At 32.6% G+C, this 62250-nt stretch overlaps 2 protein-coding genes across 10 annotated transcripts; one reads left to right on the top strand and one right to left on the bottom strand.

The window, feature by feature from the left end:
* Positions 1–3229: 3229 nt before the first annotated feature.
* Positions 3230–6997, bottom strand: LOC106671259 (6-pyruvoyl tetrahydrobiopterin synthase). The gene is made up of 3 exons (XM_014402150.2): positions 6819–6997; positions 3872–3951; positions 3230–3794 (listed from the first exon to the last, which is right to left on the bottom strand). The coding sequence occupies exons 1-3, from the start codon at positions 6881–6883 to the stop codon at positions 3517–3519; spliced, it is 423 nt and encodes a 140-aa protein (XP_014257636.1). The 5' UTR covers positions 6884–6997; the 3' UTR covers positions 3230–3516.
* Positions 6998–10564: 3567 nt separating this feature from the next.
* On the top strand, positions 10565–54686 carry LOC106671748 (ataxin-2 homolog). Of its 9 annotated transcripts, none has more exons than XM_014402690.2 (15): positions 10565–10654; positions 12729–12838; positions 27482–27523; positions 27746–27851; positions 27943–28150; positions 28216–28346; positions 28430–28554; positions 28688–29331; positions 29412–29690; positions 29765–30033; positions 31843–32008; positions 32255–32391; positions 36941–37448; positions 45093–45170; positions 53503–54686. In XM_014402690.2, exons 1-15 carry the CDS (start codon positions 10613–10615, stop codon positions 53550–53552), a joined length of 2895 nt encoding a protein of 964 aa, XP_014258176.1. In that variant the 5' UTR covers positions 10565–10612; the 3' UTR covers positions 53553–54686. The 9 variants fall into 9 exon arrangements, with proteins under 9 accessions (XP_014258176.1, XP_014258173.1, XP_014258181.1 ...); XM_014402687.2 differs by having other exon boundaries at positions 53500–54686; XM_014402695.2 differs by lacking the exon at positions 53503–54686 and adding an exon at positions 50993–51217.
* The last annotated feature ends 7564 nt before the right edge of the window (positions 54687–62250 follow it).

Here is a 62250-nt window from a genome sequence, read left to right as displayed (position 1 = left end):
AAAATTCTATACGTAGAACAAAAATATCATAAGTGCATTATGTTCTATTGAATTTTTGTTTTCTAATAGCAGTAGGACAAAAGCCATAATATAATTTCTAAGTGCTGAAGAAATTTGAATAAATGTTTGTTTATTCATTATTTTACATTTTTATCGATAAATTTGATAATTTTATATTGAATTTTTTTAATTGTGCTTAAAACATAATTTATATGTAATAAACATGTTTTACTTTTACATTTTTGTTTAGTTAATTATTTTACAACTTTTAACTTAAAATATTCAACCATATATTTATAGAAGGGATAATCTTGATAAGGGATATAATAATATGTATAGTCTGATAATTACCAAACTTGGTCTAACTATCTGATTTTTGTCAGACATGCATTTCGCCATTTTTAGTGTCGATGTTAGTATTTTTTTTGTTGGTATGTTTGATGGATTAAGTTGGGTTTTTTTATTGTTCTAGTTGTTCTTTTTGATTTCTGTCTTTTTTCTTTTTAATTTGTGTGGCTGTTAAATTTAGGAAGTTTATATTGCTTTCTGTTTCTGTGGTGAATTATATGTTCTTGTGTAATGAGTTCATATCTGTCAATATGTTGTTTATGCTGCTGTTGTTGATGTCTACTATGGCGAGTATTTACTTATATGTGTATGTGTGTAATGTTATGCTTTGCTTTAATTCAGGGAAGTATTTCTCTTTGACATTTCAATTTCAATTAATAAAAAAATACTTCTGCGATGATGGCTGATGTTGGATTACCCTTTCCTAGTCTGTCTTTTGGTGTGTATATTTGTCTGTGGAATTTAAAGAATTTAGTTGCAACACACTTTGTATTATGTATGTGAGTTGTGTTTTTCTTCGGCACAATTTCTGTGTAGTGTCTTTCGTACTATGTCCATCATTTCCTTTTTCTAGAATTGATGGATATTGGTTTGTTATGTCAAATAATATTAGATTAGTCGTAGTTTTAATTTATGCTGACATGACTTCTAACAAAAAAGTGTCGGAGCCATTTTTAGACATAACAAAAGCCTTCGACATCTTCCACCAAGACATTTTGTTCCAAAAACTTATGACCTTGGCATCAGAGGTGTTTCATTGAGCTCGAGTGCCTCAAACATTGTTGAACATGAGGTGCCAAAGGTGTCAGTGATGGGTTCTCTGTTCGGCTCCCTCTTAGAGCAACTTGTGTGAAATCCATTAATCCGTTAAGAGTCCAACTCTTCCAAGAAGGAAGTTAACCACCTTGCCCAACATTTTTTGTTTTCCGTTCCTCCTCTACCCTTGTTGTAAGATTATATAAAAGGGGAGAACTCTACCAGCCAGAGCCAGCAAGGACCTAGCCATTGCAACAAGTTGAATAGAGTCGACTCTTGAGAATTCAGGAAGTTGCAGAAAGAAGATCCTGAAAGACATGATGTGGAAGCTGGTGTTGGCGAGGGTCATTTGGCATACGACCAATCGCCCAAATTCCTCCATTAAAAAAAGAGGATGGTAAATGGGCGAGTGACAGCAGAGAAAAAGTCGAATTGTTTGCTAGTTACCGTGCTGAAATCTTCAAACCAAATGAAAACATCAATGGCTGCTTACTTGAAGTAACAACCACTCCACAAGAAGAAAATATAAAGCTAGTTACACCTAAAGAAGTAGCACAAGAAATTAAAAATTTACCTGCTAAAAAGACACCAGGATTTGACCTTATCACTGGAGAAATAATAAAACAATTGCCAAAAAAGGTATAGTTAAATTAACATACCTATTTAATGCTGCAATCAGACTGAAATATGTTCCCAGCATCTGGAAATTCGCAGAAGTCATTATGATAAAAAAAAAAAAACAGGAAAACGGTGAACGAGGTCAAATCATATAGTCCAATATCGCTACTACCAACAGTGTCTAAACTCTTGTTGAAAAAAAGAAAATCATCCCTGACAACCAATTTGAATTCCGAACAATACATTCAACAATAGACCAAATTCACTGAGTAACGGACAATAGAAAAATCTCTTGAAGAAAAACAAATGTGTTCTGCTAACTTCCTTGATGTCTCACAAGCTTTAACAAGGTCTGGCGTGAAGGACTCATCAATAAACTAAAAGGGATGCAGGAGTGCCACAAGGTAGCGTATTAGGTCCACTTCTTTACTTGTTATACACCAGTGATTTTCCGAAAATAGATGGAGTAAAAATTGCGTTTGCAGATGACACAGCGGTGATATCACTTGGACCGACTATCACCCACTCAACCAAAATCCTTCAAAATGTTTGTAATAAGATAAACGAATGGACAAAAAAATGGCAAATCAAGCTAAATTAGCATAAATCAGTTTATCTAATCTTTACAAACAAAAAAGTGGACCATGTTCCGTCGCTCACAATCGAACTACTATACCATACAGCAATAGAGCTAAATATCTGAGAATGACCTAGATGCCAAGCTGAGATGGAAAGAATACGTGAAGAAAAAAAGGACAGAAATAGGTTTAAGGTATAGGCAACTATACTGGTAGATAGGACGTGGCTCCAACCTTGCTATACAAAATAAAATATTATTATACAAACAAGTCCTAAAGCCTATGTGGGCATAAGGTATTCAACTATGGGGTTGTACCAAACACAGCAATATCAAAATCATACAAACACTCCAAAATAAAATCTTACGTAACCTACACCTTGGTACATAAGGACTTACATAGGGATCTTAAGATCCTTGAAGTCACGGCAGAATACAAAGATTTGCCGCCAAACACCAGGTTCGCCTCAGCCAGCATGAGAATGTGGAAGAGACCAAACTCTTACACAACCGAAACACGGTGAGAAGATTAAAAAGAACAGCCATATAAACTTGTGTAGTTAAAAATGAATTGTAAATCTTACTATACCAATGGGTTTATAAGAATGTAAACATTTATTTATTCTAAAATCTTATTGTAAAATTAATGGTTGGTCTAATAAGACCAAGTTTTAATAAATAAATTTAATTTTTAAAAAAATTGGCATATCTCTGGTTTGTTGTATTTTTGAACATTACCGCAATACATGTTCTAATGCTTCTTAGCACTACATAGAGCGCTAGGAATGCTGACAATAGTAATATGATCGACAGCACATGAGCATTGATCTAGCATAAAACCATTTACCTAACATACACGTAGGACAGAAAGATGGTGAATAGTACGTATCAAAATGAAACAATTAGATTTTTTTTAAATTAACTGTACTTCTATCAGTTAACATATAAAACATTTCATTATGGCATTTATCAAGCATATATTTTATTTATAAACAGAATACCTATTTGTATCTATGCCACAAAAAGGAAATCTTAAAATTTAAAAAATACTTCATATCACCAATAATAATTTAAAAAATCACTTCATGTAAAAAAGTTACAATATTTACTTTGTGAATAAGTACACAAATAATCAACATTATTCAAAAATATAGGTAGAGGATCAGTCGTAATATTATATAAAATATGTATAACACATTTGGGAAATGCAGTAATTATTACTCTCCTCTATAAGAAACGATGTTATTGTCCGTTTCATATATTTTAACCTCGTACAATAAATACGGATTTTCTAATTCCCTCATGAGTTTATTCCAAATATAAACAGCAACATTTTCTGTAGTGCTTACTACGTCTTTAAAATATGGTACGTCCAAGTCCAAGTTTTTATGGTCCAACGTTTCCATGATGGCAGCATTCATATGAGCCTTGAGATCACTTAAATTCATGACCATTCCAGTATCTTTAGAAACGGGCCCGCATACGGTCACCTCGACTGAAAAATACAGAAATAGAACGATTAGGTTCCAATGGAAATTCATACTGAGCCTATTTCATTGATTATTAATTCACCTCTGTAATTATGCCCATGCCCGTTTGGGTTGTTACATTTTCCATACACATCTTTGTTAACTTGATCCGACAATTGTGGGCTAAAAAAAAAGTCTATAATTAAAAATGAACCTCCAGTGAAAACAAAACAACTTAATCATAGATTTTTCATATAAAAATAAAATTACATTTTAGCTAACAAATACTAGTAACTCATTACCAGTCAAGTGAAGGAACATTACATTAAGAATAAACCAGAATATATATGTGATTACAGTTATTTAATATCTTTGACCAAAGACTTTCATGGAACTAACAACTAAATGAAATCACACAGATAGCGAAAATTGCCGTTGATAGGTGTAAACACCTTTGTGGGAAATGTTGGGGACTAAACCCAAAGATGTCCCTATAGCTGTACAGTTGTTAGACCTATGATATTGATGGATTTTTTGACAAAGAAATTACAGCTAAGGGCGGTTAAGATCCTCAGTGCTGCTCAGAGACTAACGTGTCGGAGCATCACTGGGTTAATAAGAATGACACCCACTGCTGCCATGGTAGTCCTTCTGAATCGACCACCACTGCATATCTTTAAGGACAGAGCATCAATTCATAGGCTTCAATAGCCTACTCACATAACAAGGAGCAACTAGAGATTTGGGGGAGCTTCAGGCAGGCAGGGTTCTCGGAATGCCTGCTGCTGCCATGACACCTTCAGATTTGACCTGATATAGAGAACTAGGAGAAAGATATCCCGGGTAATGCCAACATGGCCTATCGACCTCAAAGCTAATAAAATCATGAGTATCCCAAGGCAACGTCATTGGGCCAATTCTATAGCTCATCTATGCCAGTGATTTAGTCATAAGTTATACAAAGTCACACGTTATATAATATGCTATATATGCTAGCAACTTCCAGTACCAAAATCTTCATTGGATGTACAAACCAAACTCACTTTGTAGAAAATTTTACTTCTACCATTTTGGATGTTTGAGGATGGAACATAACTGTTGGGTTCTGTGACCAATATCCAACTCATTAAATACTTTCAATTTTTTTCATGCAACATAAATTATTATGCATCCAGATGTTTGGATCGTGCAACTGTGAGCAATTTTGCCAACAATTGAGGGGGGGAAAGAAAACAAAAATCGGATCAAATCCTGAATCCAAATTTTAAAAACATTTATTGCTCTCCTACCAATGTGTGAAATTGATCTATCAACGGCACAACAAATAAGGGTAAGACACTTCCAAAACTAGAGGATAGGAAAGGAATCGGAAGCGGGCCAATAAGTTAAAAGAAAAGGATATGGGGAAAGGTAAAATAAAACAAATAAAAACGCACTTGTTGAAACCAAATTAATTAAAAACATAAAATATATTTACAAAATGTATAGACAAGGCAAACCAAAAATTTAATATAAGATTAATAAAATTTTTTAATTATTCCCTTCTTCAACTTCCACCTGTAGCCATATAACCACACAACATAATCGCTCAACCCACCCTCGTGAGAACTAAATTATCATACAATTCAATTCTAAAGATTGGCACTAGCTCAAGCAATAGGTATCGAATCTGGAACACACCCGATCTGTTTTTTCCAGTTCAAATTGAACATCTCCCCTCTTCCGACCTCCCCCACTCAGCATTTTAATATGTGCCCCATTCACTTTTCGGAATATCTCTGAAAGTGTCATCCCCAAATTGTGAGGGTGACACTTCCTGTTAAATGTTCTAGACCTTCAAGCCTTTTCTACACTGCACCATCCTGAGAACGCTCTACTTGTCTTAATCAATGATGACCTCAAGACTTCCTTGTCCCTTAATGTTTAATACTATCAAAGAATACTGCATGCAAAAAATGGAGAGCAAGACTAGATGAGGGAAAATGCACACCGAATATATTTACATTTAAAACTAAATTAAAAAAAAAAATCAAACAGTCCTGACATTCACTGAACATCAACCAGAAGCTATCTGGAGAGGCTCCATGTCGCCCTATTCAACCATGGCCTCGAGGCCTCATTCACCATGTCATATCATTGTGGCCAGAGAGGACACTACCAACTCAATTGTAAGATGTAAAAAAAATATGCAGGCTACAAATAATAAATATAATAATAAAGAAAAAACAAATTTGCTATTTTTATACTATCCGTGAAATTAAATTATTTGAAATCCATACAAGACTTAAGAGACAAATTCATTGAAGGCTTGACCACCAGTGACTTCCAAGGCCAACTAAATTTACTTGGTATACTTTGGACATATAGAGTGGAACTGTTGGGTTCTGTATACTAATATACAGCGCAGATGGATTGACAACTTCGCATGAGAAAGTATGCAACATTCCTTACTTCAAAAAAGCTTGCTTATTAAAAAACACCATAAACCAATTTTTAAGGTCTCTCTACACTTTCCCATACCAAGAGGCTCCATGTCGCTCTATTCGACAATGGCCTCGAGGCCTCATCCACCATGTCATATCAACTATCAAAGAATAGTGCATGCAAAAAATGAAGAGCAAGGCTAGATGAGGGAAAACGCACACCGAATATATTTACATTTAGAACTATATTAACAAAATCAAACAGTCCTGCTATTCACTGAACATCAACCAAAAGCTATCTGGAGAGGCTCCATGTCGCCCTATTCGACCATGGCCTCGAGGCCTCATTCACCATGTCATATAATTGTGGCCATGAGAGAACATTACAAACTCAATTGTAAGAAATAAAAAAAATATGCAGGCTACAAATAATAAATATAATAATAAAGAAAAAACAAATTTGCTATTTTTATACTATACATGAAATTAAATTATTTAATATAAAGAAAATCACATTTGTTATTTTCATACTATCCAAGAAATTGAGCATGAATTTTCATCGTTATTATTGAATTTTTTTAATCAGAATTAAGCAGTATTCTCAAGCGTAATAACAATGACATTTACCTATGGAGCCTGTGACAAGCTGAAAATTTTTCAACCCTTGTTAAATAAACAATCGGCGAGGCCATGGTTCTGTGTGACACACAGACGGATAATGATAAATGAAATTTAAAAGAGGAAAGCTAAAATATTACATAACGACTTGGACGTCAATGCGCCGTTCGTGAATCATTAACGAACAGGTTGCAATGAACGAGACCGAACGATGAACGATCGGTCGAGATCGAGTCGGACGACTTTCCAACCGATACGTGCCATGCTCATAGACCCACCCCGTACTCTTCCACCCTTGCGCTTTTCCACCCCTAGCCATAAAGGGGTGATCGTCAATGTCCTTCCACGTCTCTTTCTCTATTATAATAAAAAACGTTTTGGCTGAAGTATTGTTATTTGTTTAAGCGAGAGAAGGACCTATATTGCTATCAGGACTTAAACGAAAGTTGGCCACTTCGTGTTTTTTCTTTGGATTAAAATTGTGAAAGATTTTCCACGAGTTTTTTTTTTAACAGTACTAAACAGCCATTTAAGAGCAATCGAATTTTTTAAAAAATCGCCAAAAACGGATTATAATTCACAAAGTTACTTAATTTTTAATTTTTTTTTTATCGTAAGATCTGTTCCATCTCTCGCGTTGAGAAACGAGTACCTTTCAAAATAATTGTTCTTTGTTGACAGACATGGAGGTAGCGGTATGACTTTTTTATACAAATGCCTGATACATTTCTTCAGACATTTGGGCAAAAAAGTTGAAACCATTGCTTGGACAGGAATAGCGGCAGAACTCCCAATATTTTTTTTTCCAAAACCTTTTTGCCATTTTTCAAATGTCGTGTAATCAGGATCAGGATTCGATTCCCGGCGACATATGAATTGGCCACGGGGAACTGTTTAGGGAAGCTATACTTCGTTTTACCTATTAAAAAATGGCAAAAAGAGGGAAAATTCGAAAAGTTGATGGTTGAGATGGGGGTTGGTGTCCGAGTGTATCGAAATCACGATAGTTCAAGTGGCTAGAGCAACGAGGTATTGAACCGAAGGTCGTGGGTTCGAATCCCGCTCGTGACATTAGCTTTTTCATCTCAACCAAGACCTTACATCAAAAGAATAATTAATTTGAGCTAATTTGAAAAAAGTACTGCAAAGTGGTGCCGATACCTCATACGCGACATCGATCCGATAGTTGGACGTTAAGCCCTCCTGTATAAAGGGAACTACTTTACCTTTTTATATTTAATTAATTACGGTTTATATACTTGAAACTTCTAAACCATGACCATCTTTCTTGCTGATTGGTAGAAACCTTTACTAATTTGAACTAAATTATAAATTTAAATTAATTTAAGTTTGTAAAAAATCTGATGGTGATGGTTTCTCTATTATTTTTACTACTATCAGTTAAGATGTCGAATCACCGATCTAAAAATATAGCAAACCAAACAGAAAGAGATACTCTGTGTATTAGACGATATAATATCGTGAACAAATCGAGTACTCCACCGACTAATCGGAACAAGTGCAATGTACGAATGTATTTATATGTGTGATTGTACAAAGTGAAGTTAGTTAGTGTTAGGCTAGCTTATGTTCGCATGCATTGGGAGCTGAAATGACCTAGTTGTCTAAAGCCCCTATTGGTTGGGAAGCGACTATCTCCTAGCATCTGGCTCAAGCGAGATACTAGTTACCCAGCGTTATAACAGGGTAGATGAACAACCGAGGTATAGACCCTAGGGTCATCACATCGAGGAGGCTCAACCCTTCTGGTTGAAAGTCCAATAACGTTGATTTTTTTAAAAAGGATGTCAAAGTAACCTTCAATAAATCTCTCTCTTTTTCCGTGATTTAACCCGTCCAAATCACGTTACATTGATCTATTTAATACGCTGAAAATCCGTCTCTAAATAATGAACGTTTCATTTTTGCAGCCCGATCTGGCCAAGGATTATGGGTACGATGCAGAAAAATTGGAAATCAACAAGAATTTTTCCTCTCAATAACTATGACGAGGAAAATTGCCAATGTTCGCATGTCATTTCCTCCTTTCTTTGAAATGTATATACATATATAATATATCATTTCATCATTGGAAATTTTAAATAAATGAACGGAAGAGTTTTCTTTTAGTAAAACGTTCAACTTGATTTCTATATCAAGAGAAAAGAGGAATTTTATGACGAAATGACTGAACGTAAACCTGTTTTATGTCTCAACAAGTGAGATTAATAGAAATGTCAAAGAAACCGGCATAATTGGATTAAAGATAAAAGTTGTATTTGGATTACAACGACGAGAGCATTCCAGCCTTCTAATTGTACGACCAAGGAGACAACAAAACATTAAAACACTGAAAAACAATTTTAGATTGGAAAATTTTGTAAATATAAAATAATACAAGTACATAATTGAAACTGTACCTTCGTTTAATTTCCATTAATCATATAAATCGAAATTATCTTTGATTTCATCTCAATATTTGAAACTATTATATTTTTATTGCAATTGATAATTAGATAAACTAAATTATTTAAAAAAATTAAGTTTTTGCTAACAAATGTAACAAGAAATGTAAAACTTTCGGTTATGATAATTAATATATCATTTGGAAGGAAGAATACATTGTGAGGTAACATGTCATATTCTCAGGGGATATAGAATAGGGAATAGAAATAGAGGACGAGAGAAAGAGAGAAAAAGTGAATATTATTTTTTAAAAATCGCAAATTTAGGACACGAAGGACCTCTCTTAGATTTAACGAGAGAGAATTACCCAAAATTCCTTTGAGTTATGGTACCCAAAATATCATCTTGATCAACAAGAGATCATTGAAGAGAAATGTCATCTATTTTGAAAAATTTAATTTGTACCTAAGGTATAAACTTTAAAAATCACAATCCTGAAAGGTTTTTGTTTATCCAGTTTTGCCCCGAGGGTGCATATATAATATTATACTAATCCAGAAAGATAGGTAAAAAAAAATCATTGTGACAAAGACAACGTTCCTGCGTTAGTAATAAGCCCAATTCCTAGAAATAGTACTTAGTGTACCTCACCCATCGTTTAAGCCTGAGGTAATTCTGTTTTCACAGTCTTTCTAAGACAATGGCACATTTGAAAAAACAAAAACAAGTGGAAAAATCACGACACATTTGGTTCAGGGATGGATAAAAATTACAGTAAATTTGTGTAAGTATCTTATATTAATTTTTCGAATAGAAATGTTTTTGTGCTTATGGTTTTATGTGACGAAGTTTTTTTTTAAATTTAACTTTCCTTTAAGGAAAGCTAATTTTTGGCCTTATTTTAATCATATTAGCCAATGATTTAATGTGACGAAGTTAGACGAGATAAATTGTTTGAAATCGAGAAATATCAATGGGTAAATTTCTACTCATAAAAATCGTGCGGTTTATACATTTTTTTAAATAATTATTTCCAGTCTATGGAGTAAAATAGTTGCTGTTTTGTCAATTGTCTTTGAATAGGGCGAAGCTTGTCTTGCCGAGGCGCTTCACAATGCGATAATGCGCAGAAGTTAAAGAATTATTGTATTTTTAAAAAAAACTTCAATTTAAGTAAAATTTTATCTAATTGATATAATTGTTCCCATTAACAGTCAGATGATTTGAAATATAGCAAGCGCTGAAGCATGGCCAATTTGAAACTGGAATTTTGTGATCTAGAAACTCGTCGTTAGGGAACAAATTACAGAAGCTTATATTTTTTTTTTTATAGTGGGCTAACTGAGATTTGAGGGAGCTTGTCTGATCCTGATTTGCGAAAAACTACAGCGAAAATAATGACAGTCCTGAGTAAAATGCTGGATCCTGAAGACCCGAAGGTATTGTAATTAAAAGCCACCATTTTAATTATAAGCGGGCCGATTTACTTTGACTTGTTTCTCAAAAGAAAAAAGCCATCTTATATTTTCGTCTCGGGCGTTATTTTTGGGGGAAAAATGGTCATATTAATTTGCAGAAAAAAAAGAACGAAGAATAAACGAGATTTAGTGAAAATCATGATATAATGAAACGTTTAAACAGATTCATCGCCATCTTTTGTCCTTCCTTCTTTCGTGAAATTTCCGAATATATTACTTTTTATTTATTAAGGATACTTTCCATGTTATTTCGCATTTAAAAAAAAGTTTTTTTTTTTAACTTGCCTGGTGAAAGAAGGCGCCTCAGTCATTGGCCTCCTGACTAACCCCCAGATTCACCCCTGTACCTCCATTTTAATAAAATTAACATTCTGCCTGAAGATAATTTTCCAAAGTCAATTTTCCCTGCAAACCTATACCGATTTAGTCCTAATCTGATGGTTTGCAATAAACAGTAACTTAAATAAGAATTTTATGAAGTGGGAAAAAAATCAACTACTTAGAGCCAGAATATAATAATGTAATGCAACCAAAACAGGCTGACTTTAACAAAATCGCGTGATATATTGAAAAAACAATTCTTAAATAGAGCGCATTAAGAGTATGTTGCTATGTGGCCCTCTGGGGATCTGACCTGAGGTTGATACATGGACACTTTTGAGAACATGAGTATGAGTTCGGCACATAGCGAAAGGTTGCTTGATGTTCTCTACCTAATTGAAGGATGTAACTCATTGGCTCCTTTTCAAAGAGCATGTAGGAATACCATAGAAATAATAGAGGTGGGGTGACCATTATAAACAGTTTGACTTGATGTCTTGTGACGAAAGGCGTTTACAGCCAGCATCAAGTGGGATTCCGTAGGCGTCGTTGATCTGCAGTTGATCATGCTTGACTCGAGAGTAATATTCAGAACACGTTTCTGAATAAACCGCAGGCTCTGGCTGTGTTCTTTGGCCTATAAAAAGCGTATGATACTACGTGGAGATATGCTTTGGTAATGTCGGGAAATCGGATTCAGAGGCAAATATCTCAGTTTCTCGAGGATTTCTTGAGGAACCGAAGTTTCCGAGTTAGATTGGGTTCCCCTGCTCACCAGGGTCTTTGTTCAAGAAAATGGAGTTTCTCAGGTTCAGTGATACGCGTTACACTTTTCTCAATCACAGCGAATGGTATCACTGAAGATGTCCCCCGACCAATTAGACAATTACTGTATATTGACGACCTCTGCTTTTTCCATTTGTGAAGAAACCTGTGCCATGCAAGGTTGACACATGGACACTTACTTTTAGAGCAAAGCCTGCATATTTGTCCATTATGTAAAGAAAGGTTGCTTGATGTGTCCCCCTGGTGCTCTTCCTTGTCTCCATGTAGAGAGCACATAGGAATGCCACCCAATACGAGAATTGTGCTTGAGCACATCACTGAGTATCTGTGTCCTCTCTTCTGATTCTTGGTAGAAACAGGGTTGTTATACTTATGTAGGAAAGATAGTTTTGTGTCTCTAGCATGTGAGAGTGAATGTATTTATTGGCGTGAATGTATAGTATGAGAGGATTGATGGTGGAGTATTGAGACTCCATCGACCCTCAATTAGACTAGTTAAATGGTGATGGAGGAATACTGAGTATTCAACCACACTAATTGAGTGAATGGTATGTAAATTGAAAATAATGTTAAAAGTGAGTGTATATCTTTAAAAGCTGCATATGTTAGAAGCTAAAATGACCTGTTGTCAGCTCCTAAGGTCTTTTTTTGTTGTCGAACAGGGAGTCCAACCTCGAACTGCCAAAACACAAAGTATATGCCACGTGAAGTCATAAACTCAATTCTATATTTATTTATATGTATATACATGTTTGTGCAGAATTGAGCTTACATCAGTAGTCAGTAACATATACTGGCTAAGATAAATGTATATTTTATATGTCTTTTAGTTACATATACTGGTAGATAAGTATTATTAGACTCCTTTTTAAAAGTCATCCCATCCTGCCAATCCAAACAATATTAAATGTCTGTTTTGTATTTTCAGCATAAACGGGAGTTGTTAATTAAAACAAGAGTTCCTTTGTCAATGCTGTCAAAGTCGGTGATGCTGCACAACGTTGTACACTGCTCTGAGCCAAAACGATTTTCCCTTAGGTAATATAAATTTAACATTGTTAATAATGATAATGTTTTAATAGATAATAATGATCTAAATTCAGGCGGTATTTGCCACATTAGTGGTCCTGGGTTCAAATCCCAGTACAGCCCATGGCTTTTTAATGTAGAATAATATGAAAAAAAGCATTGTAAAATGGGCTGCCTCCTTGTCTGCAACACCCAATGGTTAGTTGGGTATTATACAACCGAAATTATTTAATAATGAACTAATAATTTTTCAATTAAAAAAAAGAGTAAGCATTTCTACCTACCAAATGTTGTAATACCATCTTAATATTCATATAAAAATAAATTAATTCATGCCCAATAATTGATCCCTATAACCACTTCTCGAATTGATTTGTGTTTTGAAAATTAATTATAAATAATTAGTTGGCCCATATAGATTTCATTATCAGTCTATTAATTTTTATCCTCAATAGAAAATAATTTTGTTTCCATTGATGTTAATTATCTTCAACAAGTCAATTTAAAGTTAGAAAAATGATAAAATATAACATTCTTTGTTATAAATGTTTTAAAAATTGGTCTTTTTTAGTGAACGGTTGTTCAATATTTTGTTGAACTTATGAGGAGCGGTCTGAAATAGGGTATTTTAGAAAAACACTTTTTTTTCTTTTTTTCCAACGATTTGACCTTTATTTGGCTCATCTTTAGGGCCTGGGTGAATTACAATTTGCTGATTGGAAAAATACAATACAGATGTACATATAAATTTTAATATAAGTATTTCATATTATAGCCTTTTTAGGTGCTTTAGAAATTCAACAAATAGTCACACATATGTTAAAACCATTTATAAAAAATATAATATGGGACAAAGCTGATGTGTTAAACTAAAAGATAAATTGAACTCTTCCTGCAGATAACTAACAATAATTGAACTTTAAGTTGATGATTTATTTGATGTACTATTTACGGTATTTTAATTATTCTTCCTAAAATTTCTACTTCCTCTTTGTTTGATTGTCCTAGCTGTTCTCAGTAGTTGATTTGATACATTTTTATAAAGATTTCTTATAAACGTCTGTTCTTTGTATTTCCTATTTATTTTGATAGTGCGTTAAAAATTTTTTAATGGCTTTAATATAATTGTAATTTCTTGGACCAGATAGATTTCCTTATCAAATTTGGTTAATTTTTGCCCTCGATTGAGAATAAATTTGTTTTCAATGATATTTTTAATCTTATGATTCTTCCTTCTTGAAGGTGGGATAATAGGTCATCTCAAAAATTTTGATTCAAGATATTTTTAATCTTGAATGAGTCAATCGAAAATTCAAAAGATACTTGAATATTTACACTATTTGTTTAGTATATTTTTTTACATCATACCATCCACATTTGTAAGTCATTTCAATCATTTCTATATTTATTGTTTTTATGATAGCATAAAGTGTATATTTATCATGGCATCGCTGACGAAGCTTTAATTATGTTTTATTTTTTAAATAATTCTTCTTGTGAGACTTATCACCTCAGTGTTTTTACCATTAGAATATTTTAGAAAATTCCTGTATACACGGTGCTCTTGGCATGGAGAGCACTTATAAATTATTGTAAACAGTTAACAAAAGTATAAATTTTCCTGAAATAAAATTAATAACTAAATAGACACTAAAAATCTCGTTACAAGTTAACACAAACCACTTTATTGTACTTTTTTCTTTTATGAATTTTCTTCTGACATTTATCTTAAATTATTATGAAACTTTCCAATCCGATTTAGCTAAATCTAATCTAGCCTAGCTTTACTCTATTGTCCATTCCAAATAATTTTACAATGAAATCGGATAAATTTCTGTGTTTCTGTATACTTTCTATATAATTCAGTATTGCATTATTATAAATGGCTATAAATAAGTTTGAATGTTTAGTTCTACTGCAATACTATATGGATTATGAATTTAAAAAAAATGTTAAAATACATCAACGATCATCATTAATGCAAGGTTGCAATTAAAAATTGTTTTACTTAATAAAATGAGTATATCAAAGATCAAAAATCTTCTTCCTTATTTATTAATTAATAATAACAATAATAACGATAATATAGTTTAATAAATTTATAGCATTATTATAATAATATGAACATAAATGTATTCAATAAAAAATAAACAATACGGTATGGGTACTCTATTAATGGAAGGTGGTGAGAACAAAATAGTAATAGTAATAATGATGATAATAATAGTAACAGACTAAAGTATACAAATAAAATAAATAAATAATTTTATACACTGCAAAATAATACAAACCTCTCTGATTATAAATTATTGTAAACGGTTAACAAAAGTATAAATTTTCCTGAAATAAAATTAATAACTAAATAGAAACTAATATAATGAATTAGTTAAATGCAATAAACACAATAAAAATAGATTAAGTAGAAGAAATTAAGATAAACAAGAATACAAATAAGGAAATAAATAAATATACACATAAGAATAAAAAGAACTAAAAATAATAATAACGTGGAATAATAGGTAGAATAAAACAATGTTATCATTCAGCATAATCCTCCCTACACATCTAGGCTGCTATTTATTTATTATTTATTAATTAATCATAAAACACTACTTACCTTAACCCATGCCCTCAGAGTAGATTCTGTTGTCCTCCAGCGACCCTGTTGGAGAGATACCATAAACTGAAGCATTTCAGTAAAAAGGGTTTGTTTGGGTACACTGATATGTCTGAAGAGTAGCGAAAAGGCGGACGGGGTGGTTAAGGATGGGACATTCCAACCTCCGGACTTGATCACTGTGGAAAAAAATAAGTAAAGAAGTTCTTGAATTAGGAGTACTGTTGATAGGCCACCCTATGAGGATCTGACTCATAGAAGAATGGTATCCTCACCCGGTTAAACATAGGCCATGCGAGGTTGACATAGGACACTTTTGAGAACCTATATGTGTCACTTAATTAAAGGGTGTCCTTAGCTCCTTTTAAAGAGTGAAGGAATGCCAGGCAATTGTGCTTGTCCTTTGGGACCCTGTTCCGATTCTTGGAGAAAACAGGATTATTGTATGTAGAACTGATAATTGTGTATCCCTGGCGAGTGTTGAGAGTGAATGTATTTATTTGCTCGAATGTGTAGTGTGAGAGGCACAATGGCAAAATTCATTGACTCTCGATTAGGTTAATTATTATATAAAAAGTGTAAGGGACTGAATGAATGGTATGTAAATAGGAAAGAATGTATTTAAGAGGGATTGAGAGTGTGGATTTGTATTTATGAACTGATTGCGTTGGGGCTGAAATGACCTAGCTGTTGACCCTGGAGTCCATCCTCGATGGCTGGATGGATAAGACCGAGGTGCAACACCCAGAGTGGAATATTCTCGACGCCTGCCAGTGTTTTATTATAAATTACAAAAGATGGATTTGCCAGTGGAATGTGAGAAGTGATGGGTTCAACTCTGTATATGCGTGTATGAGCAGATTTGAGCTTACATAAATCAGTAATCATTTACCACTTAACTTCCATATATCATCCATCCCTTTTGTTAAAATGTTCTTTGAAATATAGTGGTGAGATGATGGGTGATGAACCTGAAGTCTTTTCGGATCATCTCAGTTTGCCTATCCGGGCCGGTGTGGACAGTCCCAAGATGAATGTAGCATACCACTGTTCGTGGTTTGAATGAATTAAGCTTATTAAGCGATTGACACACAGACAATTACTTTTGGGGCTTTAGGGCAAAGCCTGCATATGTTTCTGTAATGTAGAGAAAGGTTGCTTAAAGTGTCCCACTTAATTGAAAGTTTTCATTCACTGGCTCTTTATAGAGAGCATGTAGGAATGAAACTGATATGTGAATAGTGCTTGAGACTTGTCTTAATGAATATACTACTTTATAAATATCTCATCTTGTGATTCTTTGTGTATGTTGAGACGGAATGTATTTATTAGCATGAATGTTATAATATTGACAACTCAACGATATGTGTAAGAGGGTGATGGAGGAATATCCAATGCTCCATTATGCTAAGTCAGTGGCATGTAAATAGGAAAGACTGTATGTAACCCTTTCAGAACAGTCTGCGCTCTTCATTCCTCAAGTGAGGTACTGAGAGTTTGATATCGCGCCTCAATTAGGTTAGTCAAACAATAGGTATAAAGGGTAATTTAGGAATATCATCTACCATCATGAGGGAATTGTATCTAAATAAGTAAGAATGCATTTAAGAGTGAGAGTCATTTGCTTGATGTGTCCCAACTAAATAGAAAGTGCAATTCCTTGGCTCCATATAGAGAGCGCATAGTGTTGACAGGATGAGAGAATTGGCAGCAAATATTTGGGTCCCATGTTCTGATTCTTGGAGGAAACAGGGCTGTTTTATGATTTAGAACTGATAGTTTTATGTCCCCAACATGTGTTGAGAGTGAACATATTTATTGGCGTGAATGTGTAGTGTGAGAGGAACAGAATTGTGAGTACCCATTAACCCTCAATTAAGTTAATATACAATACGTGTAAAATGGGTGAGAGTACTCCATCACCTTAACTGAGTGAATAGTATGTAAATATAAGAGAGTGAATGGATTTAGGAACTGATTGCGTTTGGGACTGAAATGACCTAGCTATGGATAGCCCCTGGAGCCCAACCTCAGCGGCTAACCCCTCCAACTGCCAACACCCAGGATAGGTGATTCTCCAGGCCTGCAAGAAATGTTAGACTCAGCTCTGCACCTTTATGTATGTACGGATAGTTTTATATCCCTAGCATGTGTTGAGAGTGAATGTACTTATTGGCATGAATGTTTAATGTGAGAGGAGCAATGGCGTAATATTGAGTACACATCAACCCTCAATTAAGTTAATATACAAAAAGTGTAATGAGTGAGAGTACTCCATCACCTTAACTTAGTGAATAGTATGTAAATATAAGAGAGTGAATGGATGTAGGAACTGATTGCGTTTGGGACTGAAATGACCTAGCTATGGACAGCCCCTGGAGCCCAACCTTGGCGGCTGATCCCTCAGACTGCCATCATCCAGGGTGGGTGATTCTCTAAGCCTGCCGGTGATTTATTATAAATTACAAAAGCTCGAAGTTATAAGTTCAACTCTGCACATCCATGTGCAGAAGCAATCTTATATAAATCAAAGTTTAGTGTCTTCAGCCGAATATGATAAACAACTCTATTTGAGTAATACATTAATGGTAATGAATAAATAAATGATAAATTTAAATATATTATTGTTAAATTCTCTTGGAAGGGTAAGAAGTCGTTTGGATTTGAAAAAAGACCTGGCTTAGGGCGTGGTTTCTGACCTCAAATCGCGGACGGGGCGCTGAAATCATTACCAGTCTTTTTATAAAGAAATTATGTTACTTATTTAATAAAAGATTTATTTTCTATTTTAAAATTGTAATTAAATGTTGAAAAGGTGTATTTTGCTATTTAAAACCGGCGTTATTCCAAGTGTCTGTATTGTAAATTTTAAAGAAAATCTATTTTATTTATGTTAAAAAGATTGAAGAATAATTATTTTTGATAAGAATATTTAATTTGAACAAATATAATTAACGTCGAAGTTTGATTTTCGATCAAATGGAAACTGGAGATTTGCCTGGAGTGACATCTTGCGCCTCGAGTCAGTTTTAGCCTTTCGAAGGTTCGTCTCTCACAATCTAATTGATAATTTACTCGATTAGAGAATTCGCGAGAACTGTGATTATAATAATTTTTAAATAGAAATCCGGGATAAACAGACGAAGAACTAGAAAGAGATCGATTTTCAACTCGTCCTCGGTATCGCACTCTGTGTCAGAAAATAATTCAAAATTCCGGTTCCGACAAAAAGACGAGATTGTGCCTACCCCGGTAGAAACGAGGCAGGCAAAATGAATACGAAAAGAAAGAACCGTGCCAATAACACGACAAGGTGAGCTTTCATCCAATAATTTATCAAATAATTATAATAGAAATTGTCAATTTTCGAATCGCACGCCCTTTCCAGCCTTCACTGTCCAAATCGCTGAATGTGAATCTCATAATCTCCCCAGAGGATCTTTTTCCACCGTTTCGTTGACATATCTGTCAGTGATAATAACAGCCTCAGGATCTTCTCAACCTGATTGATATTTATTCCCTTTTGGAAGTTTTTAACCAGCTTAAAGCACGCTTTTACCCGATATTAATATCCTTTGGTTTTCCCCTTTAGGTTATGAGTTGCGGAAATTGGCTTTTTTAAACTCTCTTCCTAGGCCTGAAGATCTTTTTTACATGTTTGAAACTTTTAAAAGGGCAACCCGCCTTGTTTAATCCTCATTTTGATTTTTACGATCCTTTTTATTTTTTCTCTTACGACGGAAATTTTCTTTTTTTCCCTCCTATATTTTGATTTTAATCCCAAGCAAATTTTCATTCGCCTGTTTTTAACCACAATATCGTTCGAAGATTTCACGACAGTTCCGACCACAGTTGGCCTCGTGAAAATAAACAACGACGGCCCGTCTCAATCGATTTATAATAAAATTATCAGCTAGTTGATTACGTTTTTTTGATTTACCATTTGCAAATTGACCCAATTTAAGTTTCCGTCAGAGCAATTGAAGTACACGTTCATCCTTTAATGGGTTCCATTGTGTCTCGCCTAGGGACTACGTTTCAACACAAATCGAATCGGACTTGACAGGGTGAGCCTTTTATTCGTCTTAATCAAAACAAACACGGCTTCAGAATTAAAAGTAAGACACAGCCGATTTCCTTTATTCTTTGTTTTTATTGATAGGCTGCTGAATTGCCTCCTATTTTAATTCTTCCTTACTCAAGCAACTCTAGCAAGATATGCAATGGGACGTGCAACTTCACGTCCAGTTCCAGTGATTATACCACTATTGACTATTGACGTCATTTACTTACAAACATGTGTTCTAAAAAAACACGCTAATTCAATTATTGTTATATTGTACCCGATACTCCTATTAATGTACAATAGACGGGCTAGTAATCAAAAATTCTGCAAGAAAACTATTACAATGATTATCTCCTATTTACAATAATAAACTGATATAGAAATAATGATGGTTTTTGTAATAAATTCATTCGTTTATCATACAGTCATTGTCATGTTGGATAAATCATAACGATTATTTAATCAAGCAAAATCCATGTATATTGAATATTCATCTTGTATTTTGAACCGGCACTGGATCACATAGCGCAGGGTTATTTAGTGCCAGTTCCGACTTACAGACCCATGACTTAAAATTCTAGAAGAGGATATGAAAAAATATTATTGTAAAATGATGAATGTGATCAATTTTATCCTAATAACATAGAAATAATACACTATTTTACTAGTAAATTCTTTCGTTTTTCATAAATGCATTGACATGTTGAAAAAAAAAAAAAACGTTGTACATTCCCCATTCCTTACAAAAGAAAGAATATGTGTGTAAGTCCATTCTTGCCTGTTAATAAGTCCTCCAAATTCTAGATGTCATACTTATCAAACTGTGTAAATTTTTCAACTTGTGAGCATAATCATAGCAGATTTGGTGAAGCGTCTCCCTCTTATAACACATTCCTACTTAAGTAATTTCTTTGATTAGGATCTATAAACTTGAAAGTTATCAAGAAACAATTTAATGAACTAAAAGACATAAATATTAAATGTCCATAATGTATATTGAACTGGCACTGGGTCACCTGGTGGAGGGTTATATTAGTGCCAGTTCAACATTGTCTTCCAATTCACAGACCCAACACCCACTATCTTTAATATCATTCATATTCATGAACATTACCCATTACTTAAAATAAAATAAAAATAATTAAATAGTGTGGGTTTGTGTGTAAGTCAATTCGTGTTTATTAATAAGTCCTCCATATTCCAGATTTCATACTTACCAACTGTACATATTTTTCAACTTTAGAGCATAATTGTGGCAGATTTGGCGAACTTTCTCCTTTATGTAACACATTTGTACTTAACTACTTTCATTGATTAGGATGTATAAACTTGAAAGTTATCGTAAATAACTAATAAATTATCATAATAAAATAAGTCGTTTAATAAATTAAAAAATAATAAACACTTTAATCAAGCAAAAGCCGTAAATATTAAAAATCCGACATTTATGTTAAACTGGGTCACTTGGTACGTGGTTATCAGTTGGTGACCCAGTGCCGGTTCGATATGTCTTCCTACACACAGACCCAACACCTACCATTCACTTTAACCTTCATATACATACATGAGTACTGTACTCATACTTCTATGTTAAAAGATTATTAAAATTACATAATTGCATAGAAATAATTAATTATTTTTATAATAAATTTGTTCATTTATCATCAAGTTATTTTCATGTTAAAAATTGTTCGTTATCCATTGTTTCACAATAAAAAGAATATGTGTGTAAGTGCATTAACGTTTGTTGGTATTCCACACTAAAATCTAATTCTTTTCAAACTGAACAAATTTTTCAACTCCTGGGCATAATCAGAAACAGAAGAAATGTCTTCTTCATATAACACTTATACTTAACTATTTTCAACTACTTTTTTTGTATTAAAAAAATGTAAGTATGCTCGGTTCTATTAATTAATGGCTGTTACGATTCGGACCCAGGACCCTTATAGTGATGAGTTATCGTATCCGCATTCCAACTGTTAGGATGAATAAACTGAAAAGTTATCCCTTAATAAGTTGTTTAACAAAAATATCATTTAATCATGCAAATCCCTTAAAAGTTCAAATCTGTCGTTTTAAATCGATTCGTGGTCTGATTGACCATATAAATTCTTTTCAATTAATTAATCTTTAAGTAAGGTGTTGGTTGAGATAAAAATGTCAGTGTCACGAGCAGGATTCGAACCCACGATCTTCGGCTAGATACGCCGCTGCTCTACCACTTGAGCTATCGTGACTTCAATCCACTCAGACACCAACTTCCCATCTCAACCCCACCTTTTTGAATTTTCCCTCCTTTTCGCCATTTTTCTGTCATGTATGTTGAACCAGAATGGGTCACCTACTGCCCAGGTGTGTAGACCCAGTAAATAACAGTTTCAGGGGTTGTTCACTAACCCCACAACCAATAATCCATCCATTCACATGTAGTCATACCATTATTTGTGTTAAATTCTTGAAAAGCGACTAGAAGAAAAGGTCAGGAGTTAGGAATTAGAAGAAAAGAAAGCCTCATCCTTTTGTTTCCTTCTATCCTTAGCTTTTGCTATCAACTGACCTTCATCTTTTATTTAAAACTTAGACGCCATTCCATAGCCCATGAAAGTAATGATTATCATATTTTCACCTGGTTCACTTTTATATATTTATTCTATTTAATATTTTTTTAAATCACATACATTTGCTGCACAGTTTATTCACATTTATAAGGATGTTCCTTTGTGGTTTTATTATTTTTAATGAGAAGAAAATAGTTTAATTTGCTAGTTGTAGTTTGTGGTATTAAGTAAATGATCCCATTTTGAAGAATTGACTCATTATCATGATGTTAAAATGGTTCTCGTGTAAAAAAGGAGAGTAATTTTTTTTTCTTTTTAATTTTAACTTTTTAAAATTATTCTGTCCAAAAGTAACAGTGGAACAAGATAAATGAGTTGAATGCATTTCTCAGATCTGCATATTTACTGATCTGTAAGACTAGTCCATGACGCTACGAAATTAAACACTATTGCTAATTTAGGAGTTTATAAAAAAGGAGGGCTAATCATTTTTTGTTTTATTCAAAAGCTTACCAATAAAACTAAATGAAAACTTAACAGTTTTACTTAACATATATTTAAAAATATTGTAACCTATTTTTTCTTTATAGTTTTAAAATAATTATTCTCTCTGTTCATAAATATAGTTTATAGATTTTTAAAAGAATTAGTATTGGTATTTACATTTAAACGAATTATTTGGTTTTCTGTTTGCAACAAAAAATAAATCAAGTTTTGACTCAACTAATGCTAGGAAGGAAATATCCTTTTGTCTTCTAAAGTAGCTTCATTCTGTTTTTATATAAGTTGGTTCAATAAACAGTAAATAATGTTTCAGCTGTATGTCTTTGTTCTCAAAAGACGTCTTATCAGATTTATTTTACAATTGTTTCCACTTTGGATAAAAGAGCTTAGATAAAAATTATTTCGATAATACAACAATCGACAGAAAAGAATAATACCTAGTATGTTTTATAGGACAAATTTGAATATAATAAGTGTATATTTTAATAAACAAATTATAACTCTTATCTCTCTTATGTACAAAAATTAGCACTTAGCCATGAAAATAACATTGATCTGGCGAGTTGACAAGTAGAGTTTTACAGTAATACATTACATAATATAATTGAACATAATGGAAATAAACATTTTATTCTTAAACAACTGAAATTAATTTTTGACTGGAACAAAGCAATTACAACAAAGCAAATTTTAAAAAATGTGTTAAATTAATAATTGAACCATACTATTAAAAAATCTATATCTTTTTCAATTACTTCCATTTAAAATTTCTTCAGTTTCCTTCGGTGACAAGCTGGATTTTCCAAATCAAGTCAGCTTAAATTTGGCCTGGACTGGGCATAGGGCTAAGAAGTGGTGTATGTCCTCATTCTCTCCTCTGTTTCGCATTGAACTTTTTTTAAAAATCGTATTACCTCGCTTGGTTTATTGTTTAAATTCAAAGTATTACTTCTTCATTTGCAAATTAATGAATGACGATATAATCTAAAAAGGTAATTTGGGATTGCTTAAATATAATTTTGTTGGTTAATCAAAATATGTGGTGTTCCATATTGAGGTCAAATTGTCGTTCATTTGAAAAAGATTTTTTCCCCCGCAGTGTTTACAGAAGACATGACATTTATTTATTTCACTGACAGAAACGTTAATGAGATGATGAACATTTGACCGGAAGAATCAAATTTTTTAATGCGTTCTTTAAATCTCTAAACAAAAGGAACATTTCTCAAATGTTTTACTTTTTCCCCTTGCTTTACTTGAGGCATTGGCCAATTTTTGTAGTAAGTGCAGCAATTCAGTCCTCTGGAACTGATAAATTGTTTACCTCCTAACTGGATTAATGAAGTCCTTGAGTTATTCACATTAGAAATTCTTAAGTATTATTAATGGTCAAAACATTTCACTAGTTAAAGTAATAGTAAATAATTTAGACGTTATTACTTTTGGACGGTTGGCAAATATTGAACGCTGTAAAAGTTCCACTAGCCCACAAATATTTTAAATATTTCTTTTTAAGAATTTATTATAATAATTTTTTTTGTAATTAGTCATAGGCACTCTTGACTGGTTTATAAGTGACAAATCTTTCAATTCCGACTGAAAATGCCTTCAAACTTGTATGTTATTTGAAATTCATAAATGAAGCTAAATTTTGACTTAATAGTTTACTAGTTTAAATGATAAAAAGGCCCGTTAAAAAGTTAAATCCAAATAACAATCCGTGTAATGCTTTTTCTTAATAAATCATTGATCTATATAAATTGCTAATTAATTTTATTGATTATATTGCAAACTGATTTACTGAATCACCGAGTTGTGCTATTCTTTTGTCATTGTTTTATTTAGTTGACCTTGTAATGATTTCTTTACACGCTGTGGCTGACAATAAATAGCGAATATTTAAGTTGCATTTTCATATCTTCATTATTATGACGGTTATGTAACGGCATTTTTTAAGATTTCAAGCTGTATGATGAAATACTGTGAATCCAAGGAATCATGTCAAATTATGCTTATTCATTTTCATCATCACAATTATGGACAGTCGTGAAAACCCTGTTAGTAAAATTAATGATACTATTAAAAACAAAAAGAATTAGATTTCACATCAATGGCAAGATCCAGATAAAAATAACTAGGCATATAAGAATTTGTATAAGTACAAAGTAAATTCAAGAAAATGAAAAATGTATAAACAAAAAGGCATTTAAAAAATCAGTATGTGTCATGGTTCTTTGAAAGACACTTTTTGTGTGTAATCGACATCAGAGATTCAATGTTATGCAGTAAAGAGAAAATAAAAGATGAGTTCAGCAGCTGAGAAATTTACAAGTCAAAAGGGAAAAATGATGAAAGAAAAATCCTTATTCGGCTGGGTGACCGGTTGTAGGAGAAAACTGTTGCTGTAATCAACATTTTCACCAAACAGTTGAAAGAAAAATTGCGATGGCACTTAATTAAGTTCCTTGGTGACAAAACCTTAGAAGGCAAAAATAACTCAAAATAAATAAATAGGTCAATGAGTGTCAACTTTAGAGATAATTATTGTCTCTGGATTGAATACAATAAAGGAAAATATGAGAACAACCTAGATTTTTGTTGGAAATGCTCTTCATTAATTAAATAGTCTTCTTCAAGGTTGAACCATTGACTGTCTTTGTCGTGAATCTTAGGAATTTGGAAGTGTTAAATGAAAATGTGAAACTCCAGTGTTTAAAAATAGCTACAATTAATGTAACTTCGTCAGCTTAGAAAGTGTGCTTTTTAAGTACCTTCAATTCCTCAAAGTATTTCACAATATAAAAAAAAAAGTTGAAATCGTATAAACCCAATTGACAAAATAATTTTTCTAATTAATGTTTTTTACATTTTCAACCAAGGAGATTGTTTCTGTAGGCATAGGTGTAAATGCTACATAAGTATTTCATGGGAGAAAGGACATGTAGATGAATAAGATAGGGAAAAAATATTCAGTCTTCCTGCATGGTTAGATAATTGAAGAATTCCGAATAAATGTAAGGAAAAAATTACATGGCTTCGGCAGAATCAAGTGTAATAATAGAAAAATCCTAACCATTACCTTTTGCTGTAAGCATAACTTGAACAAAAAAATTCATAACATATGGAAAAGTACTTGACACAAAAATATGTTTAGTGAAGATTATTATTTTTTAACGGACCAAAGAAACAGAAAGTCAGACAAGGTCTACATCTCTTAGTTAGATTAATAGAAAAGATAGTGCTTAAAGCTGGATTCAAGGGAATTATACACCAAAAATTTATTACTTGTGAAGTTTGATAATTGTGATCTTGGTGATTTCTTGTGCATATTTATTTGGCTTCTTACTTAGTATGGCACATCTGGTTGTGGATATTCGAGTGCCATACATAATAAAAAATATACTGGTTTTTTTCATACTTTAAAGTGAATTTATTTTTTGCGTGGGGGGATGATAAAAAAATTATTATTGGTTTATTAAACTGTTTTTTATACAAATCTTAGCCGCTATTTCCTACTTGATTTTGTTGCCATTAGTGTAAAACAATTTACTGTCGTAAGTAATTAATAGACCAGATAACCAGAAAAGTTTGTGCAGTTTTTCATTTATTATGGTTTTAATACCATACCGTAAATCAACATGACATAGTTACATCATGTAATGTAATTATCCAAGAGGATAATGGATCAGTTGATAAAGAAAAAGTGTCTTGAATGGTTCACTGTAAATTACAAAATATTTTCTTTCTCATGGCTTCAAAACCTACAATTTGTGCATGCTTGTTGTATGAATTAGTGCTAGGGCAGCTCATAAAATTTTCATGACGTTCAGTGATGAAACAAGTGAGCACACTCCCTAAAAGTGGTTTAACAAGTTTGCTTCTGGGAATGAGGTGATTGAACATGAACCACGGTCTGGTACTTCCGTCTTGCAGACAACAAATCGAAGGTTCTATTGAACTTTATTGGAGTCAAACATATCAGGAGCTTGCCAGAGGTTTAGTGTAAGCAGACCATTTGCTCTAGCTTACTTACAACACTTAGGAAGACATTGAAGCTGAGCCAAATGGGTTCCTCATCAATTGACTGACGACATCAAGCTTCTATGTCCAAACATTAGTCTTTCATTACTTTCACATCGCAAAGTAAACATTTTTTGACCAGATTGTCACATGTGATGAAAAATGGTTCCTGTACGGTATCACCAGGAAGTATCATTGGTTGTCACCAAATGACGTGAAAACTGAATATTCACCAACAAAAGGTGATGCTTTGTGTTCACTGGAGTACGAATTCCTGCCAAGTGGTTAGATCACTGCAGAAATCTACTCATGCCAACTGCAATGAATATGTCTTTTCTCCTAGCCCAAAAACAGCTCTTGTGAACAGAAAAGATGTAATTTTTCACCAGGACAGTGCGAGACCTCATACAGCCAGAATGGCAACGTAGGTGATCGATCCATCACACTCTCTGTACTGTATGGTCAGTAAAGATACATTTTCTTGGCAATGGGCGATCATAAGTGCAGTCAGGAGTTCGATAATCTCCAACAGCTGGAAAATGAGCTGAATTTCTTTTTTAAGATCCAAACTTTTTATAAAAAGGGCTTAACTGGGAAAGTAACACATTGGGAGAAGGATATAGTTGCCTGTGGAGACTTCCACAAATAAAATATGTCTAAACTAATTTTAATTAACTGTTTGAACTTTGATTTAACTGTTCTGGTTCCTGGTAAAGTAATTTATGAATGGAGTTTGGAATTTCTCTTTGGGTGTTTTGTATGTTGTTTTAATTGCCCTTTTGAAAAATAAATTAGTGGTTGTTATGGGATAAAAATGTAGGATTGAAAAGCAATAATAAATATTCTATAATAATTATTATTAATAAAATCTTTCTTTGTTTCAGAGAGGACCTAAAAAGTCGCCCAGCTAGTACGTTTGAATCTGGGTAAGTTGAGTATTACTTTTTCGCTTTGCTTTTATAAAATAATTACTTTTTTGAGTTTAATCTCTAGCTCTCAAACTGTAATTAACTACATTGAAAATGTCGATTATTTTAACAAGAAAAGGCATTGTTAATTATTTGGTATTTCAAATACCAGTCTTTTTTTTAGCATATTTGTGATGTCTTTTTAATTATTATTTTTCCAAGTAAAACTTTTTTTTACAGATCGCCCCGTTCACGTCCTAATGAACGCTCATTATCGCTAGATGGAGTTTACAACAATTCTTATTTTATGAGCTCAGTGGCTAGTTTAGTTGGGAATAATGTCAAAGTATGTGTCGAATGTTAACCCGATAGTGATTTTATTTCTTGCCAAATAGTTAGTTATTGCTATTATTGATCCTGATTTTTACCGTTTACAGATTCATACTGCAACAGCATGTGTATATGAAGGAATATTTAGGACGTTTTCAGCCCAATTTGAAATAGTCATAGAAATGGCCCACAAAGTAGATCTAAATAACCCTTTTTTAATATCGCCAGATACTCTAGTAGATAAAATGATATTTAAGCCCCAAGATATTATGAAAATTGAAATTACTGATACAGATGTTGATTATGCGACAAGAGGTATATTAAAAATCCAAATTTGTTTCTTTCATGTATTATTAATTGATTTTATTTATTTTTTGTAGATACATTCCAAACGGATACTGCAATTAGTAAATTTAATGGCCAGGTGACAGAAAAAGAATTAGAACCATGGGACGGCTCTTCATCGACGAGTAATTTAAATGATGACTTTGATCTTGAAGGCGCTACTTCAGTGAGTTTTACTTTTTGTGCTTAAGGGCGGTCACCATCATCTTAATCTTAAACGTTATTATCTAATTTTATCACGTTTTTTAGAATGGCTGGGATGTAAATGATATGTTTCGTCAAAATGAGCAAATGTACGGTGTAACTTCTGATTTTGACCAAGGGTTATCAGCTTACACTACACCTCTTCAAAATAAAGATTCAAAGGATTACAAGTAAGTAGGAAAATTAAACGCAAATTGTCCATTGAAAAAGAAAAATTGTTTAGGGGAATGTTTTTATTTGATGCTAAATCTTAATTCAGTTTGTAAATTACCTCGTAGTTATAATGATATTAATAAATTGCAGAGATGCTGAAGCAAAAGCGACAAAAATAGCATATGAGATTGAAAGTAATCCTCATTACAAACTTCGTGTCGATTTGGAGAATGGAGATGAAGAAGAGAAATTTGCCGCTGTAGCTCGGCCCGCAAACGCAGACAACAATACTAGTTCAGAAGGTGTAAACAAATACGTCTGTCCACCAAAGAGAAAAACTTTACAAACAACCAAAGTCGTTAGGACAACTTCGTCGGTTCCACAACAGACAGTGCAGCAGCAAAACCAGCCACAGTCTCAGTCTCAAACACAATCTCAGGCCCCCCAAACACAACCACAATCTCAACAACAACCACAACCCCAACAGACACAACAGTCACCGACGTCCCCGCCACAACAACAGACACAACTATCGCCAACACAACAACCACAGATGCAACAATCACAACCACAGCAACTACAGACACAACAACAGACCCAACCATCTACAACAACCCAACAGACATCGTCAAGGCAAGAGCAATCCCAACAATCATGTAATAGTGGTAACAAATCATCCAATTCACAATCTAATTACTCACACCATGGCCCACCAAATAGCCACAGTAACGCAAGGGATAGGGTAAATGGTGTTATGGAATCTCCAAAACCACAACGGACAAGTACACGCCATGGTTTGTTATTATAATATATTTCTTTTATATATCTATTAATTAAAATTAATTCTAATGAACCTCTTTTTTACTTTTTTCAGGCCGCAGTTTTAACAACAGCGATAACAGATTTTCGAATGCCAATGGAAGTTTGTCATCCTCGAACAGTAATAATAGTAATAGCAGTTGCAATTCACAGACAAACTCTATCGCTGATAACAGAAACTCAGGTTCACACTCTCATTCAAATAATTATAATAATTCTTTGAACGCATCAAATACAGATTCTCACCACAAGAAACCTCCCCTTCCTGGCAATCATTCAGTTGAACATTCTGGTCCAAACCATTCAAATTCTAACCAGCGTAAGACATCAAGAGGTAAGCGGTTAAAAACAAAAACAAATTTTTTTTTCTCTATTTAAACCCAAGTTTAAACTCGGCAATAATTTTAGGTCGAGAAGAGCAATTAAACGACCTCAAAAAATTTGGAAATGATTTCAAATTGCAAAACGATACGGACGAAGCTAAAAAGGGAAATAATGACAATGAACAAACAGTCAACTCTAGGTCTTCTGAATCTAATCAGGAACACCAAAATTCCATGAGGTCAATGAACAACACCAACATGTCTCAAGAAGGCAATGTTAAAGTGATCAAATCAAAACTAAACCCTAATGCCAAAGAATTCATTTACAATCCAAATGCAAAACCTTTTACACCGGTAAGTAGCTTCATATTATATGTATAACATATATTTTTTTAATCAAATTTTTATTAATTAATAGTGTAATATTTGTAAATTAAAAATTGAAAAGATTAAACCAGATACAATAGGTTTGTTCCAACACATAATCACAAACTAGTTGCAAATTAATCCATGATTTATTAACTAATGCTGAACATCAACTGATCACCAATTCTTAACTCTGTTGGAATGCTTTTTTTTCCCAATCTCAGACTCCTAGAATCAAATAGTGTCTTATGTATGGTTTGTAAGGTTGCTGCTTCTACACTTCTTCATTAGAACTGAAGAAACAATTACAGTCGACTCTTGATATTATAAACTCCTAAGCAGCTCACTTTAGAAATGGAAAAAAATTTGTCTTATTTCGATATACTCGGAAATATGAAATAATTTTTTGTTACAGGTTAAAAAAGAGCATTCTATAAATTGAATTGGAGTCACTTCCCCTCTTTACAATTCAAACTTTTTCTTTGTAATATTCCTGTAAATTTACACGTATTGTAGCGTAATGTTTCTTAGAATTTTCTCTAGTTTGTTATGTTTGGGGATCGGTGTTTTGTCAGTGTGTTCTCAGCACATTTATCATTGACAACCGTGATGCAAATATCAAAGGCAACAATCAAAGGCATTTGAATAACTCAAAAAAAAAAAACCCACGAGTGGTGGCAGACCCAGTAAGTGACTCTTGACCGGTTCAGCATGAATCCTGTCTGTTCTAGAAGTACCAAACAATCTGTTCAAACGGCCTCAAATCCAAAAATGTCAACAACTTTGAATCAAAAAGCTGCCTTAATTTCTGGTGATCCGGTGCGATAAGAAATCTGGGTTCCATTTGTCTACCCTTTCACATCATTTCTTCATATTTGAAAATTTTTCCAAATTAGTTTTTTCTTTTTTTTTTTTTAAACAATGGTACTTACAACTACAAGGATATTATAAATCCCTTGAGGTGTGGGTGTTTTCGAAAAAAAAAAAACAAATAAATAAATAAAAGTACATTTTTAAGTATGTCATCCCAATGGCCCTGAATTGGAACCTGGGGGACCTTATATGATGAGCGCCATTTCAACACTATTGAATTCTCTTGAAATAATTGGCATCTTATTTGAGGGCTCCATTTCCAAAACATCTGGGTTGTTTTTTTTGTGTGCTTTTCCTGAAAAATTAATTTTCTTGAACTATTTAGTTGGGTATGGAAGAATATAGGGGTGTCATTTGAAGCACAAAAATAGTAATTGACAGTCTTCCTTCCATTTATATAATTTCTTGTTTTACTGAAATTTTTCTGTTCTATTTCCTTTCAAAATGAATACATACTAGCCCGAAAATCTATATTAAAAATTGCAGTTATTAGCCAGGTGATTTCTCTGACATTCATCCTGCATGTTTTAATATTTTTAAAGCAAATTAATTCTATATTTGAGGGATTTTTTTTAGCACATATTACAATAATTTTATTTCATATAAATCCGGGCTCTAGTTATTAGTGAGAAATTTCTGATTTGATGAGAATGGAAGCGTGGGAAACAGTTGCACATTTCGCGATTGCAGGTCCATAGCCAAATACTCAGACTGTTTTCACTGTCAAAAACTGGTTATAAACACGGCCTGAAACTGTGTCGGAACGCCCAAACTCGACTGCACATACTGATGGTTTGGACACGTGATGGAACAAACCTTCAGGGGATTTGATAATTTAACACAACATTGATAATTATTTTGAGTTTAATTTGCAAAAATTATATATAATTCATAAAAATTGTTGACTGTGTATTTCCGTTTTAGCGGACAGCGAGTACTCCAAACCAGTCTCGCCCCCACACGCCACAAACTCCAGGTTATGGTCCAACAGTGCCACCAATGCCTGCTGTAGTAGTGTCAACGTACGTTGTTTCAACAGCCCAATCTCCATATACTCAACCTCCGAATCAACCTAACAGGTTTCGAAAAGGTGATTACACAAATAAAACCAATGAAATATTTATTTAGTAGCATCCAAAAATTACTCAAGTTTGTATAATGTGTCAAATAAAATCATAATTATAATGTGAACTCGACACTATACAATAAATAAACAATATAAGTTGAATATTAACAATTCAGCAACAACTTATATAGCATTAGATGACATTTATTTGTTTAAAAAAATTTACATTTATTATTTTATTTTATTATATATCTATTGTATTATTTCCAGTTCAAGTTGGTCAGCCTTCTCAGATGCAAGTGGCTGCAGCAACTGGACAGCCGTTACTTACTACTGCTCCAATGCATACACAATTTACTGTGCCTTATTCACCTCAACCCCATATAACGCAGCAGCCTTTTCAACAGGTTTGGTTGTCCTCCCACTATAATCAAACTTATCTTCAATACTACCACCCGAATTAAATTTTCTCTCATTAAAATCACAACTGTCAAAAGCAAAATCTGACTGCAAGTTTCACATAATTAATTGCATTGATTTTTCTATTTTTTTAAAAATTTTATAATTGAATTTACAATTTTGTTGTACATCTTTTCTTTTCTATCATTCCTGTAGTTGCATGGCTGCATGATTTAAATTATAATGTAAAACCTGTATTCTCTTTATTAATACATAGGCATTTTTTTGTTTGTACTACCAAATTTTTGTTTACGAACTTTTCTGGTTCTGTTTTATCAGTTATTGTAAGCAGTTTTTAAAAATTAATTTCTTAGGTTTTCATTTTCTTATTATTAAGGGAGAATGGCGTAGAAAGCTTTCTAGCACCTAGTTTTTCTCACACTTTCACTCCTTTGTCGTTCACTTTAATTTAAAACCAAACTTCCATGAAAAAAAAGAAGAATTTTGTTCATGTGGTTTAATGTAAACAAAAAAAATTATCGTTAAACATTTAGTGGGTAGTCAAATTAATTTTCTTAAATGGTTTCTAAACCATTTGCATGTGCTATTCAATTAAGGAAGAAACTAAGGAATTCTTATATCAATTTTGACTAACTTTGCATGGAACATTTATTATTCTCATTTTTAAAATTAGAACAGCATCTCTGCATCATGTTGTCATGCTATATTGATTATACATCTTTAGGTTATTGATTTTTTTTTTAAACTATCCACAATTATTTTGGCACAATTTTATTTAATAGTAATTTAATAGTAAGCAAAGCGAAAATCTGTTTTGTTGTTTTCCCCCAGAAACCCAGTTCCAAGCAAGATTAAAAAAAAATTGTTATTTTTGTTGTTTTGTTTTCTTTCATGCGTAAAAAAATTGTCCCACTTTAATTTTATTTTACAATGTTTACTGCTGATTAACAGATCATTTTGTGCACTGTTTACAATTGATACTTTATTATTCTACTTAATACTCGCAGGAATTTTTGTTTGATAACGCGTCGTTTTTTTAGTTATAAAGATATTTCAAAAAAGACTAATTCAGTTTTAAAAACCATCAAAAGTTTTTAAAATCGTATTCTTATATGTCATACGTTTTTTGCCCTCATTTTTCATAAAATTAATCATTATTTAACCACAACATAATTAGTTGACTGTCATTAAGCTAGGTGTGAGAATTTCAGGTGTATAGATTTAAAAAAAAACACTAAATTACGCTTTCTATTCTCCAGTCTAATATATATTATATTCTCAATGTTAGAAATATTTTTGATATAAAAAAAAGAATAATAAAATGATACCAAAGACTATAGATTTATTGCTTAATTAGGATTACCTCTTCCTTTAAATACCCTCAATTATTTTGTTAGATGTGTTAATAAAAATATTTCTCCTATTAAATGGTTAAAATTTGGAAAGCATATTCTTATTTACAGACGGTTTCATGTAAATCTCAACTCCTCGATTAAAATAATCCTATCCATTTCACCATAAGCCTAGGAAATGTTGACAGTCTTTAAATGATGTCTTACAGTCTTCTTACAACCAAAAGTGCACTTTTTAAAGGGGTATGGTTCAAACAAATAAATTATGGTATAAACTTATGATGTATAGCGTTAGATCTTCTTCGTAGTAGACTGTAGACAACTTTTTTTTACATAAGGTTGATTGTTTTATTTGTACACAACATTAATAGTAAATATAGTTATTCAGATATCGTGAGATGCGGTCGGGTGTTACACCCGACCGCATCTCACGATATCTGAATAACTATCGATTAACGGTCACTAATCTCTACACAGTAAATATAGTGGTTGTGAAATTTCCTCCAGATAAACCTATTGTTTGATAATCACCTATCATCTCGATCTCGGTCTGCCTATCCTTTGTCAGTTCAGACGCGTTTTGGCATTTCACCACCAGTGTTTGGTCTATCCACAGAAATCATCCAGACACTGAAGGTAGCAAATTAAAGGTTTAATTAAAAGCGACTAGCATTGATGGTTTTTAGGCTTGATTGGCTACTACAAGTTTTATTGGGTTTTGTTAGTAAGATGATTTGCATTTCACATGTCTGACATAATTATCAAGTCACTTTACAAGTTTTTATCAGAAAAAACTATATCCACACAATTTAACCATATTTCTGAAATCTCGATATATAGTTTTGTATGGCCTTGGTACGTACAGCAGTTCAAATGTTAAATTGAAAAGAAACTTAAATCTGTTTGATATTTTTGTTCCATAATTTGTTTTTATGCTTAACTTGGTGGTGGTATTATCTATATTATTGCACAAAATGAATGATATATGTGTTTTCAACTTCACTACTATCAAGTACATACAATGGAAAAATAAACTTTCAGTTACCTTTTAATTATAAGCATTGCATTATAATAAATTCAATTATTTTTCAGTGAATTGTTTTATTGCTTTGAATTAGGGGGAAAAGGCTGTTTTTAGTAAATTCTCCCCCCCACTCTCTCACTCTGTCATTCATTCGCTCACCCCTCTCCTCTATCTCCCCTCCACCTATCTATCTACGTCTATCTCTGTCATTCATTCGTTCACTCACTCTCACATTCTCTCTCTCTTCCTTCCTCCCTCCCTACCTCCCTACCTCCCTCTCCTTCACACTCGCTCCCTCTCCCACTCGCTCACTCCCTCTCATTCCCCCTCTCCCTCACACTCGCTCCCTCTCCCACTCGCTCACTCCCTCTCATTCCCCCTCTCCCTCACCCTCTCTCTATCTCTATCATTCATTCGCTCACTCACTCTCCCTTTCTTTCTTCTTCTCTCCCTCTCTATCTCTATATCGAACTATCTATCTATATCTATCTCTCTGTCATTCATTCCCTCACTCTCTCCCTCTCCCTCTCCCTCTCTGTTGTTCATTCGCTCACTCTCCCTCTCTTTCCCTCCTCTCTCTCTCCCTCGCCCCTCCCCATCTCCCTTTCACTCCCTATCTCCCCCCTCGCTATCTCTTCCTCTCTCTGTCATTCATTCATTCACTCTTTTCCCCCCCAAATAATGTTTCATTTGTTTACTGAAGTTCGGATATGGGAGAGAGCACTGTGTTGAATGTGGATAAAATATTACTTCATACATACTTTCATTTGACTAATGTAGTACATTTTAAATATGGCTTGGGTTTTGTGTTATATTGTGCACTTTATTTGCTTTTAGCTTGCGATGGACATGTTGAACCCAGAAAAAAATGATTGCTTAAATAATTACTCTCATTTTATTTTCATATCGATAAAAAAAATAAGAAAAAAAATATATGCATACCTCTGTAGAATACAATAATTACTGACTAAAACCAGTTTATTTTACTTAAATGTTCAACTTGGCCTTATTCAATTTTCTACCATAATCTGCTCTTTAATCCTGATGCCACCTGGCATTCATCCATCTGAGAGACTGGCCTTTTAGGATGCCAGGTGTCGTCCACCGTCTTGAATGTGTGAGAAGTAAAATACAAAGATTTATAATTTCTGTTAGAAAAAAAAGTTACCTGGTCTGTAATACTCGCTAGGCAATTATTCTATACGTTCTGTAATGAATTATAGACTGCCTTAATTGTAGCTATATGTGTTCATACATTTAAGCAAATAAAATTTAACAAGACAATTAATGTGTTCATGAGTTAAACATCAAACTTTGTGAATTTCATTAATTTTTTTAAACTAGTTTTAAACTTTAATGCACTTGCATGCTTAAAAACCACATGTTGAAACTGAGTTAACTAAAATGTTCCTCGGTAAATTTCCGATGTTCAATGTAAATTATATAATCATTTTGCGGAGTACTATTAATTGATACTTGAACATGTTCAATGGGCAATTTCAAAGTTTGCACAATTAAGGACGAGGAAATTCCAAAAGTTATACTGGATCATTTCTAAATTATATTTGAAAATCACATTTAATTTAAACACACTCTATTTGTTGATATTTTATGATCGGTTGGGTTTGACCATCAGTTTCTTTATTCAGTGATCATCAACGATACAACAGTTGTACTTACAGTTTGAACTTAAAACTTGAAAAATCAATTATTAAAAATTTAATATTTGTTGTGTATCTAGAGTAGGCTGTTGACTTGGTGTAATTGATGTCATTATTTTAACTAAGGGTTAATTGCATGGGGTTAAATTGCATGGAATATTTTGGTTCACTTCATCCTTTGTACAATAAATACACATCTGGTAGGGTAATAATAAAATGCAACCTGACATTTACTCGAGTATATTACATCTAATAATATCTATCACTTTTCAGAAATTTTAATATAAATCAATTTGAGCGAAGATTTTCTTTGTTAGGACCCAATTTGCTGTTTTACTCCATTGCTTACTTATCTGATTTAAAATATAATAATAAACAATAAGGGTTAAGGGGAAAAATTAAGCAGTTAGTCTACAACTTTAATATAAATAAAAGCTCATTTTGTTATTATAATTTTGCCTCAAAGACAATTTTTTGTTTTATTTTGTTTGTTTTTTAGATGGTGCGAATGGTAGCCCAACAAGGTGGCGGTATGGTTCCCCCGGTGATCACAACGTTAAATTATCCACCTGAAGGCTCCCAGGCCCAGATGCAATACATGGGCCCTGGGAGTATGGGACCCCATTCACATCATGGTCATCATCCGCCACATGTTCATCAAGCACCAAATAACGCTTCGTCACCACAGGCGACCAATAGCAACAATTCGTCTTCGGGAGGAGGAGGTGGAAGTGGTAGCGGTGCCGCAAACGGAAGTGGAGTTCCTCCTCCCCAGTACCCGCCCGCTCCCGCTCCATCTTACAGTCAGCCTCCCCCTCCACCGCCACAGGGACCCGGCGGTCCGCATCCACCAAACGCTCCACCACACCACACATTTCCTATTATGTGCCCAATTTTACCTCCTCACCCTGCCACACACAATCCACATCATATGATGGCAGCAGCTGCTGCCCAGTCATCGGTGCAGCAATATATACATCATCATCCTCACCAACATTCTACTTCAGGTAACATATACAGTAGCAGCAGTCAAATGAATAATGTAGTATTATGTAACACCGGTACATTCATGTAACTTTAAGTATTGATATGTCTGTTTTATTTGGTATTTATGACAACAGAAAAATGAATAAACTGATGTTAACTTTTTAAAAAAAAAATATCAGAAATTATATTATTTAATTGATTTATTCAAAACAAAAGAATTAAAACAGTAGGGTGTCTGTCACATTAAAATTAACCAATTTTCTTATCCCAAAATTTGCTTTCGTTTCTTTGTCCTGACACAGGTAATTTTTGTCGGTTTGTTCATTTAATCGTTCCACTGGATACAAAGTACTGTTCAATATTTATTATAAAGTTGGTTGTTTGAATATGTTTTGTTGTTAATGTTATTGCCAATTTAATCGTAGTTCAAGTTTAAATAGAATTTATATTAAAGTAAATACATCCAACCAACAAAAACAATTTGTAAATGGCAGCAATCTGTTTGTTTGTTTTTTGAAGATTATACTATTTGTTAATGGTTGTAATGTTTATGGGTTTATTGAAAAGCATATTTCTTTAATATTAACTGAAAACATGAATAAATTAAAGTAAATAGGTAAAACTTAATGATAAAAGTAAAATTGAAAAAAAAATTCCCTGTGTCTGGCCAACAGTTTATTTATTACTATATATTTATTATTTTTTCATTATTTTTATTTGGCTTATTAGCTACTTGTGTGTAGACAAAGCCTTATTTACCCATGCGAATAATTTCAGTGTAATGTTAAATGATTTACGTTTTATATTACCAGATTCATATATTTTATATCATAACAGTATGAACTTTGAACTCTGGGACAAGAATGTTTCCTTTAATAGCAATCTAATGAGCTTTACCTATACACAGCACATTATAAAAAGAGTTTGTCAAGTCATTCTTTACATACTCACTTCTCTCCTCTAAAAATGCATATTCTTTGATGGTTTAATTTTCTTTTCACTAATTCTGGTTCTCACAAAACGTTTGGGTAAATATGGTATTGCATAATTGTGCATGCTAAATCTTTTGGTTTCAACTGCAAAAGTTTTTATTTTATCTATTCCCATATTTAACTGTTTCCCCGGTTTGTATTTAACCCTTTTTTTTAATGATACATTTTGTTGATTATGTGCTTCACTATATTTTTATATTTTGTTTTGAATGACACTTCAACTTCTGCCGATTGGTTTTGTTATACACTCTACTGTATTACGTAATTATTTATTGTTATGAAAAACTACCAAATTCAATAAAAAAAAATTAAATTGATAATTTATTGATGTGGTTCTATATTAAATAAAGTTATCTACACATATACAGTAAAACCAAAAACTTGCAAACCTTTTTTTATCTATTCTAAACTTTTTTTTATCCAATAGAATATTCCTTTTAACCATAATTGAAACAAGTCAATGGCTGTTTCTATTATTCAATTTTTTGTTGTCAAACAATTGTTTGTGCTTGAAATTTCTGGAATTTGTTTACTAAGTACAAAAAAAGTTCAATTGCTCTGAATTTACAGTATCAAAATCTTAAAAACTAAATGTAATTTTTGCCTTCTAATCTATATCATTATATATCATCAGCATTATATGTATATCCAAAAGTTTCTTTGGAAATATAACATCTAATTTTATAAATACATTTAATTATATAAATTAAATTGGTCTTACATCCTAAAGTTTATTCATGAACTCTTGCTAAATTTATTCATTTGTAATGTTTATGCATTTTCTATACTATTATGGCGAGTATTAGAAAACAAATTTGATGGGGGAAAAAACTTCTAACATTTAACCTATTCTACAAATTATTTTACTAACAAAATAATCTAAAGTAGTATTATGTTTGATTTCTATTTCAAAGATTTTTTTAAGTTTACAAGAACAAAAGTTAAAATAGTTTGTTACCAATATTTGTGAGAAACGGATTTTTATTTTATTCTCACAATGATCTTTATTGGTAATCCAATTGTAAGAAAACTATTTGAAGAAATGGTAAGAAAAGCAAATGTTTACTCGTGTCCGTTAATTTATGAAGTAAAGACTCTTAAAAACCTAACAATTTAAATTTTTCTCTACATAATTACAATTTTTGAAATAATTATGAAAGGAAAGTTGTTATGCATTTATGAAATTGTGATGAAATCATTTCCAGGTGAAGGCAGCTTTTTTTCTTTTATGTTTTTGTTTAGTAAAACTAATTTACATATAAGTATGACAGTGCAGTAAAGTATATATCAATTGGGACAATTCAAACATTGGATCAGCAATGGAATAACGAACAAATTGGCAGGATAGTTTACCCTTTTTATAAAATAAAAATAATAATACTATATAATGCTATAATAATAAATAGGTCCACTATTTTCATGTGTTTACTCGATTAACTAAAAAATTTCAGCTTTAAACAGAAAACCAAATATCAGTTACAGGAAATGTATTACAAATGCGAATTTAAAATGAACAATTTTTAAGCGATTATGAAGTTCATAAAGATATTGTGTTTTTTCATTGGAATCGATGCCCTTTTTAACCTTGCAGTGGGTGTGTATAAAAATTACGGAAGTGGATGCGTACTAAGTAATGCATTTTTTTTTTTTTTTTTTAAATAAAGACAGGGCTTCAAATATAGCAAGTTATATTAAAAGAAAATTTTTATTGATAATAATAAGCCATCAAAAGAGCAAATACAATCATTACTGATTACATAACCTCAAACCTGTGCACACATGTACGGAATTGAGCTTATCACTTCTCGCAGAACACCAGCAATCCCAATGTTTCTAATTTACAATAAATTAAAGGCAGGCCTCGCGAATAACCCACCCTGGGTGTTGGCAGTCTTCTCTTCCAGCCAGGTTGGGCTCCAGGTGGTATCAACTGCTAGATCATTTCAGCCCCCAATGTAATCACTTTCCCCATTCACACTCTCTCACTCTTAAATACATTCTTTCCTATTCATATACCATTCACCCCGTTGGTGGAGTACTCAATATTTCTCCATCACCTATTATATAAGTAACTTATTTGAGGGGTGATGGGTCAATATTCTGCCATCGGCCATCTCGCACTACACATTCACACTAATAAATACATTCACTCACAAGGGACACAAAATTTATACAATAAAACAACCTTGTTAACTCCATGGATTGGAACAAGAGACCAAAATCTTAGGTGCCTTGCTCAAGCACAATATCAGTTGGCATTCCTATGGTGCTGTCTATATGCAATTGCATCCTTCACTTAGGTGGGCCACATCAAGCAATATTTCTTTGCATGCAGATAGCGCAGGCTTTGGCCCAAAAGTAAGAGTCTGTGTGTCAACTTAGCATGGGCTATTCTTAATTGGGTGGCGATGCCTCTTCTTTGAGTCAGGTCCTCTGCGGGCCACCTATCGACATTGCTCTTGATACGCAAGAGCTTCTCTGCTGATCTGCCCCAACAATTAGATTGAAAAATATAAGCATAAAATTTTTAATATAAAATACAGTAAAACTTCCATTATCCTGGATAATGACAGGGAGGGGTTCCACAGAAAATTAATAATTCCAGACAATGGAATTTATTTATTAATTTTTTTTTGATGCTTTAAGGTCAAATTGAAAAACCATCATCTCAGTATTGTTGCCAAACCGATACTGAAGGCCTGTGACACTGATTCGAGTTCAAAAATATCCCAACACCCTACAAGCTTTGAAAGCATGGGTTTTCTAGAAGAGTTGCGTGCATCGTTCTGGAACGACACGTAAATGAAGATGGGTTTAGTTCGTCGTTCTGGAACAACAGATGTAACAAATGTCTTCAATGTGGACAGACCAGTGGGAGTTTCAAAGGAACAAGACGGTGTTCTTCGAATCAGAAGTGATTTGATAGGCGAAATATATACACCTGTATACATTTACGGACATCCGAGGCCTGGAGAATTAGATTTCCTGATAATCGAGCCCCAGATGGAGGTTTTACTATACTAGTAATCATGACTAATTGAATACTTATTTAAACAAATAACAGTTTTCCACATAACTCCAACTAAATTAAAAAAGTCACTATGCTCCCATTGCAGGGTTAATAAATCTTAAGAGTCTTTAAAACAAGATGTAAAAAAATAACTTTTCAGTTTTTATCTCAGAAAACCCAGAATTTAAAAAGTATTGCTTTAAAATTGGCTTTTTTTGATATCCTTGAAAACATTTATACATATATATAAACATATTATATGTATATTATTTAAGAAACATTTATGCAATATAAATAGGCAATATTGTTTAAACTTTTTATGTAAGGTCTTGGATGAGATGAAAAAGTGTGTCACGAGCGGGATTCGAACCCACGATCTTCGGCTAGATACGCCGCTGCTCTAACTACTTGAGCATTGTGACCTCGATCACTAACTTTTTCATCTCAACCAAGACGTTACATAAAAAGAATAATTAATTGAAAGAAGTAATTTGGTCAATTAGACCACTAAACATAATGAATATTTTCAATTAATTAATCTTTAATTAAGGTTTTGGTTGAGATAAAAAAGTCAGTGCCACGAGCAGGATTCGAACCCACGACCTTCGGCTAAATACACCGCTGCTCAACCACTTGAGCTGTCGTGACTTCGATCCACTCGGAAACTAACTTCCCATCTCGACCCCACCTTTTGAATTTTCCCTCCTTTTTGGCATTTTTCAATTTATTTGGTCAATCGGACCACGAAACCTAATAGATGCAATGAATATTGTTTAAATTTTTGATTTTGAAGTAAATGCTTTATTGGTCTTTCTATTTTAATAGTGCAAATCTGAACTTTTTTTTTAAGCAGGCAAAATTTTCGATTTCATCATTGTTTTGATAAAGCTAACTGTGAATCTTTACCAGGGAGCAGTTTTTCGTTTCATCTTCATAATTAAAGATAGTTACTAATTTCTTAAAGATGTTTTATTTTTAGTTATCATTTAAACAATGTCAAAATTAAAAAAGGGCCTAGTGTGTTGACTGTACTGACTTGTTGACACATTCCATATAAAACTCATGGGAAGCTTCTAAGTTAAAAAATATTTTACTTTTTAAAAAAGGGCTTGAGGAAATAAATTTTCTCTTACAGCTTTTTTTTTATATATTATTATGGCAGTAAACATTTGAACATTTCCCAAACACCAGCACCCTAAGGGGTTGATATAACCTTGTAGATAAAATACCCACGAATAATATGGATCTTGGTATGGTCTGGATGAAAATGAAAAAATAAATTCAATTGTTATCTGCCAAACTTTTGACCTATTTCAAGGTCATCAACCGGGCAAAACAATCTTAAAGCTGTCTTCAAATTGACATAATTAACTTTTTTTTAATAGATGGTTTTCAAATTTCTTGAAGGATAGACACCAACATTGCCATGGACTGCAAATTTGAAAGCTTGGTGGATAACAATTGAATTTTTTTTTTTTTCGTCCAGATCATACAGAGATCCAGTTTATTCACGAATAAAAAAGTGGTTGATACATCTAACACTTTAAACAGTTAAAATACCCTAATAAAAAAAGACGTTAAAAGTAAGTAATTATAATTCAGTTAGTTTGTGAAAAGAAACTTGTAACGATGTATAAATATTATTGGAGAAAAAATAAACAGTCAGATGAAAATTATAAGTGCTGCATTTATCATCACTTTTTTTGCATTGTGATCATTACAGCCTATGGTATATTGGTGGTTTTTACATATACATAATGCTAAACTTATTAAAACTGGCAAACCTTTTTTCATTATTATTCATACTAAAAATGAATTAAATCTACACTTTTGATAATGCCTTAAAATTTATTGGGATGTTGTGTGAACAATTGTGCTTTCGTCTGTATCGCCGAATCGTTAGTGTAAAGACATTAAAATTGCAAATTCAGCCTTCCTCCTCCCTTTTCATCGTTTCCTGGGGATGATTATAACTGCAATATTTAGGAAGAAGTATCACGTTTTTTTGGGTATATTCTAGGTCTCTTTATGACATTCATATTGCGCAAAACGTTACATACAGGTATTGCTGAAGTTGAGTAAAAAAATTTAAAGTATACATTGTAGTGGATTAAATTTACTCAAAATCAGACTTGTACATCCATATATTCTTAAAATATGTTCTAAAATGAAATTAAAATTTTGATGATAGATTCGGACATATAAATGGCGAACTGCTTCAACCAATTTATTTACTGATGCCAATGCATTTCAGGACTTTGAGTTTATTTCTCCAACAAGCCCCGAAGATTGGAGCCAGATTGACCTCGGAAATGCGTCGGCATCAATAAATAAATTTATTGACCAGTTTGCTATTTATTTGTCTGAATCTATCATCTAGACAGTCAACCAAAAAAGGAAGAGGAATAGTAAATTAAAACTAAGTCAAATTAAATTTTGTGTACAGTAATCCTAGTCGTAACTGTTTATTAAATATATCAACAAAACAGTTTTTAATTTTAGTGATTTATAAATATCATTTCCTATGATTACAATATGTAATTACCTAATTTTCAAACTCGGCATGCTAAGTTGCTTGCTTACTGGACAAAATAAATCCATACTGCAGTAATATTTTTTAACTTTTCAGAAAAATAAGGATTATTATTACATCCAGCCGGATTTATATAAATCACCATTAGGCAATGGAGCAATAAGTCTTTTTTAAAATTATTCTGATCTTCCCCGCTGATTCAAGCGTAAATCTTTTATGTTTTTGGGTGAATGATCGAGGGTTGTGTACTTAATTGAGCATAAATCTTTTCTGTAATGTATTTAATTTTGTTGTTTCTCATCGTTGGATCTTTCAGTTATTATTCCTCACATTTTTCATTTCTTAAGTACCAAAAGTAACATAGTTTTGTTCTTTCTAGTTTAAATGTTTGATTGGCACTCATTAAATTTATCACCACTAAATTTCTAGTTCTAGCCTGTATTGTAAATTAGATTATTCATTTGTTTTTAGTAAACACTAAATTGTTGATCTATATTTTCTCAATTACAGTATTCAAAATATGCAAAGTCCATAGCTTTTACTGCTGACCACGGAACATTTAAAACTTTGAAAATGAAACATACATAAATCTATTTATACATATATATTTTTAAAATTTAAGTTATAAAATGGTGTGCATAAATATTTTACATGGATTTTTGTTCATGATATTGTTACTAATTATTAAATGCAAGCATTATTTCTTTTTAAAAAAATTAATGTTATTAATTTTTTTATAGAAAAATGAAAAATATGATTATCGTTCAACATAAAAATGTAAGATAGCATAGCTACAACATTAGAGCGCGGAATTTGTGATTTTTATAACTTCTTTCTGGAAAATTAATATTCTCCCCTTATAATAAACCATAATTTTTAACCTGTCCGTTGATAGAAAGATACCACAAGAGCACAAAAATATACACATACACACATAAAGACAAAAGTTTTAAACGGTTTAGCCTCCCATGCAATATAGAAGAAAATAATTCAGACATTGTGTTTATTGGTTTTATGGACGGAAATCCCTATGGAACCAAAAAAAAAAAAAAAAAGAGTGAAAACAATTGTTTTTTAATTATTAATCTATCCCGTCCGTGAACTTTTAGGATTAAACAATCTGTTTTAGGGTTCCATGTCAATCCAAGAGCTGTGACATTTTCCTTGCTTCCAAGATCCAGGCAATATTGTTCATCAAGCTCCAAAGGTAATTCAAATTCCATCAGTTCAGATGAGTTGCTGCACACCACTACCAAAAATAACCAAAATCAATCAATCATACCTCTATCTTGGAACAAATTGCCTCGTTTGCAATGTAAATCGAGAGTCTTGGAAACTGTTTGCCCCTGCTAGTAAATCATATATAAAAGAGAGAATTAGGCTAGTTTAAACTGTATCCATTTTATACAGTTTTAGCTATATAATTCAGACAAAGATCTTTTCCCAATCAATTGTGTTCTTAGATTATAGATGACTTTGCATTTAGACAGCAGCTGTTGATAGTGTTAAAATATTTTGGCAATAAAGTTATTAGCAATACAGTTATGCCTTTTCACAATATGGGTCCTACAGTACAAGGAATTTGCGCCTTTTACAAAATGAAATTTTTTTTTAATTTTTTTTTTTTTTTTTTTTTTTTTTTTTTTTTTTTTTTTCATACCATATTATTGTTTATATATATATATTTGTTTTTCAAACAAACTTTTTTCTCTTTTTCTTTCGTTTTTCTAACTTTTACTTTTCTGGTGGAAAAACTTAGTTTCTGCAATAACTTTTCATTTTTGTTTGGGTATTTAAACTAATAATAATTGTGTTGCACAGCACAAAAGGCCTTATTTGCTACTAACATCATTTATTAGTTGTATATTAAATTTAGTGCGTATAATTTGTAACAAGTCCATTTTCCTTTATTCCAATCCATTTGTACATAAACGATAATATGTAATGTGTATTCAATTAGAAACTGTAGCATCTTGATATAAAGAACGTGTTTACATTTTTTAAGTCTGATTCGTTATAAGGATTAGGTGGGCTGTACTAACTGCTTTTGCCAAATTCAGTTACCAATATGGAGAAACAAACAAAACGAGTCAAAAATGTTTAATTGAAAATTTTAACATGTCAGCTGTTTGGCCTCTATGGTTAAATAGAATTTTGATGCTTCCATATTGGTAATAAAAAATAAATAAATAAAAACACACAAAAAAAACATTCATTTCATTAAGTTTCCTCATAAAAGTGTAACCAGTTTTCAAGTTTTATCATCAAATTTTTCCAAGCCAATCCGTGGTTTACGTAACTCATCTGAAATTTTGATTTTTCTTTCTAAGACAGTAGTAAATCAATAATGTATTTCATAATTGTTGTAGTAGTATCAATCTTTTCTGTAGGATTACCTTTTCCATTTTTTCTTCATAATTTTAACCCATAATAATTATATGCGTAAACAGTAAAAAAAAAAACTACCTATTCTGTTTCCAAGTTGAAAATTTTATTTTCTACTGTTTTAAATGCCAATTTTATGTTTATTGTAATATTTGTGCATAAATATCCAATTTTGACTTTACATTTATCTTGTCTGATCTGGTAAAAAATACTTTTTTTTTTCCACCTGTCATCACACGTTTGTACTTTGACGCACAATTTGAGTTCAGTTCTCTGAAAATTTTCTGTACATCTTAAAGACTGATAGTAAATATAGAGAGGTAGTACACAATTAATTAATCTCAAGAGGAATTTTATTATTATGAAAACTTAAAAAATATAAACATGTGGTAACAGTGACTCCCGATGTATAAATGAAGTAGTTAATTTTGTTTAATGTTTGATCTATTTCTCTTCTAAGCTTGAATTCTGATTTTATTAAGTTTTTGATTAGATACTTCTAAACAAAGTATTATGTGTTTTTTCTCATTGTGTGACAGTCTGTGTGTGCGCACGCGCGCATGTGTGTGTGTGAACTTAATTTTTTCTTAATTTTTTTGCATTATGCATTTTAAAACGTACTTGAATTATCGCTTACAATCTTGTATTTATATTTTTAAACAATTGCATCAGGTAAGTTTTGATTGCACTTTTGAAACTGTAGAATGGTAATTAAAACCGTACGAGTAAGTTTGATGACCTTTCTGTCCTCTTATATACACATTCTATTGCTTTATGAACCACTATGCTGCACACAAGGGTCTTTTCATAAATGCTTTCGACTATTAACAATTTGTACACAACCCAAAAAGCATGCAATAATCATTCATTTACTAGCCATTCATAAAATATAATAGGAATATTCCTCGCATTTTTAAGATTGACTCCGTTGAACACGAATTGTAACAAACTTCAAAACAATGTAAAAGCGTAATCATTCTTTTATTTTGTTGTTAATGCGCTGTCTGTAATCATGTGTTGCGTTTTTTCCATAGCGTGCCACAAAGATCATCAATGTGGGTGTTGCATTCCACTCATTTTCTTTTCATAATTAAAGCAGTTGGTATACCGTAGCTATATTTTCTTTAGTAAAATAATTTAAACAGATTGACTCTTATTTCTTCAACTCTGTCGTTTTTTTTTTTTTTATAACTGTATAGATTTCTAATTGCTTGATAAATATGGGCAATAAGGAATCCTTAATTACTTTCGGACAGAAAATATTCAATAAATCTTTACATAATTTTGTATTCCTTCACATTTGTTTAGCTATATCTTCAAGCATTTTAGAACAACAAACAAATTATTCAACTGAAAATGATTTTTTTTTTAATATATCTAATTGTAAGTTATAAGTTGGGATTGTATAACTCATACATACAAAAATGTAAGATAATAAAAAAGCTACAAAGCTGTTCCACAAATAATACAGACAAATACTTAGGCTATTCTGATCCTCAACTTGTATCCTGAACATAAAGAATTTTAGCGACAACACTTTGAATTGACATTGTTACAATATTTTCAACCTGAACAGCATATATTACGACCAACATTTTGAAACATCGGCTTCTTTTGGCTGATCCATTTTTACTTTAAATTTCCTGAAATAAAAATTATTTTGAAACCAAAGAGAAAAAAATTACTAGTTTTTTATTGTATGCGAACAAAGATGAATAGATAAACAAAAGTAATGATATTAACAAAATCAATGGTTTTAAAGGTTACAAGTCTTGTCCGTTATTGTTTTCTACTGGTTTATTATAGTTGACCTTTGATTAGACTATAAGTTTCCGATCATTTTGGACTAGTTATGGGCTAGTATTACTGAATATTGCTCCTAAATGAATAAAACAATCATTTAAGTAATAAATTATTTGTGTTTTAATTTTTGAGAATATTATTAGTTAACTTCGTAGATCTGCGTTATCTCTCAGCTTAGAATTTATACAGACAACGGTTCATAACATAAACATAAAATTATGGTTGTTGCTTGCTAAAATTTGCCCATTTTGGGAAGCTTTTAAGTCATACTGATTAGTATATTCTTTATAACAAGTTATTTCTTTTCATGTTGAAGTTATTTCTACTCTTGAGATAGATTCAACATGTAGTTTAAGCCCTCCTGAAGCAACTTACATTTTGAGTCAAAATTCCTGTCTTCCACTCCTTATGATTATGTTTAATGCTAGTGAAAATCATAAGCGAAATAAAAATCCACACTGGGAATAAGGTGCAGTGATTTAGCCTGTTTCTTTACTGATGAAGCGATTTATTACTCCAAGCTGAAAAGGTTTATCAAAATGTTTCTTTACGAGTTGAAAAAAATTCCAGTTTGAAAATATGCAAATGTTAAACATTCCTATGTCCGGTATAAATTTAATTCAAATATGAAATTTTTGACCAGGGCTTGGGTTAACTAAGGATATATAAATAAAAAAGTAAATCAAATTTAAAAAAATACAAGTTGCTAGCACTGTGCCTACTTTGATTATTATTGATATATGTTTTTTTTTAGTGTCCTGTTGTTTCATAATTTGTTGAAGTGAGTACGATACCGCAGTTGACTGCTCCTCATGACTTAAATAATGAATCAGTATGTGCTAAAAATAACACTGTGCCTAGTTCATATGAAAAATAAAATAAAAGTTCAGTAATTTGGTAGTCACCGATTATTTTGATCAGCTTAACATTGCTGTGTTGTCTGTCAGATATGTTTCAGCATTACGCCATAAAGGCAAAACCTCTAATCTGAAGATGGCAAAATAGTTAGATGCATCTGACAAAGTGACAATAGGCAGACCAAAATGATTGGTAAAGATCAAATTACAGTTTCATCACCCTCACAGATAAATCTTGCAATATTTCAGTGCTGTTTGTTCATCATTTTCTTAGCTTTAATATTATTATTAACTTAAATCAATCTACTTGTATTTGTATATTCCACGATCAAAAACCAACAAGTTTAGTCAGACCCAGTGCCGGTTGAACATGTATTTTATTATATTTTTTTTTTGGTGGGGTTCAAAATTTTCTGTTCAAAATTAGGTTTAAGTTCTTCTTTTTTCTCTAAATAAGCCTTTTTTTAAAGATTCAATAATGAATTGTATTTAATAATATATGAGTATTTTATTGAAAGGTGCTTCATTTGTTGACTTAATCAATTTATAAGGGCTTTAGGGAAAATTATCTTTCAAATTTATGTAACGTTGATAAATGTTAGGTTTAGAGTCTTATTCGTCTATTATGCCAAAAGTTTGTGCTAACTTATTAATAATTTTTATTTTATTTCCCCAGACCAATTTTTTTAGGACACAAAAGGGGGTGAAGGAGGAAGGGTTGAATTATTTTCTATACTAACATTTTATCGGTTTGCATTTGGGACTCCTGTTTGTGGATATCTGGAAAACTGTAAGTATTTGCATTAACGGGAAGTTCGTCATTCAGTGTTAGTGGTTTGTATTTATCCAAAGTTCGTGTTATAAAAAAAATAAATAAATAAAAAAAGCTAGCTTTTTAAATTTACTTTTAAATAATACACTTTATAATTAGACATTTATTTTGTCTTTTATTTTACTTTTGTTTGGTTCAAAATATAACGATGTGTAGTCGGATAAATTCATTGTCAGTAGATTTGATTAGGTGTGAATTTATGTTTAAAAACGTAGTAATTTTTTTGGCCAGTTATGATTAAACGTTTTTGTGCTTAAACCAGAGATAATTTAAAAAATAAAAGTTGCAGTATCCAATATACTATAGCTAATAATCAACTTCCATTATATTCAAACCAAATCAATATTAAAAAATGTTTTAATAAATAACATTGTCAAAGCAAGAAAAATAATTAATTCTTAATTATTGGTCAAAATAAATATTAAATGTTGCTAATAATTGTCAATACAACCTTTTTAAAAGTCATTAAAGTGAATACATTATTTGCTGAAATTTTCTTATTGTTTGACATCCAACAATAAAGTTTAAAAATAACATCTCAATCAAGTATTGTAATAATTTACCTCATTATGATCATCCATGATTACCAGACAACTAGAAAAGTTTATGCGGATTTAAAGGGTTTAATAATAGTCACAATTAAAATTAGATTATAATAATGTATAGATTATAATATTAGATAAAAATTATGAATATTTTATTCAGGGAAAGAGTCTTCATCGGCATCTATAACTTTCTTCCAATGTGTTACTAGTTTATGCCCTTCTTATATAAATAAGTTGTTGGTCCCAAGACTTAAAAGATTAAATTCGATTCAATTTCCTGCTGTTGGCGATTATCGAACTACTGATTGTGCTCGAAAGTCAGGTGGGGCCAGGTCTAGAAGAAGGAAAGTGTGTGGCAGGATTTCCCAACCAATGTTATAAATAATATAAATAGTTTGTAGGTTGATAATTTCAGATCATTATAGTTTGCTTATCCTCCTCACAGCAAGGAGAGAAATTTAATAATTTAGTTTATATTTAAGTTTAAAAAAAAACAAAAAATATAAAACTGCAATCAGCACTCTATAACTCTGACAAGATTATTATTATTATTATTTTGTTTTTAATTTTGTTCTGACTAGTATTTAAAAACATTTTATTATTTTAGTTGTAGATCCTTTCGGCTGGCAGTTATGCTTGCCCATCTGGTGAGGCCATTAATTACCAAACTGAAAGAGAAAAAGAATGAATCCGGATTAACTAGTCTATGAAGAATTTATCTTCTGTTGAAAAACGTGTCTCTTTGTGAAATTGTGCGTGCGTTGATACTTCAGTACTTGTCACCATTTTATTGATTTGTCCATTATCTTATATAAACATTTAAGTAGCCAAATTATAAAAATATATCTGCTTCAGTTTTGTGTTTTTTATTTCTTAAATTTTAATATTATTATTTTAAAAAAATGTGTCAATACGTACAAATCTGTGGTGTTTGCTGGGTTTTGTGTGCAGTTTTAGAGCGTTCAGAAAATATTAGTAAACAAATACGTTCTAATACAAATATGTACTATAATGTCAGTAAAAGACGGAAATTTGCGTTTGCATATCTGCTCACACTGATAAAATAAATGTTAAAAATATTTCTAGTGTTACACGACTGGTTTTATCGTTGTTTTACGACGTTTTGATTTAATTACAATTTTATTATCTTTACTCAGTTAGCAAGAGGTCGAAAGGAATGTAGCACATCTATTAATTAGTAGTACATCCAGTTATAATTATTATTTTGTTTATTTATTTTTTGAAGGCAGCGACCTTATTGGTAATCAAGCCTTAAGTATGTAGCTCCATCAGAGCCAAGCCCTTGCAAACTAGGGCGCTGGAAAAAACAGAATCCCACTGATCTCTCGTGATTAATACTTTTAGACTTAACATTGTACACAGGGCTTTATCAAGGAGGGGTCGGTGTCTAGTCACCATCGACACCTCCAAGCTCGCTGGAGATTCTTTGATCTCAGAGTTCGGTGAGGGACTGCTCAATCGAGCCCAGACCAACACTGAGGCCCCAGTTAGGTTCACCATAATCGAGTCCCATCACACTGCCAACGTAGGGCACCTATATAATAAATTGAGGGGAATGAAATTACATTTTATTTAGTGGTTGGATGTCTGTTAAGAAGTTAAAAATTGTTGCTTAGTATGGTCTTTATGGATTTAGTGGAGAGTTCTAGCTGAGGTGTTTAAACAACAATCATGGTGCGGGATATGGCGATAGGAGATATCATGATTGGACATATAGGTTTAGGGGTTCTTTCAAGGAGGAAATTTTGGGTGAGCCAGGAGTGGTGAATTCCAAGCCGGGTTAGGGTTTCTTTTTTTCAGGAAGGTCTGGAAGAGGATTTCCATTTATTTATATCTTTTTGTTTTGCAAGGAGCTTGTTTCCTGTGCACACACCCCATTCATGCCTCCAAGCCTCCCAGACAAGCTGCCTAAAGTGACATTAGCGAAGAAGCCCATTCCGATGATTATCATTTGAGGACTCTTGACGTTTCCGCCTTTTCGTTCTCAATTGGATAACGAACAAAACTTGTACAAGTTTGTCAAGCTTTTGGCATATATCGCCTTCCTCAGGGCAAATTTATGAGGGAAAAAATATAAGGTATCTGGAATCCATATAGACACTGCGTTAAAAGCCCATCTATGTGGATTCTTGAACTCTTATATATTTTCTCCATGGATTTTCCCTGAGGAAAGCAAAATATATACACTGAAAGCTTGGCAAACTTATAAGAGTTTTGTTCATTAGACCACATCCCTGATCCAAATCTAGAATCAACAACTGCTGGTCGATAACTACATCCCTGTCAACATGGCCTGAATCCATCCTTTGTCTTGGTTTTGTTTTAATTGTGCAAGAATATCCTTGTCTGGGTTTAAGAAGATGTTTTGTACGGTGAATGCTGAAAAAGAAACAGGTTATTAGGATGTACAGGTGACGAAAATGAAGTTGCTTTGAGTATAGCTAGGAGTTCAACAGTAAAACTAGAGCAATGATGATCCTGTGATGATGATGTTTCAGGTAGATTGTTTAGATATTATTTTACATTGTATTGAAATTTAAAAAAAAGAAGAAATTTTTGCTTTAAAATTAAAGTAAAAACTAAACCCTATTTTCAAGTATAATTGTATTTTGGTTCACTATTTTTTTTAGTTTATATCTTTAATATAATATTATAAAGATGATCACTTTTATGAATGCCTATGGAATTAAACCAAATTTTAAGACGTGTTCAGTGTAGCAGTAGAAACCCTAGATCAATTAGATCCTTTTCTTTCGATTTGTATGTTCTTAACCTTTTCTTTTTTCTGTTTCATATTAAAGAAAACCAGTCTGCCAATAATAATTTTAAAAAAAATTGTCCCAAATCAATGTTTAGAGTAGGCTGTTCGTCAATTTATAAGTTGATAATATAGGAAGTATGTTCAGCGTGCTACTCTATCCCTCCACAGTTTCAGCATGAAATGCATGACACCATGAATAAAAGAATACATTATACCGTAGAGACGAATCATGCGTGTTAATACCACACTGGGTATTATTTCAGCGTTAAGCTTTTTTTAAATATTCATCACTGTTTAAACGTGTTAAACTTGAGATTGTTTTTCTGTTCCAGTAGGTAACCAACAGCCACATCATATACAGGTCATACTCCCGCATAGTCAATGATGGCAACTTCACAAAGTCGAGAAGAAATTACATAATAAAAATGTAATTCTCAAATGACAGACACAAGCAATGCAACAGTTTTGGTTTTAAATGACAGCTGTTACAAGAAAAAGTGGTTGTTAACAATTAAAACAAATGTGAATAGTACAGTTTAAAATTTATGGTACAAGCAATTCAATTGTCTTTCTTACCATATTATTAGACAATCATTGTGATTGGTTACGGTGAAAACATATTAAATAAACAGTTTCAATTAAATTATTTTAATCAAAATTGAGCAATAAATTATTATGCATGTACAACTTAATCTGCAACAATTGTTTACTTTTATTGCACATTGCTCTGAGCAGATGTAGATGTGCCTGTTGATAATTTATGATAGAACATTGTCATAATTAACTTCTCCCATACCTTACATGTTCGTTAAGTTATAAATATGTATGTAGCCTGTTTACTTGTATTTATTATTTGACGTTTGTTATCTTTAATCGATTACACAAAATCATGAACCACCCTAATGGCTATTCATGAACATTTATTGGCTTGAACTAAGAATACGTAATACATTGTAGAATAGCTGTAAAAGGAATCCTCATGTTTATAACCCGACCCCTAAATATATTCAAATTCCAATCAATGTTGAAAATTATTTGAGTTTTGTACTTTTAATTTGAATTGTTTATTTGGTAAGTGTTTTCATTATGTATATTGTTATGACTTATGAAGGTAAAAGAGCAAAAATGTACAGTTGCCTAACAAAGCCCTGTTTTCATATAAATTTTCATGATTGAATAGTTCCCTATAGTGGTTCGGTATCAAATATTTTTTGTAAAATTATGAATATATTTTGTTTATTTTGTATAATCACATTTTTCTTGTTGGTATGTATATTGTATAAAATTACATATATTGCGCAAGTGGGACAAAAGTGAAAGGAAAAACTCAAAACGATAGTGTTAAATGTTCAAAAAGTGTTGAATGTACATATAAAGAATGCGTGTTGTATATACAACTTCAATGAGTAATAAGACAAAAAAAAAAGGATCAAAGTTGGCATCAATCTAGCAAAAATTTCATAAAGTAGCTGATCTTGTTGTGATTTCCTTTCCTTGTATTATTGATTGGTTACCAGCAGAGATCAATTGAAAATATAATAATGAAAAAAAACTTATTCCTGTATAGCGAACTACTCAGAAATTTTCATTGCTTCAGCTTGTCATTCATTCTTTATTGCAACCTTTTAAAAAACTGAGTTGAGAAACCACAAGAAAATCAGTTTAAAATATTGTCAACTTCCACTTTCAAGAAATGAAAAATCTATCTCCTGGTTCTTGTTATGGTAACAATTTTTTTTTTTTTTTTAAATTGGACTTTATTTGGATATTGATTTGTATAAACATTGTTGTTAAAGTTACAATAATGATTTTGCTTCTGATCATTAATTTCACATTTTACAGGGTTTTTTTTTCAAGCTTAACCGTTAATTGAAGAATCAAGGCAAGGATTAATGGAAATCGTATTCTCCAATAATTATATAAAGTGTTAAGTTTAGACCTTATTTACACTTTTCTTTTGTTGTTATTGTTTACATTGCATTTTTTTTAATAATTCATAATAAAATAAGTTGAAAATTCCAAAAACTTTTTTTTTTAATTTATTAAACCACTTATACTACCTCATTACTAGTAGAAGAAGACAAGAGTCTTCTGAAAGTCTATTTTAAAATGTAATAGTCTAATGAAAATTATATGTGTTTATTATATGCACTTTATGTTTATATCATGATTTGAAGAGGGGGGGTTAGGCGTTGACAACACGCTCATAAGGTAAAGGTGCTGGGTTCCAATCCACCGGCCGTGCATTGATACCCAACTTTTTAATGGTTGCGGTGGCCAAGTGGTTAGAGCGTCTAACTCGTATTTGCCACGCTAGCAGTCCTGATTAAGAATCCTGGCGAAAGCCTTGGTTTTTAATTGAAAATTATTTGAAAGAAGTATTGTAAAGTGGTTTGACCCCTTGTCTGCATCATGGAACAGCTAGTTGGCCATTAATCCCTCTTGATCAACAGGAATTACTTTACTATATTTTTTTTCAACAACACTGGCACTCCAAGGGTTCATATAACAACCATATGTAGTCTAATGAAAAGTTAAATAATTTTACTTACAGTTTAAGAAGACAGTTTACTAGTGAAGTACATACATTTTTTAATTTTCATACATCAGCAAGAATAAGAATATTCAAAGTGCATCATTACTCCTTACTTCATTGATGTTAAATACATTTTTTTCTTGACCCAATTCACCCTGGAATCAAGGAATTTATTCTGCACGTTCCTAATGGTATGACAATGATAAAACATGCATGTTCAAAATTGGGTTCAAATCTGGACTTCGAGAAGGCCACACCAAACACTCAATTCCAACCTCATTCAGGTGTCAACCACAATACCTACCCTATAGGGCCTGGCATTATCCTGCATTAGCAAGAATTTCTCACCGATGAGGGCAAATGGCACTGCATGTTCTTTGATTATGTCTTGTAAGTACCTCTTTGAAGTTAGAGAACTTCTCGCACAGCAAACAATTCAGTGCAGGTGTGCCACCCCAGAACGTAGCCACCATGGAATGCCACCTGAGAAACATACAGCATGGGGCTGCTCCTGAGCGTCTGCATATGAAATTATGCTCATCTGAAGATTTGATGCCACCTCTCACCTCACTTGTAAAGAGAACTTGCCCACAGTTTTCCAATTTCCAAGCCTGGCTATTTCCTGAGCTGTGGTAAGAAGAGGTCCATGAGCCAGGTGCTGGGCCATGGACTTATGATTTTCATTGCCTTCTTCTTACAGTCCTGGAGGAAATCGAAACATTTCGGACTTTTATCAGATTTCTGTTCTCATTTCTTGTAATGCTGCGGTTTCATAGAGCCTGATGATGGATGGAAATGGGATTGTGCAAAAATGAATAAAAAAAGAAACAAAGCATTATTTACTGTTGATTTTGCTTACGATTCCTCCTAATCCTGTAAAATGGATTAAATTTTAAACTAAATAAATTGAGTGGTGCATTAAATTTGTCATCAGTGTATATTAAATATTATAAATATACAAATTAAATGAAATTTACAAAACCAAACAAAATACTATTTATATATAGTCTTCAAGAAAAAAAATCAGGCTTGGTCTCTTCCAACATGTGTGAATCCCTGGAATCCCTCAGCATCTTCTCCAATCTTTATTATGTTTCATTTTCTCTATTATCTTGAATATCATTGTTTATTTTTGTTATTAAGTGCTCCATGAAATGATTTAAATAGAAGAGGTATAATGTTTTAATTAGACAATTTTTGTGTAAGAATTTTTTGCATTTTGTAATTTCAACTTCTTTTAGCCAATCCAAAGTTTTACATTTTGGGCAAAAATCTGGGAGTTTAGTGTTTTTATCTATTTCAAAATTATGTTCGCTTTTGATTAAGTGATCTTTAAAGTAGATGCTCTTTTAATCTCTCTTCAAATTTTCTACCGGTCAGTCCTATGTACTTGTTGTATTCACAACTGAATTCATAAATTGTACTTTTTCCCACATTTTCGTCCTATCTTTAGTATTGGAAAGAACAATCCTAATTAAGTTGCAATGTTTATAGGGTAGTATTATTACATTGCTTTTAATTTTGTTTTCTAAATTCTTAGTTATTTTGCCCAAATATGATAGTAGGCAAACGTAGTTATCCTTACTTTTTATTCCATGTTTTATATTTGTAGAATCTATGATGGTTGTTTTTCTATTTCTAGATTTCATTAATTCGTCTATTAAAGTGTCTTTGTAACCGCTATTAACTGCTAGGGTTTTAATTATGTTTACTTTTTTATTGTTATTTTTATTTTCTTCGTTATTGCTGCCCTTCTTTTTCTTTTAATGTATGAAAAATTTCTTTTGGTAGGCCCTATTTTGATGGTGTCTTTTTAAACAAAAATCACGATTTTACGACCTTTGTTTTGTCATTAAAAATAACAGCCACAGTAGCATAAATACCACAGGCCGTTGTGTGGCTAGTCTGCTCTTTCAGGAAATATGTAGTTGGTTTTGACGTTTGAAAAAATTTCTAGATTGTCTTGAGATTTCTACGTGACTGTTTATAGACAAATCCTCGATTTGTCTCGAAAGTCCCACGATTTTTTTCTATGCGTGTGAACAAAGCTTTAGTCAAAAAGGGAAACGGCCAAGTGTCCATATTCATCATCATCAGCATAATTGATGCTCAGTCACAGAGCTTATAAAAAGAGGCTAAATGGAAGACCCAGAAATAAATGACTAAAAAGCAAAAATTCTAACTAATCGAGTACTAGTCGAATTTATCTTGAATCATTTCTTTGTTGTTTTCAACCAGGCTTAAAATGGAAGGTCAATAAACATTCAAGTGATACAAATAGGTAAACCAACTTCCAAGATGTAAATTACGGCAATGTCCTTGAAATTCAACTTTGCAGAACAATTTAGGATAAATTCATTCTTAAAAAAAAGGTACAGCCAACCACTTGGCCCAGTAGTGATGACAGCTGGACAGTGGTCCAGTTCAATGGTTGGAAGTTGATGGATCAACTTACAAACTCTCATTTACCAGCAAACCCATTCTCTAGTACAACCTAAAATGTATCCCAGACTTTACAGAATTATATAAATCAGTTGAACAACTCCAATCGTTTAACGTGTCCAGATATCTTTAAGTACATTTCAGATACACCTTCAAATCATTGAAAAATCATATATTTTTGAAAGAAAAATGTATCATTTCAACATGCTTCAATGTACTGCATATCTGAATTTTCACACTGCATGGATTGTTAATTATTGACGGGCTCAAAACCAGGAAAGCGAGACGTTACGTAAAATCGTTTTGAAAAATTTCTCTTCCAACGTTAAAAACGAAACAAAAATCTAGCTCATTTTCGATAACGAAATTCTGGTCCCCAACGTGCCGTGTCAAGAGTTGAGCTGATCTCCAAAAAATGTCCATGTTATCTACTATCTTAAACAGTCCACATTTTAGGTCGCACTCGTCGAAAATTAAAAGATAAGCTTTCATTCGGAAAATTTCTAAAATAGTTACTCGCTTGTAATAATAAACTGGCAGAATATAAACTGTCTAATACAATAATATATATGTTTTTTATACTCGGTCTTCACGTTAGAAGAGTAAATTTACATAATGGGCAAAGCTAGATATAATAAAAACAACTCGCACCTGCTCCAAAACTACATAATTTATATTGATTTTAGCTTCAATCCTCTAGAAGGCTTGCCATGCCTTGGCTCTTTATAGGGAGGGTGTAAGGCATGCCGCCAGATGTAAGAATGGTTCGGGAATTGTAACGAGTTTCTCGGTCCCCCGTTCCCCTTTTTAGAGGACAAGATTTTTTTAAATTTATTGTATATAGATTGTTTTATGTGTATTTGGCTCTGTGTTTTGTCTATGTGGGTAGTTTATTAATGAGAGTGGTGAGGGTTGATGGTAAAATATAGCGTTGCTTAGGGTCAATGGCAGAATATTTATGAACGTACTCTATCGACCCTAATTTAGATTAGTTTATTACTATTGTGTGTAGTTCGATAGCGGATTGTAAATGTGAATGTATTTATTTGTGCGATTGTATTATAGATGTTAGTCTAGATTATATTTTGCAGGCGTTGGAGGGTTGAAAGGATCTAGTTGTCGAAAGCCCCAGTTGGATGGGAAAAGACAAAACGACAATCTGCTGAGCATGAACCAGGAACAAGTGAGACCGCATGGCTTGTAGTGTTTCTCACTTGAATAGGAATAAATCGGAAGGGTTTATTTCCCATTTGGTCACTGGGATGAGAAGTGATTTAAAAAAATGTTAAACGCCGAAGGACCGTTTGCAAGAAGAATGAAACGCCGCCGTAGACGTCAAGAGCAGAGTGCAACCAGGACCAGCACCCTCGTAAGGTCATATTGTCTGTTGATGGGATATTCGAGGAATAACTAATTGGGAATTGCTACCACGTAATCGATCTCTTAGGGAAGAGGTATACTGTGCCCAGCTAGAGCGTATTGGGGCAGTGTTGAAGGAAAAACGTGCTGGTGAATAGACGTCGTGCCAGGCATCACACAGCTGCACTCACTCAGAGTACAATCGCCGCGGGCAACAAATGCCCCACAACCTCCAGACCTTGCCCCTTCCGATTTTCACTTGTTCCGCTCTCTAGACAACCAATTAAAAGGCAGGGAATTTTTGAACGAAACGCTCTGAAAATCAGCCTACAGATTTCTTCTCGCCTTTCTTATGTCAGACAGGAATCGTGGCTAATGTAAACAGAGAAGATTTTATGTCAAAGATAGATATTTCAACCACTAGCTATTTTTGTCGACACTTCTATGTATACCAATAGATGTAAACACCGGTCAGCTGCAAGTTCAACTTTGTTCGACACTTCTCGCAAAATTTGGTCATTCGTCTGCTTTTCTGTCATTGCAATAAGTGTCGCGTAAACGTGGGCGACAAAAAAAAGAGTGGTTTAAATCTAAAATTTAAATTAAAAAAAATACAATTACAATTTTTATTTAATAGTAGTACCTACTTACCAGATGCTAAAAATCGCGAAGTTACAGCAAGTCATTTTGTTAAGCTAATAGCTTTTCTCAATTTGGTATTTTGCTTTGATATAAGGGGACCAATTTTACAAGCATGCTTTTCAAAATCATCAGGTTTCATTGTTCAAAAATTCAAAAACTGAACTGGATCTTCAATACCGAGCTCAGACATTGCTTGTAGGCACTGACTTTTTCACGTTTCAAAATCCACTCTCGAACTCATACAGCTTTTGTTTTTTGATTCATGTTTTTTCTTCCTTTTCATCTTTAGAGTAATTACACACACAAAGTAATGTATATGTCTTGATGTCTGACACTCGATATATATCTCCGGGCAAAAGTGTAATGTAAACGTACCTTGTCATCAGACTTTTACAAAAAGGGGATATTTCTGCTACCAGAACGTTGGCAGTATGTTATAGAAAACGAGAGAAATTATGTTTTGGATTAAAAATAAAATACATATTTTGAAAGTTTGACTTTTTTCTGAAAGTCTAAAAAAACATATGCAGATACCATATCACAGAATATACGAATATTTGTGCTTCTACGTGTGTCTATTCGTAGTCTACATCACTATTTCCCCCTTTTAATTTATAGAAATATAGATCTAAGCAATTATTTATTGGGTTGTCCGGAAAATAATGCAGGATTTTGGTATTAAACAAAAAAAAAGAAACTAGTTACTTTAAAGCAATGTTCTTTAATCAAAATAATTTCCCATACTCTCAATACATTTCTCCCAACGTGTTGGTAACTTATTAATTCCGTCTGAGTAGAATTCAGAATTTTTAGAATTGATAAAGTCAATAAATGCATTTTCCAGTTCCGTTTGATTTTTGAATATTATGTGTTGTAAGTAGTGGTCCAGGTGTCTAAAAAATGGTAGTCAGTAGGCGAGAGGTCCGGAGAGTAGGGTGGGTGAGGCAAAGTTTCATAGCCAAGCTCCAATAATTTTTGTGACGTTACACGTGACACATGTGGTCGAGCGTTGTCATGCAACAAAATGGGCCCTTTCCGATTGACCAAAGAGGGCTTCATTACTGCCAATTTCTGATGCATGGTATTAATTTGGTTACAGTATGATTCAGCATTGATGGTTTCGCCAGGATTTAAGAAGCTGTAGTGTATTAAACCAAATGAAGCCCACCATACCGTAACCATTACCTTTTTTTGATGAGTTGGGGGCTTTGGAAAATGTATTGGAGCTTCTCCTTTGTCGAGCCACTGTCCAGAACGTCTAGTGTTATCGTAGAGAATCCACTTTTCGTCACATGTAACAATTCTGGCCAGAAATGGGTCATTTTTGTTTCGACAAAGAAGTGATGCACAAACATCAAAGCGCTGATTTTTTTGGCGATCGTTTAATGAGTGTGGAACCCAATTTTCGAGTTTTTTCACTTTTCCAATCGCCTTGAGGTGGTCAGCGACGGTCGTTTTACTGACTTTGAGTTGCTCTGCAAGTTCTCGAACAGTTGTTTTGGGGTTTTCTTCCACCACTGATCGCAGAACATCATCATTAAGAGAGGAAGGCCTTCCACGACCTTCTTCATCTTCAAGGCTGAAATCTCCCTCCCGAAATTTTTTAAACCACCTTTGCACAGTGCACTCATTAACACAACCCTCGCCCCAGACTTGGTTAATGTTTCTAGCCGTTTGGGCTCCGCTTCGGCCGAGTTTAAACTCGTAAAAGAAAATCGTACGAAATTCTCGCTTTGACATTATAAGGATGACTGAATTATTTCCAAGTAGCGGAATGCTACAGAGGTAAACAAACAATATCATTTGGAAGAGGATTAATAAGTGTTGACATTCATACAAATGAGTAATCCTGTAAACGTAAACAGAATATTTTATATAGATTTTTTTTAATGAAAACTTAAAATCCTGCATTATTTTCCGGACAACCCAATACTTGAATACTAGATTTATTTAATTCACATTCCTCCGGCGGTTTGAAATCTCAATGTTGACTTGAATTATGGTGAAGAACTACAATCGATAATTCTTTTGCAATATATGCATTTGTGCCACGAAGCATTGAGTTTCAACAACACGTGCTATTTTTCGAAATCATGGTAGCGAA

Source organism: Cimex lectularius, unplaced genomic scaffold (assembly GCF_000648675.2).
Source record: "Cimex lectularius strain Harlan isolate CLEC.00 unplaced genomic scaffold, Clec_2.1 scaffold61, whole genome shotgun sequence".
Taxonomy (NCBI): domain Eukaryota; kingdom Metazoa; phylum Arthropoda; class Insecta; order Hemiptera; family Cimicidae; genus Cimex; species Cimex lectularius.
Note: the sequence above shows the minus strand (reverse complement) of the source record. Positions and strands in the feature narration are given on the sequence as shown.

Excerpts from the sequence above, each read along its gene's own strand:
- LOC106671259 (XM_014402150.2), bottom strand. The coding sequence starts at position 6,883 with ATGGCCTCGCCGATTGTTTATTTAACAAGGGTTGAAAAATTTTCAGCT. Across the intron at positions 3,952-6,818 it reads GCTTGTCACAGGCTCCATAG|CCCACAATTGTCGGATCAAG; the intron begins GTAAATGTCATT and ends CTTTTTTTTTAG. Across the intron at positions 3,795-3,871 it reads GCATGGGCATAATTACAGAG|TCGAGGTGACCGTATGCGGG; the intron begins GTGAATTAATAA and ends TGTATTTTTCAG.
- LOC106671748 (XM_014402687.2), top strand. The coding sequence starts at position 10,613 with ATGACAGTCCTGAGTAAAATGCTGGATCCTGAAGACCCGAAG. Across the intron at positions 28,347-28,429 it reads ATCTTGAAGGCGCTACTTCA|AATGGCTGGGATGTAAATGA; the intron begins GTGAGTTTTACT and ends CACGTTTTTTAG. Across the intron at positions 30,034-31,842 it reads ATGCAAAACCTTTTACACCG|CGGACAGCGAGTACTCCAAA; the intron begins GTAAGTAGCTTC and ends TTTCCGTTTTAG.